The sequence below is a fragment of the Schistosoma haematobium genome, chromosome 1 (genome assembly GCF_000699445.3).
Source record: "Schistosoma haematobium chromosome 1, whole genome shotgun sequence".
NCBI classification, from domain to species: Eukaryota; Metazoa; Platyhelminthes; class Trematoda; order Strigeidida; family Schistosomatidae; genus Schistosoma; species Schistosoma haematobium.
In genome coordinates this window covers 51,649,210-51,721,298 of record NC_067196.1, presented here as the reverse complement: position 1 = coordinate 51,721,298, position 72,089 = coordinate 51,649,210, and the positions used below count along the sequence as shown (strand labels likewise).

Here is a 72,089-nt window from a genome sequence, read left to right as displayed (position 1 = left end):
ATACTAGGACGAAACGGCCGTCCAGTGCTTCCAGATTTTCCATGGTGGTCTAGCTTCAATTGACTCATGAATTCAATCTGTAATGCCTTTATCGTCATCTTCGGGTACATATTTGGAATATATTAACAAACATTAATTTGCACTTGTTGTCCATTCGAATGGCTTTTATAATAACCTTCATTTCAATTTAATATCGACTCAGTGAACACAAAATTCTAGAAATTTATTACATCATACTTCCAAAATTTGTAGTTACTGTTAGATTAAACTCAGTCAAACCTAATTAGATCTTTGGAAAGATTTATGATATCATAATCATTAATTACAAGAACATGTAAATACTTTCTAAATCGTATGTTTCATTTGCTTTTATTAGTACATAGCTACTATTGTTTGCATAATTCTATTTAAAAATCCACTAATTCACAATTTCAACAAGCTCATTTCTATGTTATTGAATAAACACCAAATAATTTGAAATTGTCGGTCTATTTCATCCTTTAATTAATTATGTGAATTGACTAACTATTTAGAAAATATCATGTTCTGGCATGTGTCCAGAGTAGACAAATAAACATTAATAAGTCTTTAAGCTTTCATTATAAATTACTCTTTGTCATAGATATTGTGCATTTGTTACTAAGGTAACAACAAAAGAATATCAGAAACCACTAATATCTATATACATCATAAATAATAATTATATATTAGTAACTAACATACACGTGGTTGATACACTTGTACACACATGTTTGTCTACATCCCATAGTTGACTCTATTCTTCTTGTTTTTTTTTCCTTTGTGTTTAAGTCCACAAGTTATCTTTCTATCGTGTTTGTTTGAATTTAACTATACAATTTAAAATCAACACATCTACCGTCAAATTTCTTTTTTTCTATGAGTACAAGTGAAATGTTGAAAAGAATACTGGTATCCCTATAGTGTTGTTAGGTATTTTTTTATCTTCAAAATTAATCCAGTGGTTTATATAAATAACAGATTGGTGTATATGGTTAAATTTTTTTTGTTTTTACTTGAATTTGAACTTTCGTTTTGAACTTATTTGAATAAAAATAAACTGTAGTTCTATCTTGTTTTATTTCACTCTATGAAAACGGTAGAAACATACTTTAGGTTGTAACGTTTAGTATTTGGTAGGTTTGTGTTTAGCCTAAAGGTATTTTGTTTAATGGTTGAGTATAAAGAGCAGCGTGTAAGGGAGAATCCGAAAGAGAAATGAATGAGAGAAAAAGTAAACTAACAACTCAGTAAGAACACGTAATATACTTACACTGAATATAGAAAGCAATCGATCACAATCAGCAGTAACGCAAGCTTTAGATTTAGGAAGTTTGCTAATTGAAACTAGAAGTTAACAGTGTAAGGTTTTAAAGGGAGATAGACTTAACCATGATTTTTAGCTAGTTTTTAGTTGACTATAAAACAGCTTTTATGAATGGATGGTCTATGGAGAAAATAATAGTATTTTAAAGTGTAAGCAGATTTTACATAAATAACGAATCTATTATAGTTTTTTATGTCATGCTGTCTGCAAATCATAAAAAATACGACATATCAATTCTTCCTTATGAATATAAAATATTCATCTTCTCTAGCCCTCAGAAGGATCCAAATAGAGTTTTAGGAGTCCTTCCTACATTGTTTCAGTTTAGAATTAGATTCATCATCACGAACCGATATCAGCTACAATGTGTAATTGGTCTGTGGCCGTATGGATGAATGAATTTCGTGCAAAAATTCAAGAGATGCGATCTGATTAGTTCGTCCGTAAAATATTGTACCACTAGCTCAGGATTTGCTTCAGGATTAAAAATTTAGGGTAAGTTTTTTCAGGATAGTTTCAATTTGCCTGTTGTATGTAGTTTACAGAGACAGAACTAAATTATCTGACATGTTTAACACCATCAATTTTACTCCATAATAATAAAAAAATCTTTTGTCGTCATTTTCAACGTTATGAGCAGTATACGAAGGTATTTCTATTGCTCTTTAGTCGTGATATTCGAACGTCTCGTAACAACCTAAATGTCACATTCTCGATTATGATCGGCTCATCCCTATACTATAATTTTACCATGAAAATAATCACTCTATTTACCTATTTTTGTGGTAAGTCCAATACACTGAACACTTATGCTAATGATTTCATAACTGATTTATAGACTTCTGAATTTCTCGATACAAAGACCCTACCCAAAAATAGAGGATGAACAAGGAGAATGTGGCTAAAAGGGATCTATGAGCCATAGAATTTTCCAGAAAATAAGATTATTATTTGTGACGCATTGGTACGTAATCAGTTAGATTGGCGAAAAACGTATGGAGTTGAATTATAGATTTTTCTAGGAATTATTTTAAAATCTTGATTAGCTAAAAAAAATGGTTTCTGACGTTTTAGCTTCAAAAAACATTTAGTAAAAATGTTTTTTACTCTAAAAATAACTTGCATACTTCGAAGAATTATTGAAAACTGGAAGGCACTGGAGAACTGTTTTGTTCCACCTAAGGATTATTTAATGGTGAACACCAACGACCAGAAACAGTATTAAATTCACGGTTTCGTAACGATAATATTATTATTCAACTACTGATTTCAAGTGTAACAACCTAAATTTTCACCTTCAGTTAGTTTGTAATATGATATAAACATTTATCCAATATTCTTAGTGAGTTTTAGTATGAGTATCTTGTGTAGAAGATTGTTTATGAATACATTTACTTCTTGATGACGATTGTAATAGTTCTCCAAGTTTCAGTTCTTTACAATAGGACTGTTTTAACGTTCATAATAAAAATTCTGACTTTGATGTTGGTTGACAGTTATTTTGAGTTCCATATGTTCTTCAACTGTAGGAATGCTGCCTTTACTTTGCCAATCCTTGCCTTTATGCCTGCATCAGATCCTTCTCGGTCATTGATGATACTACTCAGGTACGCGGAAAGTTTCTATCTCTTCCAGAGTTTCTCCACCAAGTGTGATTGGTTTGGTTGGTGTTCTACATGTTGTATTTGAGGATTTTGCTTTTCCCCTTGTATATGTTGAGGTCCACTGATGCAGAGGCTGATGCTACGCTGACTGTCTTGACCTGCATTTGTTAGTGTGTATGTGACAGAAGTGCCAGGTCATTTGCAATATTCAAATCGTCTAGTTTCATCCAAGCTATCCATTGTACTCGTGCCTCCTGTCAGATGTGGAGGTCTTCATAATCCAGAAGAAAAAGAAAAGGGGAGAGTAAGTAGTATTGTTTGACTCTGGTTCTCACTTGGATTGCATCTGTTTGCTGTACTACATGTACGACTTTGCGGTAAGGTCCGTCATAATAGAAATGCATATACGTCGTGCTTGAATTTTCTGAGGCAATGAAGCTCTCTTCCATCAAGTTAATTCTTTTTAAAGTTTGAAGAAATTTAATGTTAAAACGAAGGGAACTTTTTCTAATCTGCAGTTGATTTCTTACAAAAATGGAATGATTAAACCGATCAGTGAAGTAGTTGATCATCTTTAATATGATTGACAGTTTTTGATCGTTTTTATTTTTGAATTGGTTGTTTTATCTTATAAATTAAAAATTCAGTTAACAATTAATAGATAAACCCATATTGTGATGCATGCTACTTATATTTGCACATATAAGCAGTATATAACATCAGTCGGAAGTGAAGTATCTGCAATCAGAAGGTTGAGAAAATTGAAACGAAGAGAATAGAGGAGGGAACTGTAAGCAATTAAGGTAACAACAGGAATGAAGGAACAATAAAGCTTGTGTATTTGATGTATAATTTTTACATTTTACTAAATCATTGTGTGGTTGTGCATTGTATAATAAATTAGTTTTCTCCATCTGAGTGTTCATTCATTACAATCTGAGTAAATTATGTGACTGATCAACTTAGTCATTTCAGTAATTTATCAAATCAATTCTCGATATCATAACCATTTGTAAATAATTCATTCAAATATACTACTGATAAGTCAGTTTTAAAATAGAATGAAACAGATTTTAGTTTCTTTTCTATTCCTTAATAATTATAAATGAAAACAAACAAACAAACAAACAAAATTCATTAATAAACATCTATATATGGGCCAATAAATATATTTTGAATAAATCTTAATTCATAAAATGTAAATAGATGCAGTTAAAATTGGTAACTAAAGTTCTTTGTATCTTAGCAACTGCAAAATCATTACTGATTTTTCTTCCATTAATGAAATATGTTATAATTTTTTTAAATTTATATATTTATAGTTAACTTTATAATCAACTAAACATCAGATTTAAACTAATGACATTTCTATTTTAATAAATCTTCATTGTAAAATTTTTTTTTAAAAAAAAAAGATTATTCATAAGGAATTTCTAAACTGGTGAGGAAGATTTATAGTTCGAGTGGATGATTTTGATGGAGTTTTGTTCTCTGATCTGGATGGTTTGGTCATGGAGCTTTCATCGTTCAGATAGAAGTACTGATAATGTCGTTCAGACGAATGATGAAAGCTCTATGACCAAACTATCCAGCTCAGAGAACAAAACTTCGTCAAAATTCTAAACTTTACAAATACATGAAAGCTGATTTTTTTCATAGTGTTATTTTTTTATTAATTGTACTTTGATAAAATTTTGTCATTCATTAGGATACGTTAACAACACATATAAACCAATAAAGGATGAATAGAATGAAAAATATTTGATATTAGTTGATATGTGGAATTATATATTTTTTTTGTGTAAGGATATAATGATAACCCTCTTAGATTAATTAGTTCATCTAAAGTTAATGTAACTCATCAACTAGCTACATGTTTATATACTTGACTTTAGGCCACATTGTTTACGTGAAAGACTAATGATACAACTTAGCTTTCTAAATCGAAGTAAATGGAGTAGAATTCAAACATATGACCTAATAGTTATAATCATGCATTTTATTCACCAAATCACCAAGGATCCACTCTACAAGGTAATTAAACTTCAAGTTGTTGGATATTACAAAAAAAAACAACGTAAAATCTAGAGAGAGCTAAGATGAGTTTTTCTTAGGTTTGAAACCAGGCTTTTTTATTCTAATGAGTTCAAAGTTTACATAAAATAACTTATCATCTACAATTTGAATATATTCAACAGTTGAATATAATCAATTTTAGATCATATATATGTACATATCACTTTAGAGATTATTTTATTAAGTTTAAGTAATCATTTTATTATTATATGGATTCGTTCACTTGAAATAAACTACTGACTTTTTAAAGATAGATTAGTATGAATGAAATATAGATGACTGATAGATGTTCTCTCTCTCGCATACACACACATAGATACACACACGCGTATGAATAGACCTATCAGTCACATCTTTACTAAAAGCTTTTATACAACAATATTTGACCAATTGTTAATTTATCAATGAATTAACTTTTAGGTTGACATTAAGTAACCGGCCTATATGATTCCCTACCACCCCTTTTAAAAAAATTGTGGGGTGTGAATGAAAAATTTAGGTATCATTGATTGGTGGACTTGTTTTGCAAGTGTGTGCTCAAGTGATAATGAACAAACATTTTGTTACCTTTAATAATTTTGTGATTGGTCGTAAACTGTTCATCTTTGTAATCTGATTAGTTGAAATCGAAATCACATCTGGAGCTGTGATTGGATACCAGAATTTTCATTTTTTACATTTGAAATTTAATGATAATGAATAATTTTTTTTGTGTAATCTTAGTCTTGAAAAAAATTTAGACTTTTGAAGAAAAAGACACCAACTTAATTGCATTACCATGCAATCCTACTGTTAGTGAATGTGTATTGGGATCAATTTTTGTTTTCCGATCAAGTATACCTTGAATTGAAGTCGTTAGTTATCGGAACAGGAATAATCATATGTATCTCAGTAAAAGAAAGTTTTTGGGAAAAAGCATCTGTAAACCGGTTTGAATATTTGATAATAGTGATTACTGAATGAGGTCGGTAGTCAAATATTTAATACCAAATTAATAAACAAATTATCACCAAAGTGTGTGCATAGGCTTTTTGTAACACACGGTGTGTTAATGGGAAAAAGAAATCAACATATCAATAAATCATCATGATAAATTACTGGTTGCAATATGTATAATTCAGGTGAACCGACCGTAGACGATCATTTAATGAACTGACTTTGACAGTATATGAAAGTAGTAATAAATTTTCCGAAAAAGACACTTAATATTTAGTAAAGGATTATTTTGTAAATGTTCATTCATAATGAGAATTAGACAACGTTAGATTTAAATGTGGTTAAATTGTAAAAGTCCATTGAAACGGCTTATTGTGTTCACTTGTAAATTATTTGTAGTTTTGTATTTTAAAATTAATTTTTTGGTCGTAATAAAAACTAGTTTGTTTAATCAGTCATGTGTGAATATTGTTAACCGCCGTAATATGAAACCTGAATTATCTAGACATTATGAATGTAACCATTTTTGACAAGCATTTGAAATATCAGTTTCATGAAGTGTAAATGAACAAGCCTACGTCGTCTGACTGACTCAACAAATATCTATCGACTTTAAACGTATAAATATGAGTAAGGTCAACTGTATCAATGAACATTTACAATGCTATTAGTATTATTTATTTTCCTTATTATTATTATTATTATTATTATTATTATTATTATTATTATTATGTCAATTGACAAGATTCAATTCTTGTACTATGTATTTCATTGACACAAAATTTTTGCATTTTCAATTTTCCTATAATGCTTAGTCACTTATTGTGACTGAACACTTTACTGCAAATCATCCCGACCTTTAGTGAATGACCTTTTAATTTGTAAATATATATATCGTTACAGATGTAAACGTTAACCATTGTTAACACATTACATTGTCAAATTCATAAATGTCATGCCTTATTTTTGGACTTTATAAAATAATAAAATTATGGACTAATAACTGTATAGTGTGATGATGAAGTTAAGGAAAACGATTGTTTCCTAAATTATTTTTGATTTTTGAATATTTTAAGGGAATATTTAACTGGTACAACGAGATTGTACCAGTCATAAATAGTTGATGAGGTGTGCAAATGAATACGGTGATATAATCAGTAGTTATGAATAACTATGGAGGCTTAGTTTACGATCAGACGTACTTCTTACGTACGCATAGTTCTGGTTTCAGGAAATTTTAATATAAAACAAGAATATGAAGTTCTTGTTTTGTGTATCTATGAAACGGATAATATTCTTATTTCTTTTTACACTTACTGTATGACCTTTTATCACCATCATCATTTCAATGATGATGGTTTCAACTTGTTTTCAAGTGTCATTATTTTATTCCTAAATAAGTTAATTTTCTCAATTTCGTTTACTTCTCTATGAGCTTTAATCACATTCATCTTTGTAATTATCTTATTACATTCACTAATAAATGTCATCATAAGTTTATTGACCTAACGACAAAATTACGATTTTCACTCATTTAAAATATTCCTATTAAAATGTACTCAAAATGTACTTTTATTAGATAGCTTACAAATGTGTTACTAAAACATGAACGCTAATCACATTATTTTCAATATAAAATTACTAGATTAGTCTTCATTAGATGACAAAATCTTGTCTAAGTTTTCTTAACCTTTATATCTAATAAACGTTAGAAACAAGTTTACGAATACATGAACGATAATCGCTTTTCCACTATTAATCTCTAAGGGATATCTAAATTCATGAGACATTAATAAGTGCTTAATCACTTGACCTTTGCGGCGGAAAAGTAGTAGATAAAAAATAATGGAAATCAAATTGTGAGTGGCCCTGAAAAGGGCCTTTACTCGTTCTCGCGGTCGAACGTCATCACTATTAGTTTGTAATGGCGCCACAGATAGGACAGTGCACTGCTCGTACGTTCGGCGATGGGTCGTAGGCACAGAAGGTATGAAACATTGCTTCACATCTACAGAAAACACAACCAACCGCATCACCGGTTTCACACGGAGGCTGCGCAAGATTACAGATGTCGCAGAGTCGATTCTCGTCATGCTCTTCTTCATTTTCGATGTCCCGTTCAGTTAACTCTTCCGAGTTAATAGAAATTACTTCCTCCTCATCGTTACTGAGCGTTTCATCCAAATCAACAGTTCCTCGTTGTATAAACGGCACTGCTACGTTAGTCGAGGTTCTTGAAAGGGTGTACGAATGCTGTTCTCCATGTAAGTTTACTGGCGTTGTTGGTAGTCTACCGTGAACTATGAAGTCATGAAGTGAACTGCATTGTTCCTCCGACATTCGCCTGATTAACGCTATCACCGCATTCTTCATGCTTGGCTGACTCAGTTGCATTGGGAAATAATTTTCAACTGCAATATGAGTCAGATAACCATCATAGTGTAACCACCTGTCACAAATTGACTGTACGTTCACTTCGGTGTTACTGTGTATGCAGTAAGCCAATATGTGACGGCATGGTAATCCGTTTTCAATGAAGAATGGACACGAGCACCGGCTAGTGTCGACGTGTACGTAGTACGTCCCCGTGGCGTCCATAGCGGTGAATAAATCTTCCGTCAATGCAGACTGCGTTATAGGAATGCGAAGGTGTCGCTTCAGTAGTTGACAGGCAACTGGTGTCAGTCGTTCCTGAAGTCGACGTACTTCCGGCTCCTCACCAATACCGGCTTTCCCCGACAATCCATTGAATATTTATGTAATCTTGCTTCCATCCAATATCCAGTACGAAGCAGCACATTGAAAATGGATCTGAGAACCGGTGTTTTTCGATTAAGGTGATACATCTTCAAGACTCGGTGGCTGGTCTCGACGAAGTTCGTATTATTCAGTTCAAAGAGAGTGGATGGCGGTCGAAAAGCAGTGGACCATTTGTGTTTCCGTGGTAGAAGGTGGTCTCTGACGTATCTGCCAAATGTTCCGTCCGACATTTCGATTAACGAAAGTACGTTGTTAAAACTACAAAATCATGTTATGTAGATTTTGATTTACCTTTCAACCGTTCGAGTGAACATGAGGCGAAAGAACAGTTGTACAATTTCTGATCGCACCCTCTACAATAACGGTTACTGGGTTAATGTTAATGAACGAAACACTTACCCTCTTTATCACATTCCGAACAAGGTGTACGCGACACAGAATATGGTGTGCATCCGGATACACCTGCGTAATAGCAGCAGCAATTGCAGGTGAATCATCGGTCACAATGCCTACCAGTTGTCGACTGTTCGTACTTCAGTTCATTACAAAGACCATGAATAAGTTTATACGCATACAAATATAAAACTAACTATATTAATATCATCTAATATAATACTTAATAGATTGGTCATTATTTATTTTTAACCTTTTATATTTATTTTAATTATCTTTACTTAAAGTTATAAATTGTCATTTTACGATCTTTTTTTCTGAATGGATCAAATGACAAGCAATCATGATCATGATGTCTATGTTCCATTTATCTTTGTTTTAAATAAAAAGACTAGGTGGAAACATGAAGTAGTTTAAACATCTTATATGGAGACTTTTTATTTGGGTTAAATATGACACGTTGTTATGCTACTTTAAACTATTATCATCGATTGAAAGGAATGTTTTTTTTTGGTGAATTTCTTTCCTTAACCATATAGTTTTATATTTATACATATAAAAATAATTTAGCATAGCAACATGTCTCAGTCTATTCAACACGTATACTATTGTGGGTAGGTTAGATTAAATGAGGATTAAAGTTGGGTTTTTTTCCATGAAAGGAAAGTATTACAGATCGTTTATTTTTCTATTATTAACTATTTGAATAAATTTCATTTCATTTAAGTCGATATAAAAATACTCTTAAGAACTTACATTTAAAAGTTAGAATAATATTGTCCGACCGGCCATTTTTTTTTAAAAAAATTTTCCAACCCCAAATTACAATATTTTTCATCCCGTGTTTCGTCCAATGAAATGGCTAGTTCCAAAAATTAGATTTAATTGGTTAGTTATGTCTTGAAAATTGTTATAAATTATCAGTACTTGTCGACGAAGCACAATCTCAATCGTCATTATGGAGCAGAGTAACGTGCCGAGTACGAGCGCTGGTGTTTCTCACGTAACGGAAATGGAGGAAGTCTTTTTGACTACCTTGTTTCTGGTTGCGTTTCCATCGGTTGAAGCGTTAAAGACCACTATCACAAATTTTGAAAGATCGACTTACAGTCATTATGTAGTGAGAGATTCGCATATTGGCAGAGATCAAAAATCCTACATTAAATTTGTGTGTTGGCGAAATGGGCGTATAAGATCTAGCGGTTCGTCACAACGTATTAGACGGAGGAGGTAATTTGGTAAATTGTTTTATAATTTTTTTTAATGAAGGGCTTCTATGAACACCCAATGTCCAGCATTTATGTTTTGTAAGATTATAGACGGCTATTGGACTGTTGTACGTGGGAATGTACATCACAATCACGAGTGCAATTCCCTGAGGTACCAGGGTAATTCATGGATGCGCAGGTTAACGGATGGGGAGTTTGAAACTGTGAGACCGCTGCTGATTTCCGGTACCGCTGCATTCCACATCAGGAATTTTGCTTACCAATCTTATGGGAAATGTCTGACCGCTCAAGATGTCTGCAATATGCGGTACAAAGTGTTCTCACACGCGAACCTTCCTGGTACGGAATTTGCCAATTTATAATGTACACTATAGGTGATTACGGGAAATTGAAAGCTCACATAACATCCTTGGGTGGGCTTTGCGAATACGAATTGGACGATGAGAACTGTCTATCGTATTTCTTCTTCATGACTGCTGAGCAAGTGAATTTGGCCGGTCACTTTTGTGACGTAATTGGTTTTGACGGGACGTACAAAACTAATAACGAGAACGTCCATTTATATCAAGTCGTTGCCCTGGATATGAATTTTAAGGCAATACCCATGTGCATTGCCTTTTTAAGTCGCGAAACTTCAACATTCATTTCTGCATTCCTGCGTTTTTCCAACGGTGTACCAACAGTCGACAACTGGTAGGCATTGTGACCGATGATTCACCTGCAATTGCTGCTGCTATTACGCAGGTGTATCCGGATGCACACCATATTCTGTGTCGCGTACACCTTGTTCGGAATGTGATAAAGAGGGTAAGTGTTTCGTTCATTAACATTAACCCAGTAACCGTTATTGTAGAGGTGCGATCAGAAATTGTACAACTGTTCTTTCGCCTCATGTTCACTCGAACGGTTGAAAGGTAAATCAAAATCTACATAACATGATTTTGTAGTTTTAACAACGTACTTTCGTTAATCGAAATGTCGGACGGAACATTTGGCAGATACGTCAGAGACCACCTTCTACCACGGAAACACAAATGGTCCACTGCTTTTCGACCGCCATCCACTCTCTTTGAACTGAATAATACGAACTTCGTCGAGACCAGCCACCGAGTCTTGAAGATGTATCACCTTAATCGAAAAACACCGGTTCTCAGATCCATTTTCAATGTGCTGCTTCGTACTGGATATTGGATGGAAGCAAGATTACATAAATATTCAATGGATTGTCGGGGAAAGCCGGTATTGGTGAGGAGCCGGAAGTACGTCGACTTCAGGAACGACTGACACCAGTTGCCTGTCAACTACTGAAGCGACACCTTCGCATTCCTATAACGCAGTCTGCATTGACGGAAGATTTATTCACCGCTATGGACGCCACGGGGACGTACTACGTACACGTCGACACTAGCCGGTGCTCGTGTCCATTCTTCATTGAAAACGGATTACCATGCCGTCACATATTGGCTTACTGCATACACAGTAACACCGAAGTGAACGTACAGTCAATTTGTGACAGGTGGTTACACTATGATGGTTATCTGACTCATATTGCAGTTGAAAATTATTTCCCAATGCAACTGAGTCAGCCAAGCATGAAGAATGCGGTGATAGCGTTAATCAGGCGAATGTCGGAGGAACAATGCAGTTCACTTCATGACTTCATAGTTCACGGTAGACTACCAACAACGCCAGTAAACTTACATGGAGAACAGCATTCGTACACCCTTTCAAGAACTCTTCCTAGTTAATAGAAATTACTTCCTCCTCATCGTTACTGAGCGTTTCATCCAAATCAACAGTTCCTCGTTGTATAAACGGCACTGCTACGTTAGTCGAGGTTCTTGAAAGGGTGTACGAATGCTGTTCTCCATGTAAGTTTACTGGCGTTGTTGGTAGTCTACCGTGAACTATGAAGTCATGAAGTGAACTGCATTGTTCCTCCGACATTCGCCTGATTAACGCTATCACCGCATTCTTCATGCTTGGCTGACTCAGTTGCATTGGGAAATAATTTTCAACTGCAATATGAGTCAGATAACCATCATAGTGTAACCACCTGTCACAAATTGACTGTACGTTCACTTCGGTGTTACTGTGTATGCAGTAAGCCAATATGTGACGGCATGGTAATCCGTTTTCAATGAAGAATGGACACGAGCACCGGCTAGTGTCGACGTGTACGTAGTACGTCCCCGTGGCGTCCATAGCGGTGAATAAATCTTCCGTCAATGCAGACTGCGTTATAGGAATGCGAAGGTGTCGCTTCAGTAGTTGACAGGCAACTGGTGTCAGTCGTTCCTGAAGTCGACGTACTTCCGGCTCCTCACCAATACCGGCTTTCCCCGACAATCCATTGAATATTTATGTAATCTTGCTTCCATCCAATATCCAGTACGAAGCAGCACATTGAAAATGGATCTGAGAACCGGTGTTTTTCGATTAAGGTGATACATCTTCAAGACTCGGTGGCTGGTCTCGACGAAGTTCGTATTATTCAGTTCAAAGAGAGTGGATGGCGGTCGAAAAGCAGTGGACCATTTGTGTTTCCGTGGTAGAAGGTGGTCTCTGACGTATCTGCCAAATGTTCCGTCCGACATTTCGATTAACGAAAGTACGTTGTTAAAACTACAAAATCATGTTATGTAGATTTTGATTTACCTTTCAACCGTTCGAGTGAACATGAGGCGAAAGAACAGTTGTACAATTTCTGATCGCACCCTCTACAATAACGGTTACTGGGTTAATGTTAATGAACGAAACACTTACCCTCTTTATCACATTCCGAACAAGGTGTACGCGACACAGAATATGGTGTGCATCCGGATACACCTGCGTAATAGCAGCAGCAATTGCAGGTGAATCATCGGTCACAATGCCTACCAGTTGTCGACTGTTGGTACACCGTTGGAAAAAACGCAGGAATGCAGAAATGAATGTTGAAGTTTCGCGACTTAAAAGGCAATGCACATGGGTATTGCCTTAAAATTCATATCCAGGGCAACGACTTGATATAAATGGACGTTCTCGTTATTAGTTTTGTACGTCCCGTCAAAACCAATTACGTCACAAAAGTGACCGGCCAAATTCACTTGCTCAGCAGTCATGAAGAAGAAATACGATAGACAGTTCTCATCGTCCAATTCGTATTCGCAAAGCCCACCCAAGGATGTTATGTGAGCTTTCAATTTCCCGTAATCACCTATAGTGTACATTATAAATTGGCAAATTCCGTACCAGGAAGGTTCGCGTGTGAGAACACTTTGTACCGCATATTGCAGACATCTTGAGCGGTCAGACATTTCCCATAAGATTGGTAAGCAAAATTCCTGATGTGGAATGCAGCGGTACCGGAAATCAGCAGCGGTCTCACAGTTTCAAACTCCCCATCCGTTAACCTGCGCATCCATGAATTACCCTGGTACCTCAGGGAATTGCACTCGTGATTGTGATGTACATTCCCACGTACAACAGTCCAATAGCCGTCTATAATCTTACAAAACATAAATGCTGGACATTGGGTGTTCATAGAAGCCCTTCATTAAAAAAAATTATAAAACAATTTACCAAATTACCTCCTCCGTCTAATACGTTGTGACGAACCGCTAGATCTTATACGCCCATTTCGCCAACACACAAATTTAATGTAGGATTTTTGATCTCTGCCAATATGCGAATCTCTCACTACATAATGACTGTAAGTCGATCTTTCAAAATTTGTGATAGTGGTCTTTAACGCTTCAACCGATGGAAACGCAACCAGAAACAAGGTAGTCAAAAAGACTTCCTCCATTTCCGTTACGTGAGAAACACCAGCGCTCGTACTCGGCACGTTACTCTGCTCCATAATGACGATTGAGATTGTGCTTCGTCGACAAGTACTGATAATTTATAACAATTTTCAAGACATAACTAACCAATTAAATCTAATTTTTGGAACTAGCCATTTCATTGGACGAAACACGGGATGAAAAATATTGTAATTTGGGGTTGGAAAATTTTTTTTAAAAAAAAAATGGCCGGTCGGACAATATTATTCTAACTTTTAAATGTAAGTTCTTAAGAGTATTTTTATATCGACTTAAATGAAATGAAATTTATTCAAATAGTTAATAATAGAAAAATAAACGATCTGTAATACTTTCCTTTCATGGAAAAAAACCCAACTTTAATCCTCATTTAATCTAACCTACCCACAATAGTATACGTGTTGAATAGACTGAGACATGTTGCTATGCTAAATTATTTTTATATGTATAAATATAAAACTATATGGTTAAGGAAAGAAATTCACCAAAAAAAAACATTCCTTTCAATCGATGATAATAGTTTAAAGTAGCATAACAACGTGTCATATTTAACCCAAATAAAAAGTCTCCATATAAGATGTTTAAACTACTTCATGTTTCCACCTAGTCTTTTTTATTTAAAACAAAGATAAATGGAACATAGACATCATGATCATGATTGCTTGTCATTTGATCCATTCAGAAAAAAGATCGTAAAATGACAATTTATAACTTTAAGTAAAGATAATTAAAATAAATATAAAAGGTTAAAAATAAATAATGACCAATCTATTAAGTATTATATTAGATGATATTAATATAGTTAGTTTTATATTTGTATGCGTATAAACTTATTCATGGTCTTTGTAATGAACTGAAGTATATTATACTATAGCTGGTGGGTTCGACTAAATAACTCTTAGACATATATGTCAAATCATTTTTCTATCAATTAATTAGGTGCTGGGCAATGACGATTTAAATCTTTAAAAAACAACATTGTGATATAGTTGAAGTCGATCGTTAGGAAGGTTTGAATCTAAGTATTAGCTCTAAGTCATAAACAGAATGACGTAGGCTACGTCTTAGTTACCAGCTTTACATAAATACATAAGTCCTACAGTTTAGTCGCGACCCGAATAATTTTAGTGGTGGTGCTTCCAGTTATGGCACTGGATGACATGAGGTTGAATATCAAATTCAGTATTAGTTCACTCGAGATTGGAGATATATCTTGTTGATGAGTGACGACCAATCCAACACTTAAAAGTCCAAAACTTTTTGATGAGTGCCTCCAACCAAACAAATGCATCATCATACAGAACCATTTAGATTAGTGGTAATATTGTTAGTTAGTTGATCGGTATAATTCAGTCAGTACTAAGAACCATGAAACATGACCTAAGTTATCACTCAGAATTTTGACATTTTTCTGGTTAAATTCGTGCCTGAAATTCTCTATATATAGTATCGTCTAACTACTAGTATGTGTGAAGTGGAATTTCAGTTTATGCAATGTAATTCTGGTCACAATTAGTGTAGTTTATCTTATCAGTGGTGTCGGATTCGTCTTTTTTAACTGTCGTGTTCTTCAATCAGCATGAAGTGGAGTAGTGAAGACCGTACCGAACTGTACCCAACACCAGTCCCAATAAGCATTAAAATCCTGATTGTGGTTACTGATTTTTCTTAAACAAGGTAAAACAATTCGTTTTCGAGTCTTTTAGGACTATTGGAGGCGGTAGATTGATATTCTGGAAATTGTTAGATGAATTTGTTGGGTAGTTGTTCATACATAACGCAAAATACAAATGACCTTCGTCGATTTCTGTGAAGTATACGTGTTACGACGCTCTTCGGCTATTCTAAATAGTGTATGTACATTACTTTATCGTAAGCTTATAATGTTATAGCCTAATATTTTGCCTGTTAGAACTGGTTTCAAGTATATTTGTTTTTCTAATCTAATTGTATCCATTCTGCTAATCATGATATCTAAGGGCACAATTCAATCGTATCTCTTATGACTATCACTGTTATGTCTACGGGATTACTTGAGTGAATTATACTTGATACTGAGAGCCCGAATCTGAAGATGCGTGGTGAGAACACAAAGACCGTTAATATGGATTTATTTGACTCTCAAAACAAAAAATATTTATCAATACACTGTTCTTTGTATAAGTTATTTAAAATCAACATTATATAACAGAATTAATGACATACCATGCGGTTACATATTTACATTATCAAACAACTAATCATATACACCCAACATGTATAACTAATTGAACAAGTCACATAATTACACCTCACGATGTGATTACACATCATAGAAAACTGGGGAAAAATAATTTTTATAGGTTATTCACATTTCAATCGGTTAAATCACTACTTGTTATATTAGTATCAGTCTTATTCTCTTTTAAGCATGATATAATAGAAGGTTTTGTCAATCAACTAACGAGCATTTCCAAGTTCAGTTCAATTCAGAACAAGAAGTGCACTATTCACGTAATGCAGACATATCTTTGGTTTGCTTGTTGACCTTAAAAAATAAAGTTGGTATTTATAGAGCGACAAAGAGCATACATTAATTGAATGATGATCTGAGATAAGTTACTTTGTAAGTGATGTAAATTACGCCACTGTATCAGTTGGAAGAACACTGAAAACCAGGCAGCGTTGGATATATGTTTCTCTTCGTATGAGGCTCATCAGAAATACTCAAATATAAAACTGACAGGGATATAACCCACGATATTCAATTCACATGATGAGTCAACTACTAATGGTCTATATTTTTAATTTCAGTTTGATCATGTTATAGTTTAACATAAGCTAACTTCACTAACTACAATTTACAAATGGAACATCAGGAAGCCAAACAATAACAGTTAGATTAGAACCCCCATGGGGTAGTAAATGTACAGTGTTTAAAAGTTCTATACTGGAACGGAAAATGGTTCATAATACTCACTGGTTTTCAACAGTATCCCAAATAATGTCAATTTGTAACAAAAATAATTTGAAATATTTAAATTAGCTTTTATAACTTTGGAATAAATGACGTATCGATAAATTAGTTTGATAACTCAGAGCCAATATACGTAAGATTCAGTGTTACCGTTGGCATTGACTCAGTCAACTGATACTGTTTGTAAATCATAAGTGAAAGATGTTTCTATATTATTGTTTTAATATACTTTTTTCTTAATGGTAATATGTATTCCGTTGAATTTAGATAGATAAATCTGTTTGGTTATTTGTTAAAATGATCTATGAACTGAATGGATTTTACACAGACCTTTTTATTCATATATTAATTATAAACAAATTTTTTGTTGTACACGTACAATATTTTATATGATCATGATTGGAACATAGTTACAATAAAATAATTTTTACATTATATTTACTCATGATCAATTTCATTCATTTCAACTAGAAGGAAGTATGTACAGAAAAAATGAAAGAAGTAGATTATTGTAAAATTGAAATATACACCATAGCAACTAGTCAACATGATATACGTTTATTACACGTGCATGTGGGGGGGGGTGTTCTCTTATCTGTTATGTTTTACTCACATTAATATTCACCAACATGATACAAGAAAATTATGTGGTTTGTTGATGATGATTGTAGATAAATAATTTTGAAATTTAATCTTGATGAATAGAAGGTGGAATTTATCGTTATAATTCTAGGAGAATTTTCTTTTTTTTCGAGAAAAAAGAGTGACAGATGTTTAATTAGTAATTTATTTATCAAAAGAAAAAAAAAGCACCATGACAGATAGGAATTCTTTGTTTTGATATCTTCGGGAAGCATGGTTTTAGTTGATTAGGTAAACTATTGTTCATTGTACCACGTGATGTGATGCGCTACAATGAGAATCTGATAAAAACAAACAACCGAGTAAAAGTAGAAATTTGAACCAAAATGTAAGATAATTGAATGTTAATTGTAGATTTGTCAGCTTGATCTGTAGACTAATATAAATCAATGACTATAAACACTAGGTTCCATGAGGGCAAATCAACTAATCGGTGCAAACATTAGATTTTTTGAAATTACTCTAAATCTCAAACTATGATAGACCTACTGACTTCTCATTTCCTCTTTCCATTTAGTTCTGATTTTTACTTAATTTGCCACATAAAATTCAGAATAGATGATTTATTTTCTATCAGAAGGAGTTTTTGTGAATATTATAGTAATTCTAATAGTTGAGGTCATGAGTCAATTGAAGCTAGACAACCATGGAAAACCTAAAAGCACTAGACGATCGTTTCGTCCTATTGTGGGACTCCTCAGCAGTGCGCATCCACGATCCCGCCTCGCGAGATTTGAAACCAGGACCTATCAAAGTCGCGCGTGAGCGCTTAACCTCTAGTTAAAAAAAATCAGTTTAGAGGATTACCGAAATGAAAGGAACTCATGTGGTTCTGTGAAGTTAGCCGTATCACAAAGTAGATTCATTTATTCATGACCATGAATCTATATGAATTATTTCATCTGTTATTACAATTATCTAATGTTGTTTTACACTTTCAAATTTAATAAGGTTCCATTATATGGTGTAGTTTAGCCAATTGATAGAAAAATTCACAGCTTTTTTAATTACTGGTCAATTAGCTTCAAAAATTATAACCATCTAAATGGTAATAACTGGAGGTGGAGTTCATGATGTGAATTTACACTGTTTTCGATTTATTGATTGGATGTATCATTGCTTTAAATCGTAGATTTTTAATCGAAGAACCTATACAACAACATATTTACATTGATAGATTGATCAGATGTTCTACTTATAATTTCAGGAATGTCTATGGCATAACATTTCATGAATATACATATACACATTTATACTCATGAACTAAATATCCACAAACGGTTTAAGTGATTGAAAATTAGTTCTCACAAATGAATTATTTCAAAATGAATATATCATATTTTTACTAGGGATCTATGACCTACTAAGACATTAGATAATGGTCGAACTATATCGATAACCTATTGAAGTAGAAACTGTGAATTATAATGCTGCAATTAAGTGACTAAATGATACTACACTCATGGCTACTGTAAATTCCTAAACCTCTTTTTGATGATTTTCTAGCTAATTTTAATGATGTAGTATGACTTGCTTACGACTAGTCACGTTGCAAAACTTAAAAAATAAATATTATCTTTATTCAATGCTATACATTTCGTTACAGTGGGAATTTTTCACCATCAGAGTTATGGAGTACTGTGAGAAACTTCTCTTTAACGTAATTATTCAAAAGTCATATTTTATAAATGTTTTTCAACAGTTAGTATCTCCCACTTATATTCTACAGAGAAAGTCTTCTGTCAGTTCAGGTGTTACGATTATCTTTTTCATCTAAATGCATGTATTTCTGTGTAAATACATCTTGTTTCTCTTAAAGGGTGGATAAGAAGAAAACTGTGCCAACAAGTGCAGTTTTTCAACCAGATTTTTCTGATACTTAACATCGTAATCAGTTATAACATTTCCCTAATAGCGAGTGAGTCCACACAGTTAGCATTTGTGAGCATTCCATCCAAACAAATCTAAAACAGGAAGGTATATTACAGTAATTGCACAGTTTAAGAACAGGTAAACTAAAAACCTGGGGAAGTCATTGTTTTTGGAGATTTTGGTTTTCCTTATAACCAGATCAAATAAAAATCATGATCAGTAAACAGTAAAGAAGACCCAATACTCATTAAATGATATTCTACAATGAGATTTAATTAGTCAGTGATAACTACTTATGTTGTCTTAAACACGGAACAGTTTAAAAGGTAAATTAGTTTTAACACTGAGTACTAAAATATCTGGTAAATAAAATGTTGTTGTAGCATATTGAAAATACCCCACTGTAAAACAATCTATGTGACCGTAAACATTTCAGCTTCTACGGGAAATATATCATAAATATTTTATGGAGGAATTTGATCTCATCATAATAATCACAGTTCGAAGGGTATATAAATTTCAGTTAAGTGATACAATTATATCAGGGTTTAACTAATAAATCACGGAGAAAATCAACTTTATATTCTTAAGAAATATAAAGTGATATAGTTTTTTTCGGGTATCGGAGTATTCCGAGCCAGCAAACTTGTTTTAAGGAATTCATTAATACTACTATATAGTTGTTAGTAGTTATGCTTCATAAATAAAAAACATTATGAGAATAACTGACCACTTAAGTTTTTGCATTTGATTAGAGGATGGAGATTTTTAAAAACGGCAAACAGAATCGAAAAATTGGAAGATAAAACCCAAACTATGGAGTGTTCTAACTTTGGTTTGTTCATTGTTTGCTATTACTGTGGATTGCAGCTTTATTTATACGTTGGAAAATAGTTTCATCAATTGGAAAAAGAAGAAAAATAAATAAAAATAATTATGATTGGCTATTAAGAAAAGCAAGAGCAAATGAGGTTAATTTCTACACTTTGAAAAAACTATTTAAACTAGTATTGATATAATCTGGTTTATATTGGATCACAATAGTGGTTGTTTTATGAATCAAATCAATGACTTAATGTATTTTAAATCAACATTTGTCATAAATTTGCCAGTAAAGATAATCGAATTGTCAACCTGTGTTGATCAAGAAATGTGCTGAAGAACAGAGAGAATTTATAAATAACAAGTCTTTGAGTTAATAAGGGAACATATATCGTCTGATGAATCAATACAAAATTAGCTGACAAGAATAACATGAAGTAGTTGAAAATTCCGAGATTTAGGGGTTATTTTCATACAAATTATGAACTGTTAGGATTAATTTAGTAGCACGAGACCTGTATTTAACAGTCAGCAACATATGTGTTTCTAACAGCGAAGAATAATTAATCCCTAATACTGCTGTATTGGACGATAACCCAGATGTCGAAAGCCAATTTATTGTATAATGCAAAATCAGTCCCTTGGCAAAATATGAAAATCATGAATTAAATACATGATTTACATTGTCCTTTACATACTGCATTATTCCTAAATTCTGTTGTTTTTAATTGCGCCTGGAGCCCCTCTGGGACAGCTGATGGTTTCAAGCCCGGATAAAGAAGGAGGGTTGGATATAGAGTTAGCGACCCCATTCCGTGGAAAACTAACTCGCTAAAAAACGATAACCAGAAAAAATTATTCAAACCATTTAAACCCTGCCCTGGGAGTTAGGTCTTCATTTAAAAGAGTTATGACGCCTCATGATGAAAGCTGAGTCTCTTCGAAAGTCATGAGGCTGATGCTCCTTCTGATAATCAGAGCGACCATTTATTTAGGTACATGGAATGCTCGTACAATGTGGGACACCGGGAGAGTCTTCCAAATTGCTGCAGAAATGAAAAGATACAAAGTGAAGGTGCTTGGAATCAGTGGAACGCATCGGACGCAGGTTGGACAACAACGACTAGCTTCAGGGTATTTGCTGTTATTCTCCTACCATGAAGAAGAAAATACTCAATATACAAAAGGAGTTGCACTGATGCTATCCAAACAAGCACAAAAAGCACTTATATGATGGAAATCTCATGGACCCAGGATCATCAAAGCCTCCTCCAAAACAAAGAAAGAGGGAATTTCAGTGAACGCCATTTAATGCTATGCGCCTACCAACGACTACAATGAAGACGCTAAAGATCAATTCTACAATTGGCTGCAGTCAATCATCGAGAAAAGCCCAACAAAGGACCTGACCATTCTGATGGGAGATTTCGATGCCAAGGTTGGAATGGACAACACTGGCTATGAAGACACCATGGCACGACACGGATTGGGAGAAAGAAACGAAAATGGTGAGAGATTTGCAAACCTATGTGCCTTCAATAAACTGGTCATAGGCGGCAGTATATTTCCATATAATCGCATACACAAAACCACATGGACTTCACCGGATCACACTACACAAAACCAAATCGACCATATCTGCATCAACAAAACGTTCAGGAGGACGATGGAAGACGTGAGAACCAAGAGAGGGGCTGATATAGCATCAGACCACCACTTGCTGGTCGCCAAGATGAGATTGAAACTCAAGAAGCACTGGACAACGGGGTGGACAACATCACAGAAGTTCAATACGGCATTTCTTCGGGATACTGACAAACCCAACGAATTCAAGATAGCCCTCAGCAACAGGTTCCAGGCCTTTCACGATCTACCCAGTGGAGAGGTAACTACTATGGAGAACAACTGGAAGGAGATCAAGAAGGCAATCACTCCAACATGTCATGAGGTTCTGGGCCACAAGAAGCGCCATCACAAGGAATGGATCACTGTTGATACATTGGATAAGATTCAAGAAAGGAGGAACAAGAAGGCAACTATCAATACCAGCTAAACAAGAGCAGAAAAAGCCAAGGCACAAGCTGAATAAACAGAGGTAAACAAGCAAGTGAAAAGGAGCATCAGAACTGACAAACGTAAATCTGTGGAAGATCTAGCAATGACGGCGGGAAAGGCTGCAAGAGAAGGAAACATGAGACAATTGTATGATACAACAAAGAAACTCGCTGGAAATTATCATAATCCAGAACAACCAGTGAAAAGCAAGAAGGGCAAAGTAATCACCAACATTGAGGAGCAGCGAAACAGGTGGGTAGAACACTTCAAAGAACTCCTGAATCGACCAGCTCCACTGAACCCACCCAACATCGAAATAGCACCCACAGACCTCACAATCAATGTTGACCCACCAACATTTGAAGAGACGAGCATGGCCACCAGACAAGTCAAGAACGGCAAACAGCGGGACTAGACAACATTCCAGCAAAGGCACTGAAAGTAGGCGTAGCGGTAACTACAAAGATATTCCACATTCTCTTCAGTAAGATTTGGGATGAAGAACAAGGATTAAGAAACTGTAAAGAAGGACTTCTGGTCAAAATACCGAAGAAAGGCGATCTCAGCAAGTGTGATAACTACAGGGGCATCACTCTTCTCTCAATACCGGGAAAAGTCTTCAACAGGGTATTGTTAAACAGGATGAAGGACTGCGTAGACGCCCAACTTCGTGACCAACAGGCAGGATTCCGTAAGGATAGATCGGGTACAGACCAAATCGCAACACTACGAACCATTGTGGGACAATCAATTGGATGGAATTCATCACTCTACATCAACTTCATTGACTACGAAAAAGCATTTGATAGCGTGGACAGAACAACACTATGGAAGCTTCTTCAACACTACGGCGTTCCTGAGAAGATAGTCAATATCATACGAAATTCCAATGATGAATTACACTGAAAGATCGTGCATGGAGGATAGTTGACAAAGTCGTTCGAAAAAAAGACCGGTGTTAGGCAAGGTTGCTTACTCTCACCCTTTCTCTTTCTCCTGGTGATCGACTGGATCATGAAGACGTCAACGTCTGAAGGGAAGCACGGGATACAATGGACATCTAAGATGCAGTTGGATGATCTAGACTTCGCAGATGATCTGGCCCTTCTATCCCAAACGCAACAACAAATGCAGGAGAAGACGGCCAGTGTGGCAGCAGTAGGTCACAACATACACAAAGGGAAAAGCAAGATTCTCCGATACAACACAGCATGCACCAATCCAATCACAATTGACGGAGAAGATTTGGAAGATGTAAAAACCTTTACATATTTGGGCAGCATCATTGATGAACACGGTGGATCTGATGCAGATGTGAATGCGCGGATCGGAAAAGCAAGAGCAGCATATCTACAACCGGACATCTGGAACTTGAAACAACTGTCAACTGCTAACATCAAAGTCACAATTTCCAATACAAATGCCAAGACAGCTCAAATGTTTGAGGCGGGAACTTGGAGAACTACGAAAGCCACCATCCAGAAGATACAAGTGTTTACTAACAGCTGTCTACGCAAAATACTTCGGATCCGATGGCCAGACACTATCAGCAACAACCTACTGTGGGAGAAAACAAACCAGATACCAGCGGAGGAAGAATTGCTAGAAGTGGATAGGGCACGCGCTGAGAAGAGCACCCAACTGCGTCACAAGGCAAGCCCTCACATGGAATCCTCAAGGCCAAAGGAGAAGAGGAAGATGAAAGTACACATTACGCCGAGAAAAGAAGACAGACTTGAGAAGAATGAACAAAAGTTGGACAGAACTGGAAAGGAAGGCCCAGGACAGAGTGGGTCGGAGAATGCTGGTCGGCGGCCTATGTTCCATTGGGAGTAGCAGGCGTAAGTAAGTCTGTTGTTATTTTAATTGCCCTCCGATTTCCTTCCCATCCCCTTGATTTTAATCTTATATTCTTAAGCATTCCACTTCCGATCTCTGTCATATGCTACTTATCTGTCAGCATAAGTAGCATACACTACATTAGTATTTGCAGCAATAGACTTCACAATGTGTTTGGTGGTGTGATGTACGAGACTGAGATCTGCTTAACTGAGTACGTTGTTATTTGGTGTAAAGCAATTCTTTATAAACTTTTAATTAAATGAAACCTCTCATCAGAAATATCATGAAATCGAATATCACCTTTTCGAAAACCTCTACGTCCATTAATTTTATCCACTCATTATTTCGATTATGGCTAAAAGACTAACTAGTGTGTATAATTACTTTTATGTCAGTCTATCAATTAATCTTGTTCTTTAAAATAAGACGCAGTGACTAGGCTTAAGTTAACGCTTATATATATATGAATATCCACCTGGTTTTAAGGAGAAATCATAACATGGGATAGTTGGATCCCAGAATATCTACTTTATTTAAAACTTTCGGAATGTTAAAGAAAGGTATTCTGTCATATTCTCGTAGTAGCGGATTATTCCAGTCTACAAAACAACTCGAATAATGCGTATTTTATAAACAGTTTTCCCTTGTTGTCTTCTTGGTAAATTAATGTACTTTTTTGGGTCACTTAAATTGCTATCAATCATGGACAACACAAGTTTGTTACATAACATAATCTAACCACTATGAAGTTTCTTCCATATTACTTTTGGTCCAGAAAGTATAGTAAGTTTGAATTAGTAAGAGGTCTCGTACACGCAACATGTTTTCACTGGTAGAGTAACACTATCTATTGATTCAAATGTAGTAATCGTTCACGTTACCATTCGATTAAATTTTGATAAATTCAACTACTAATGATTTTAGTTCAATAATCTGTTGTATTCCGATAAACTGTGTTGTGTATTCATTTAGTTCTGAGATTTCTTCAGCAAAAATTCATTTTATGGTTATTTGAGCATAAATGGTAATACCCAGAAACCATGGGATATGGTGTTATTTTCCCACAAATAAATCTTACGATGTAGGCTAGGCTTAGTCCCCTGAGTAGTTAGAAGGGAGAGGTGAGACTGAAAGCAGAGAACGTAAGGTCAGAGAGCGAAGTCGCACTGCCGAAAGTACTGAAATTTGAAGAGTGATGGTTTTTTTCTCTTAGGAAAACGGAATCTCCAGAGATGCTACATCCTTATAAAGGAAGGGGATGTGTACGAAAGATCTTGCTCTTCCCGTCTAAATAGTAGGAAGTAGTCCCTTGGGCTCTTTGGTCGGCCCCACGTCAGCGAGACCATTAATCCGCCCTTCCTTTCAGGACTCTCACGAGGAACTATTCTTATACAGTTTTGGCGGCCAGGAAGTGACAATTGCCAATGTACTTTTAACAGCACTTGAGATCACCATGTTTACAATCAAGCCTCCTATTTCGAACCTTAATATTTTATTTACATTACCAAATCCCATCTCCTGTCTTGAATTCTTCCATATGCAACATCCCTGCTAACCGTTCGAGTTCACAAAGCGCTACAAGAGGTTGCTTGATGCCGGGTTTAAAACTAGGCGTTGAAACTTCCAATGTTCGAAATCTACGTCAAAGTGGGCAACAGGCCTCACTAATTAGGATTCTAGGATATCGGGAATTTGATGTATCCTGTCTCCGAAACATGTATACAAGATCCTAAAAGGGTCATTCATTTGACTCCACGTAGCTACTATGAAGAGGAAGGGCAACTTACCTCCAGTGTGTACAAAGACCCGGTAGCAATTTCTCATGACCTAGCCGATGTAAGTATAGTACTACTTGAAAGTGGAACATGTACTCCGTGGATGAACTACTGTGGACGGTGGCTTATATGCTGTCCAATTAAATGATACTGCGGAAATTCTGAAAAACATGGACATATTACCGCCTCGTCATTGTTTATACCTAAGGGCTCAATGGCTGCAGTTCAGAGGAGTAAATGATGAATTTCACGGAAAGCTTCATGACTTCCTTCAGAAAACCAGACACTCAGATGCGGCAATTAAAGGTGATTTGGAGACTCAAGTAGGCTAAGTCAAGCTGTAAAACACTTAGGTGTGCCTTTTAGGACCTCAGGTCACCAGACAAAACGGCGGCCGTCTCCTCCACTTATACTAGGATGAATGCTTATTCCCAGAAATCACCAATTTTAAGCATATAAAAGGATAATACTTAGTTTGGTAACATTAAAATCGACAGACACAAATAGAACATATCACCATCAAGGATCTTTGGAGAAGTTTGATAAAAAGATTTTGGAGCATATGGTTAGACTCCGATCATGCCCTAGTGAGAGCACATATTTTCATATGTCTTATTAGACATGGAAACTACCAGGAAGACCTATTAGATGTTCGTTCAAGAATGAAAAAGATAAGAATCCATTCAAAAAAGGAGTATGTGAATATTGAGTCAATTATGAAGAAGACAATTGTCCCGAAAAAGCTTAGAATGATATCCAAACAGTCGTAAATACAAGAAGAGATATTCGTCATCCTTTGAAATCAAAAAGGTTAGAGAATATCAATGGATTTCGGAAACTTTTACTAAGTGTATAAGTAATTAAAAGCTCAGCCAGAGAGGATCCAAGAACGAGAAGTGATGACACTTTAGGCGTAAACTATAAGCACCCATTTGATGATCATGAGCAGTGGTGGAGCTGGAAGGCAGAGGCGATAGGTAAAACTTATTGACTGTCATGACTCAAGGAAACAGGTATTAAAAGTCAACTGTCAGTGAAGAGGAACTATAATCCATTGTCGGTCTAGGAGATTAAAGTGTTTATGTACAGTCGAACAACCAAGTGAGTAATGCTAAGGTTAGATATAAGGCACCAAGGGAAAGTCAGTCAGCTACAACGTAGGACCAGGCACATATGTGCATCGGTCCAGGTTGCCATACCGCATCAGCACAACAAGATGAACACCGGATTCATAGCAGTGGTTAGGTCAAAGGTGGTAATATATAAGAGAAAGATTGCATATAGAGATATAGTACAAGAAGAAAGAATTGGTTCGTAGAAAGAAAGATATGAAGTGATTTTAATCTCTTAGTTTAAGGGAAGACAGGGAGTGTATACACCGACGCCATTGTGATCGATTCTGAGCCATGTCACCAAGAGTCTCCAACCATTGGTTACGAAAGTCACGCGGACCCCAACCAAGTAGTCTGCATCTACCAACATGGCTCAGACTAGAAGTTAGTGTCTTCAAGCACTGATGCCACGTTTTGGTTTGGCCGCCCCTAACTTTCTTCCAACCATCTCCAATACCGGATAGCATTGCACGTCGTGGTAGTCGGTGTTCAGGCATACGTAACACGTGGCCCAACCATCTCAGTCGATGAAGATTCATGATCTCATCAACTGATTTACCATCATTCCCTAATACCCTACGTCTAACCTCACTATTACTTACCCGGTGGTCCCAGCAATATTTCTAAGGCATCTGTGGTCAAATACTTTATTTTTATTTTATTTGAACACATATATATTAGTACAGGAGTGCGCCAAATATATATGCGCCACACAATTTCAGTTCATTAATCCGGTCAAATACTAATAGCTTACGAGTGTCTTCTACTCTTAATGGCCATGTTTCGCTGCCGTAAATTAAAACAGAATGGACTGCCGCGCAGTGTACTCGTCCTTTTATTGATAGACGGATATCTCATTTTCGCCATAGGTGACGTAAGTTGGCAAAAGCCAAACGAGCTTTTCGAATCCGTGCTGAGATTTCGTCAGACACCAACCCATTAGGGCTGGTCAGACTTCCAAGATAAGTGAAGTTGTCAACGCGTTCGACTACTTCACTCCCTATCCTTAGTTCAGGTGTTGACGCAGACCAGTCCTGAAGCAACAACTTGCATTTAGAGGGAGAGAAGCGCATTCCAAATATTCTGGCATTGTTGCTTAGTGCTACCAAAAGACTCTGCATTTTGTCAGCGTCTTCACCAAACAGGACTATGTCATCTGCGTATTCTAAGTCGATAAGTGGACCTCCTGGATGGAGATCAATACCCGAGAACTCAGTCGACGAGAAAGTTATTTCCATCAGTAGATCTATGATGAAGTTAAACAAAAATGGGGAAAGTGGACAGCCTTGACGGACACCACTTGTGGTTGCAAAAGTAGATGACAGTTCGCCATAAGCTCTGACTCGACTGGTAGTGTTCGAGTAAAGAGCCTTCACAAGGTTTATGTACTTCTGTGGTACGCCTTTCAATGACAGACACTGCCACAGAATCTCGCGGCCTACCGAGTCAAATGCTGCTTTTAAGTCGAGAAAGACCACTATTGTCGGACGCCGATAAGTATGCCTGTGTTCTAGAATCTGACGAATGGTGAATATGTGGTCGATGCAGCCACGACCAGGGAAAGTGGCCAGGAAGTGTTGTATATACTCAATCACTGTTTACTTCGACGAGTGATAGTGGCTGGAGTAGGTTGGAAGAAAGCTGGAAGCGACGAAGGCAATACATAGCAACAGTTTTTGAAATCACTGACTACTGGACACAGGCATGTTGGTAGACAATAACTACCTTGTTGAGGTCCACGCGATCAATAGTTTCAAAAATTTAGTATATCCCTTGGGACCCATCTCAGTAAAGCAGATATATTTACTTTTCATCTTCCCCTAGATCATGAGCTTCAATGTCCCTTCATACAATTATTTAATTCCGAATTACATTTTTAATATCTAATCTTTCACACTATTATAATTATTACAATTGCCTTGACTCTTTTGCTATCCATCTAGACATGCTGATGTGCTATGAAAAATTGGGCTAAGGTATATTTACACTAGGCTGTCGGAGCACAGCTCAGATAACAGCAATGAACCACTTATTTTGATGTAAGCGATATAGATGTCTAATGAATCTAGTTTTCAAATAAAGGATTTATAACTAATAAATTTAAGTGATTTTCGGGAACTACTTGATTTTACACTTATAAGAAATAAACACTGAAATATTTCTACATACGTTAGATGGATAATTTTCATAAAGTAAAGTCCTTAGTATCAATCTTCCAGGTTGGTGGGACGTGAAAATGTTTTCGTGGAACCAATCACATAGTGTAGGTTTAATCCGTTTGTTTCGGTTAACACCGTGGAAGTCAAATACTAACTTGGCAGATGAAGAACCTATCCATAATATCATACATAGGCAGTAACCAAGGCGTTTTAGTGTAGCATTTAATGTGTACACGGAGAAATGGGAGTAGGCCTGATACAATTAACAAATTATTTTGGGGATTAGTAACGTTCCACTAATACTGATGCATTGAGAAGTGGATGGACATAACTAAACTGTGCATATTCACAAGAAACATGAACACATAATTCGGAATTGACGAAATATGGAGTGATTATGTAGAAGACAAGACAAAAAGTACTAGTTTGGGATTTTAGATTCTTGTGAAATAAAACAGAAAACAGGAGAAAATTGATAAGTAACAGGGAAAGAAAGACATGCAAATAGAAGTTTGATTAAAGTCAATTATATTACTTTTTTACATCAGTTGTTAAGCATAAATTAAGTGTATACCTTAAGTAGGAAAATGAGCACTATATATACTCACAGTAACGAGTAGGACTCATCACAAAAGTACAAAAAACAGTACATAAAAATAAGTACTGAGTCGTTTAGAATGATGATATATAACAAAAAATTTCAAATTTTGTTTACATATTGTAAATGTCTATAAGTTGAATTCATTTTAAAATCTCATTCCATTGGACTGATGACGTGGTTTCCCATAGGTGAATGGTAAGTAACGGTATTTGATCATATGCTAATAAGTACAGAATTTGAAAAAAATTTAAGATAGAAGGAAATCCAAAATATTTTAGAAATGAATGATGAATAGTTGAGTTTTTATCGAATATATTTTTTATGAAACAACCTTTGAGTAGATTGACAAAAGCTTATGGAGTGTGGCATAAATATCAACCTCTCCCACTGTGACAGGTCAATACTCTCGACATACTTCATTTCTTTTAATAAGCTACACACAACTGTACAAATAGTTATTTGGTAATTCTGATACAAACTAACAATACTCGGTTAACCGTTGGTTCACCAATTTATGAGCTCGATTGAATAGATGATTATCGTTTCGAATTTAGCTTTACGTGTCAAGGCCTGTAAAAATGAGTGCTTTTAAAAACTATTGCCGGTGAGACTATAATTTATGAACAACCTTTGAACGAATCTCAAGTGACCCTAAGAGATTTCAGTCAATGAAAAAGCAGTCGGTGTAGAGTAGAAATATACTGTACAAAACTAAAGAATTAGGATGGATACACTTCCTTGACATGGTTTAAAAACGTCTCAGGGTTAGAAAGAGGCTCTGCTGTTCATAAGTCGTAATGCAAACGATATAGAAACTCATTCATGTGACTTCACAATAGTCGACATCTGGAGCCATGATAAGGTCGCAAAAATTCTTTTAGCCTCAACCACATTGCTTCTAATATTGGTGTGTACTCCGGTGGTAGTCTACAAAATATCGCTTATGAACGACTAAATAATGCACGCAACCGTACAACTGTAGCTTTTCGGTTTTCAACGCACTGGAGGTATCCTTTTGGAGATGATCTATTATAAATACCAAGGACCGGTTAAGTATATTTAAGGAAGTGCTACTTACCCAGTCATCTTGAACACTTTTTTCTCTATTGAATTTGTGTTTTCCAACGATTGTCGTCAATCTCTACGATTCCCCCGATTCTTCCGAACGACTGGCGCAAGCTTATCATTTTCATTGCACATATATTTCGACAGTACTCATACTACCGAACTGCCGAAGTTTCAGTACCATCTGCGAAGGTTGCAGCTGGTTACTGGTGCTTTTGGTATCCGGTTCGCGAAAACTATCAAATTCTTAGTGTCAATCGGGGTGGAGTAAAAAATGTACCCGTTCTAGAAAACTTTGGCTTCCAACATATATTACATCGATAGTCTGCATAATATCCAGCAGTTATTTGAACGCCGCAATCGCAAATAAAGGAGTTTCTCGTTATTTTTAACTGTTGTGGCTGCCCAACTAAGACGACTTGGATATTGAAACAGGCGCCGTAACCTTGGAATCGATTACTCGCTTCTGATCATCACGTCCATAAATAGTGGTTTCGCCACACAAATAACGGTAGTTCGGTAATGGGAATCATTACTGACCGCAGTTTTACTTTAGCCATTACTAGTTGTTAACATATGGCCTAGACAAAATGTAGCTGGTAAATAATCCTTAGTAACTAACAAAAATTACGATGAAAACACTCGAATGCAATAAGTAAGTTAACAAGTCTCATAAACAAAATAGTTGAATATTATCGAACATACCGATATTTGACGCTTCATAGTCACGTAAAACAGCAAAAAGAAGTACATCACTAAGATCGGCCAAAACACAGGTACATCGAGAAAGCTCAGAAATGTACAGAATATAGATATAAATAAACATATGGTACATGAGTTCCTGTTAAACTATAGTCAACGAAAAAATCATCATACCAAAACTTAAGTTCAGGTAATTTCCTTAAAAAAGGCCTGAACTCTTCCGATGACTTGGTTGGAAGTACTTCATCTAAGAGAGCGAATCTTTAAAAAAATACACGCAGCTACCAGTGGAAGTTTCAGGTACAATTTTGGGCGAAAGAAAATCAATTAGTCTGTTCAGAAGAAATATTCCCATCACATACGTAACCACGTGATAACCCTGAAAAAATAAAGTGAAGGGCGAAGTATTACAAAACCTGTGTGATGATAACACGTAATATATAGAAGAAGATGAGAAGAACAGTAAAGCACCATCTTCCGACTGCATAAGGGGTCAATACATCGTACAAATGTTGTATCTTCTATCGTCTCTCATAAAAACAAAGGAATAACACTAACCACTTCGCAGAAACGAAGAAACTCTGGTTTTGACGAAGGGCTTGGAACTTCTTGAGTATAATAATCCATCACTAGGTGAGATTTGTCTTCAGCGCTGTGACCCTGATCAACAAGGTCGAGACTTCAGTACAGCTTTCAAGAAACTTTTTGAAAAACACTAGTGTTCTTTTCCCTAATATTAAGGCATTTCGTCACGAAACGGTGAACGAAGTTTTTTAATTGATTGTTTTTTGGTAGCGCGGTTTACTTTATGCACGTGCAATACCTGCGATATTACTTTGGTTTGGATTTCTCAAACTTATTATGTATACGTAAGCAAATAGCACACAACTTTCAATTCGAAGAGTCCAACCTACGGTTGGCTTCGGCTGATCGCTCTTTTTTCGGGTTTCCTTTGAATTACTAATCAACCGGATTTCCACCATACGGTGTTCAGTATTTCCAAGATAATACGCTATTTTTAATATTTTGGAAGTAATTATTGCACGCGACTTTAGATATTTTGTTTATTCAAAATGTTGTTTCATAGCTATGTACTGTCATTATCCTATTTCACTCATTATTTTATATCAAGTTTAAACATCATCATGGTCATTAAAACAAATATAAATTATCAGGATTCGCTCCTGAAGATGTCATAGGCACACATATTTATTTAAAATTATCAGGTTGTCATTTAGATATAATCGGGAGTTTTGAATAAGTATATGTAACGGTAAATAAATCTCCAAAGTCAATAGTTCTGTAAGTCTTCGACATTTGATGCTGACCTCACTAGTTCTACTAGATTCACTATAGTTAAATGCACTCAGTCATGCATCCTCACTAGCTCACATGTGGCTACACCAAGCTACTCATATCTTGCAACCGCCAGTCAGCTTAGACCAAACGTTCCTCGACATAACGAAAGCCTTCCAAATACATCTTCAAACTCCTTAATTTCTGACTTATGGTTTGACTGGGATAGTATACTCTGATTACAAAGGTGTTACTGGTTAAGGCGTTTTCAAACTCCGAATATTGTGGCATCTTTAGTGGTGAGGCCGACGTGATTTGGTACACAGATTCGTGTGCTATGAGTCTGTTACTTGTTAGAACTTTATATCTTGATTCTAAATTTTCATTTTTACATATGGTGATACTGTTTTCATGTATTTCTTTCATTACCATACTTTACATTAATCATGAGCGAACAGACTCCTAAGCTGTTTGAGACTGAGACCCACCACCCTCATTTCAGCTAATGCCCTTTAGCCAAAAATCGAAGCCTGTCCCTGCTACATAGAAGCTGACTTCCACGACCACGGCGTGACCGACCCACTTGCACAATTACCCACAGCAGTGAAGGCGCTACAGCCGACCGAAAAAGGTTAGACCAACCGTTCAACAAAATTGATCTACGACATAGCTCAGCAACAAAAATGTTGCGACGAATGAGAAAGACCATTGGTTAACGGACCTTCAATGAGGGCCTGTCTAACCTTCCGCAACAGGTGCAGGCAGTGCTTGTCTCATTTCAGAACAACTCTGTAGACGAGCTAGATGCATCTGACTACCGGATTTCGAAAATCACCAGAACCCCCGACGCCGAGGGCTATTTAGTCAAGGAAATGATCCAAACGACACGAGATGACGTTACAGAACTCCGTCATACTCTGACATGTCACCTTACTATTCGTGATAACCGTAGACACTTCCGAACTCCTAGAAGGGGTACTTCATGAAAATGATTAGTCTCTAGATCAAGAGAGACAGATAAACCCGACTGGTGTTGGTATCATAATCGGTACGGAAAATATTCTCTAAACTGCAGAAAACCCTGCAATTTTCTGAGCCTCAAGCCGACCGACGCCATAAACCTTTCAGAAAATTTGCCAGCCGACAAGCTTAAATGACGAACATAGCCGTATGTTATGCATCACTTATGTGATTACGAAATTTTGCTACCTCGTCGATACCAGTGCAGAAGTTGGTGCTCTTCCATCAAGTTATAACGACCGGCTGCACGTAGCAGCTTTCAACTTATGGGAAACCAATTACCACATATGGCAAGTGGTATGTGCACCTTAACGTGGGTTTACGCAAACCCAGATGTTTCTCTACCAGTCATTGATATTAGATCCGCCACAATATCATAATCTACTAATCGACAAGCGTAAACGGAGGTTAGTAGACGGAAATACTAATTTATCTGTTTGTATAACTTCCTTTTTCGGTTGTAGATTGTCCCCACTCACAGCAACACACACGATCGATCTATGCTATGAACAAATAGTCGATAAGTACCCTAAGATATACCAAACACAACCGAAATTACTATGTGTAGCCAGCAATGTAACACATCACACCACGACTACGGGACCACCTATATTCTTGAAAACGCGCCAACTAGCTGCAGAAAAGCTGAGGTTGGCTACAAACGAATTCGATCACATGATAGAATTAGGATTCATTCGGCAATCGAACAGCTCATAGGCATTTCCCTTCCACATTGTCTCTAAAAATGGCAGCAATGTTTGACGAAAGCCATTCCGGATCGTTACCCCTTGCTATATGCACTCACGATTTGACAGCTACCTTTAAACACGTAGAATGATTGTTTAAGTTCATTATTACTACTGATGTAATAGTAGACCTAATCCTGAAATTATAGATTTGTCATGATGTGACAACCTAATCTATAAGACCTTACGTGGAAGTCACGTTTTCCACACTGACTTATCGTATCGTGACAATCAGCAGTATGATATTTAGTACTTCCGAAAAACACTTTTAGGTCAAATACAGAATAATGCATTTAAACGGAATAAATTCAGGTTATAAAGAATGACCACGTCACTGAAGCTGTCATGCCAACCAACTGAATTGAATGAATATTCCCGCGTCCACCATTGTTGGCCTTCTCTCCGTGTTAAATGTTGAATATCTGTTTTCCCAGTTATCTCATGTTCACCTTCAAGGATTGTGTAGTTAAAACCAATACCGATGCACTACTCTCCCACTAGAATGAACGTGACATTGGTTTGATACCATATCGAGTGAGATTGTTGCACGCCGGAGGTTACCAAAAGATCAGTAAGAAAATCCCCCGGGTATTGATAAACTGAAAGATAAACAAAAAAGAATCGAGTAGCAGCTGATCGAGAAATAAATGTATTAATTTTAGAATGTTTGGTTTAATTTCTAACATGTGCAAAATAGAAATTTAGGTGATTATTTAAGAGTTAAACAAAGTGGGATTATAATAATTAAGAACAACTTATCATAAAGATATTTTAACAAGTCACGTCAAGGTGCATATTAATCACCGTTAGTTAACAGAGTAACTTGTGGAAGTATAAGTATGTTATGCTAAGAAATAAAAAACAAACAATATTGCATAAATTTCCATATTGGTATCATCTCTGGTTGAGACTAGGAAGTCAGTTGACGTTTATGCAGTTCACTGTCTGTATGAGTTGACTTCCAATTACATTTTCACCGGTAAACTAAGTGAAAGAACAGAAGTATAAACATGGGAAGAATTCCAACTAGTGTTCCAAATACTTTGTCAAGTTTAACACGGTTTATTTATTTGTGGAGAGATTTTCTCGACCTCACTATTGTTTACTCATGAAAGGAATTACTAAGACTACTAATACACATGAATGGTTATCGAAAATTCATTTAATACATGAAATTGGTGACAATTATGTGAATTCCGGACAGATGGCTAACATTAATTCGTTAGATATGAGTGGATCCATGAGAAATATGCTCTAGACTAAATGTTTTAGTGTACAATAAACCAATTATTTATATACATATTTATCGGCTGACAGTACCTACAATTTATAGAGTTTAGCATAAGATAGAAAATGACTTATTCAAAATATAGTGATTAAAAATTATTGAAATCAACAAAGTTTATGTGCCACAAACATAGGTGATACGGTGTTGCACAATTCTTCAGCCTAAATAAATGTCTACAATGTGATAAACAGTGAGTGGTGCTCATGTGATCATCAGGGAGAATATAGGCTGTAACCAAGGGGAGTACAACTTGAACTTTAGTCAGTGTTGGGTTAAATTCGACAGTGATTTTTCAGTTTGCAGATTTGCTCAACTGCTTATACTGATGATTTGCATGCATGGTTGTATTTAGGATGGAATGGCGTATTTAGAATGAAACCCTATTCATGTCGGTTTTCCTTCGGTGCAATCGAAGGACACGAGCCTCTCAATTACGATACTTCACACGATAATCAACACTCACGATGACACTTCGTTGGTATCTCACAACCAACTAAAAAGAACGCGTTCTGGAAGAAGAGTAAGGTTTCCAGAACACCTAAAGGATTACTGCATGTATGACACCACATAAGATTTTGCTTCGTCTAAACTTTTTTGTATTATTGTGTCAAAATTTTTTTGATATGCTCATATATATATATATATATATATCCATTGTTGCTATTATGCTTATACGTATGTTTTTTCCCAAAAAAACAAAAAAGATCCATTGTGCGAAAATCGTTCCTACACTGTTGTATGTTTGAGAAACACATGTATGTAAGCTTATTTTCCTTTCTTCGCCCGTTCTGTTTCCTTTCGCACGTACGAGTGTAACTCGACATGCAGTTACAGGTCCTTTTCCGTTTACAGGACGACTGGAAAAGATTAAAAAACCGACGAAGATTACGAAGAAACGAAATTTTCATTGTACTTGTTTTTCATTACTATATTGTGACACCTAGTCCCTTATAATAAGGAACGACGACCAGACGTTGCTGAACATAGAAAGTTATCAGAAGAGTGTTTATCGTAGAGTTTAAACATTTGACTGGCCACGTCTTAGGTTCATCACCACCCAACTAAAGAGGGAGTGAACTGTAATAGTAAATAAATCCCCAAAATCAATAGTTCTGTATGTCTTCGACATTTGATACTGACCTCAATAGACCAAAACTTCCTCGACATAGCGAGAGTTTTTCAAATATATCTTCGAACTCCTTAATTTCTGACTTCTGATTTGACTGGGTTAGTATACTTCGATTATAAAGGTGCCACTAGTTAAGGCGTTGTCAAACTCTGAATACTTGTGGCATCTCGAGGTATACTGTTAAAGTATTATGATAATTAGGAGTATTTGAATTATAGTATGAACTAAGAATCCCAGAAAAAACGCAATTGGATCAAGAAGTACTAGATAAGCACGAACGAATGTACTGTGTTTGGAATTCGAAACCAAGCATTCAACAAATACAAAGGAATCATTAGTTCATTCAAACACCACAAGCATCCAGAGAAATGATTTCGAAAAATGAACTTCATCGAACCTATACGAAGAAAACTTAGGGTCATTACTTTTTATGACTGTGAACTTAATTTTGAGGTCTGTCTGAAATGTAAAGGCAATAATTACTTTTAGGCACGTTAACGACTAGAAGAGTAATCTAATATCACCCTTTTTGACCATATCGTAAAATTAAATTGTTTTGTGTCTATCTATGGAAGTCGTAAAATCTTTAATTTCTTAGCCTAAATCACCTTAATCTGTTTACCTAGTTCTCATGGTTCTAAACTACCATACAAATAGTAGTTAATGATGTAAGAGGCGAATTCGTACTTGATGAGTGTGTGAGAATGAAGATAACATGGGGCTCAGTCAAACTGCTACAACTTCTATCTTTCGTGATGTGTTGTACATGTGCATAATATAAAGAATAATAAATGAATTAGTAGTTTACTTTCTGAATAGACATTGGAGAAAAATTTAGGATTGTATGGTATAGCATTCAACTTCTTCAAAACCATGTGCATCAGCAATGAAGATTTTGATTGAGAAATTTATTACAAGCCTGATATATGCAGGAAAGCTTCCTGCGTATATGAATAAGGTTACTGATACATTGGAGGAGTTAGACGGTAAGAAGCACAAATTAAGTTCATCTAGTTTCAGATCTTCATTTTTTTTTAAAATGAATGGTGTGTGGAATGCATAACATAACTCACAAATAAATGCTAATAACTGTTGGTAACAGATTTGCATTTTCCTTAGCTGGACATAAAAATAGGGTCCAGAAATCACCTTAGTTTGTTAAAAATGTATGCTGTGCAAATGAATCCAAAGAATATCATGTATCAACATGGAGGATGGTGGAAATTACTGAATGTTATCGATATTGGGTTGGTTGTCCAGTAACTCAAACTAATTGGAGCTAGACATTACACGATTGGATGCCAGACTAGTGGTCAAGAGGTTGAAAGCTCACACGCGTGACCAAAGGTCCCGGGTTCGATTCCCAATATCGGAGTCGTGAATAGGCAGTTCTGAGGAGCCTCACGCCGGGACGAAACGGTTGGCCAGAATTTCCTGGTTTTCAATTAGTAACGAACTTAGGGCGGTTTGTGAGACCCATATTATTAATTGTTTTATCTGAGATAGTCATGACTTGAATTCAGATTTTCGTTCACACAAAAATGACTGAAACTGAAAGAAAATTTGGGTTCAAAATTATGAATTTTCATATGTTGTCATTGTTGCAGCTTCACTGTATGAACCGAGAATATCTTCAGAGTAACTGATAAATCAAATTTTATTAAATTTTAATGTAAAGAGACTGGTTGCAAAAATGTTAAATCTGTGAAAAGTAGGTTAATTAAAATCTCTCACTTGCTTGATAGGAGTAATAATTTTGCATAGTATGGTTTATTTTGTGCTCGTATGTGCTCGTAATTACTTTATATGAAGCTTGTAGAGTGCTTCCGTGACAACTCTGAATAATGAATCACCAAAGAAGCCATTAAATCTATTAACGTCTTCAGACGTAATCAATCTATCGCTACTCACCGAATTCACGTCACTATTACTGAGTTCTTTACTGAACTGAAATCGGTGAGGCTATAATTTATGGGAGACCTTTGAGCGGCGCTAAAGTAACCTTGAGAATGTTCACCTACTTACTAGGGCTAAATGAAAGGTATAAGTCTGTTTGAAGAATAAGGACTATGATTTACAGTTGAGGGTCAGGAATTAGATTTGGAGTTTTCATCACGAAATGACATAAGCTAAAATGCCAAAAAGTTATTTAGCCAAATGGATGAATGGATTTCGCGTCAAAACAAAATCCTGTTATTCTAAGACTGATTTGTTCGTCCATAAATTATAGTTTCGCCACTTTCATCCATTTCTAAGTGATCAGTATATTGGGTGTTCAGTACTTGTGAATTAACTTTGGAAAGTGGATGTTATGGCGATGACAGTGTCAAGAATATACAGTTGGATCTAATACCTTGATTGAATGCATGGCGCTATTTCGTATAGGTTTTTAACCTGTATGTATGTCCCTATTACTTTGTTTATTTATCAACTTTTAATTTTTAAGAAAGTACTTAGACTAAGTCAGACAGTTGTCATACTTATGATACGGTATACTGGAAGTCGTTACTCTAACATAATGAACATGTTTTTTCTTCCCATTTTTATGTCGTTTAATTGATATATTAAACGTGTTTACACTGATCATAGCTGTAATCAATTATGAAGGAGTCTAACCAGACAGAATAAAAAAAGATGCAGAGTTGTTTTTGGTCTGAAAAACAGTCAGATTTTTTTATGAATGTTCCTCTATTTTTGTCTCGCCGTTCAACACACACATGTACATACATATCATTAAAGTTTTCTTTTGATTAACCAACTGTCTCATCAGCCTTTTGAAAACAGACTGTCTGAAAAAATTCATATACAATCAGTGAAATTAGACTTTATAAAGTACTCCCCATACTGCATATATACAAACAAAAATATAAGAAACAGATATATGTATACGCATATTAACCGTTTTTTTTTAATTTACTCGTCAAATGCCCTAGAGTAACTTTTATTTTCAAAACAACACAATAAATATGAACAAATATTTAATGGTCTCTTCTCCCCCCGTCTTGTGGTTTGAGAAATTTACACATTAACCAATAAGTAATGTATATATTCATATTTTTAAGATGATCATTATTTTTAGTAGCGAAACCTATATCATTCATAATATATTAGTTCTTAAATAAAGACAGATCATATAAACTTCATCACTGAATTTACAAATATACAATGAGCTCATTCACATAAATTGACAAATACAGCCTTAAATCACGTATTGGAGAGTAAAGAAATTATCCATTTATAATCCAGTGAATACAAAACAAGTTCGAAATAAGAATTTGACGTTTACGAGTTAAGACCTTGGATAACTGGTCAGAAATATAGCGTGTTTCGTATATTTTTTTTGCTTTGATTATTCAGTTAATTTCCTCATTATGAAAGTATTACACGTGAAGTTAATTTCTCATACACAATTAATAAACAACTAGAAAGAAACATTACACAATATTTATAAAACAGAAGTTTAGCTGATAGTTCACAGTTATTACTAGTTAAAGATTTAAATCAGTAGTGGCCTATTCAAGTTCAAAGTAAGTAAAGACTGATACTATAAGTAGTTTGAAGATCAATCATCTTCAACTTCAGAATGACTTACCGTAACATTTATAGTCTAATCTCAATAGAAATACGACAGTGAGAGTGTGACTTTAAAATATATCAGAAAGACAAAGTAAGTTAGATATAGGACATGAAACGATAAAATAATACTGTTCAATCTATACCAAAAAAAATTTTCGTGTTGACGTCGTTTATTTGATACTCACTTCACATAATTTCAGTAGCATCATAGATGAACAAGGAGGATTCAATGCAGATGTAGAGTCAATGATTGGCAAAGTAAAGGCAGCATTCATACAGTTGAGGAACATATGAAACTCAAAACAACTGTCAATCAACATCAAGGTCAGTATCTTTAGTACGAACGTCAACGCCGTCAGTTGTATTGTACGGAAGTGAAACTTGGAGAACTACTACAACCATCATCAAAAACGTACAAGTATTTATAAACAATTGTCTATACAAGATACTCAGTGTCCGTTACCTGGATACCATCAGTAATAGCCTATTGTTGGAGAGAACAAACCAGCTTCCAATTGAAGAGGAAATTAGGGACAGATACTGGAAGTGAATAGGATATATGTTGAGCAAGTCATCAAACTGAATCACGAGACACGCGCTAACATGGAATCCTGAAGGGAAAAGGAAAAAAAGGAAGACTAAGGAACACATTGGTTCGGGGATCAAAAGCAGGTATGAAAAGGATGAATAGTAACTGGAAGCAGTTAGAAAGGACTACCCAGAACAGAGTTGAACGGAGAATGCTAGTGGGTGGCGTATGCTTTTCCATGAAAGTGTAACAGGCTTAAGTAATTAAAAGGAACTATAGTGAACTTTTTGTATATTTGATAGAAAATAAGACACTGATGTTACTATCTACTCTTGAATTACATAAAAGACCTGAAATTAAATTAGAGCTTAGTTTTTAAATATTGTGATACCCAGGTGTTCCATTACGAAAAATGTTGGAATCAATCCTATGATACATTAATTAATTCATTAAAAGACATTAAACTTTTTTCACTTGGTGAGTTTCATAGATGAGATTCTAATCTATGTTACAATACCAAACATATGGTTGTCATGATTATCAGTAATGCATATCGATGTATGTATTACAAACTATTAGTAAAACTGCAGGACATAGTAGCTTTAGTTACGAGGGTGAGGAATGGTTTGTACTTATTAGTGCTTCACACACAATATTTGAAGATAAGATATTCAACGTTCTAATTCTTGTTTAATCTCTCTAGAAAATTATTAAGATTTTATCATATTTAATACAATCCTCTGTTTCTTTTACCAGCTGACGAGTCCCAAATAGGACGAAACGCTCTTCCTAGATCCCACTGATAGCCACCATCCATCTTTGCTTAAAAAGCTTGTGACTTGAGGCAATATCAAGGCAATCCACACAGGATGCACATATGCCAACATGAGACTGATCAATTGCAGTGCTAAACACCAATGGGAAGATTCAAGTAAACGGTACCAAGTGAATTTAAGAAATATAATATTTAAATAATGTTTCTACATCAGATATACAGTATTTCTACATATTTAGCATTTTCAACATTCTCCCATCGTAGTAAGGGTATAAATCTAAAATATGTTAGTGAACAATTCTCACCTCTAAATTGTATATTAAGACTGATTCTGATATTTTGAAAGCTTTTTTAAACACAAACAGTTATCATTTCTTCTCTCACATTTATAATCAAGTTCGAAAACCCTACATCTCACACTGTGTAACTTCCCATTCTATCATGTTAATCTTTAAAACTGTTTACAATTTAAGAATTAATGAGATAGTCAATTTATCACTGATTTGTACTTGCAAACCACATTGATTAGAGTAATTACCTGTTATATTCAAGTAATAGGTAAGGAAATGCATATCGTAGATGAAAAATACGTGTTTTCAGAAATCAGTGAATAAATAGTAAGAATATTGGGAAAGACACTGGTTAACTAAAATGTACTTATTTGTCAATAATTTATTATCAGGATGGGGATTTGTGAAGACCGAAAATCCTAAGCTCATGTTTCGCGTAAGAGATTATGAATGCACACTGCTGAAGAGTCCTATGCTGGGATGAGACGGTCGTCCAGTGCTTCCAGGTTTTCAATAGTGATCTAGATAGCTTAGAGTGACTCATGAATTCAACTTTGAAAATAACTTATTAGTTTATTGGATATTTATTCATCATAGATTGAATAATAATAATACAATTAGGACATAGTATGTAGAAATACATGAAATTATTTTAAAATTTTCATCCTGTACTTTTAGTCTGATTAAATCTGTAAACAGTCATTGTTTCAGTGAGTAGATGAGGAAGAACGCTTGAAATATACATCTTTTGATGACGCCTGTATTTCTGCTAAACAACACAGTACAAACCCGATAAGGTTCTGACTTTAATCAACGTTAAGTGTGTCAATTCAGATGAATACGGTGATTGAGTTTACCAAAAAGTAGTGAGATTTCTATTGAAAATTTCCTGAGACAAACCAAAAAATCTACATCTTAAAGGTTGACGTGACAAATCATCTTCCACTTCATTTCAGGTATCATATCGACATGCTGAAAGATTCCCAAAAAAGAAGGCATTGAAGGTATGGATGAGAAAGTTATTAAATATCAAACAGGTCATTTAGCAGATTGAGAATATTTATTACAGAAACAGTACTTTTATTAATTTTCTTGTCATCCTTAAGTAATATCAGTCCCTTCATCTATACTAAACACATTTAAGAAGAGATGAACAAATTGAATATGATAACCTTTTATTTCTTTTTATACCGTGTACTCATGCCTAATTAGGAGAAATAAACCCGGAGCCCTTCTATGGTCATTGCCTGTCTCAAGCTTAGACAAAGGAGGAGAGTCGGGCACCTCAATCCGTAGAAAATAAACTTGATAAAATAACACCAAATTATTCCTAAGTAACCGTAATATACTAGTAAAATTCACAAACTGAATATATATAGCATATTAATGAAAAAGTATGACAGAGATCGGCTCAATTTGTAAGTGGTTTACATCACAAACTGACTTGATTTTGGGGTTCCAACGAGAACTGGCGGGGGACTGAATAACTGCTTTGTTCTAGCAATGAACAACCATGGTACGGATAAGGGCTAAATCTAAGAAATTCGGGTCATGAACGGACTGCTCACAAGTTCTGTTCTGTTTAGTGCACCCTGAGTTTCAGTGAAATCTAACTGAATTCAATCTATGACAAATTCCATTTCCAAATGTGATATACTGTTTACACCTTAGTTTGTTAATAGTTCACAAGCCGTCAACACAGTCTTTTACTGAATGACATTTCTCGTACAATTATATGAATCCAGTGAGAACTGTTGCTTCCAAAGTTACGGCTAGATACCTGTAGAACAAAGTTTATGGAATGTTATTGGATTGAGAAATTTTCTACTGTATACTCTTCAAGAATTTATGATGTCTTTCAGTTATTAACTTCTACGACTCTCATTTTACTCATTGATGTAATCATTATTTTACAACACCTGAAAGGACATCTCTATATGAATGAAAATTAGATTTGTAAATGATTATAACTTTATTTCTATTCTTATATAAGAAAGACACTTTTCTATCAGTTTTAAATAGAAAAGTTCAAAAGATGATGTACCTATAATGATTAACATGAATAATTGATCTTTCAATAATGATTATTCACACTTTAACTATTTATGCATGATTGGTTGTTTTATTCAATAGTATAGGATGATATGAATTTCTTTTTCTTCTTTTTCTTTTGTATTTATAGTTCAGTTAAAATATTTTTCTTTGACCTAGAAAACAGTAGAATAAAGTAAATTACATTATTATTTCTAAATTTATTGTAACATCTAAAAGATGTTTAACTATGTGTACTGATTAGGTTATTTTTCTTTTCTTTTCTTTCTTTCTTTTTTTGGTTGGTTCAGCTATTGATCTTTATAATGAATCATTGACTAATGACAATCGATCATCTTTTGTATGGATTCATGTAATTTTAAAGAAAAGGTGTAAAAAAGAAAAGGAAGAAGGTTCAAGGATATGTAACATATTTTTTATTAAAAAAATAATAACCTTTCTAATCTTTTGTTCAATACACCCAGGACAGAGTGGGTTGGAGAATACTGGTCGGCGGCCTATGCTTCATTATGAGTAACAGGCGTAAGTAAGTAAGTAAGTAAGTAAGTAATCTTTTGTTCAATACACCCTGATTTTTAGTAGGTTCTAACTGAATTCAATCTATGAGAAATTCCATTTCGAAATGTGAGATACCATTCAAAGCTTAGTTTGTTGGTATTTAAAAATATGAAGGGGGTTTTGTAGAGATTTTTAGTAACTTTATAGTTGAATTCATGGGTCAATTGAAGCTAGACCACCATGGAAAACTTGGAAGCACTGGAAGGCCATTTCATCCTATTGTGGGACTCCTTGGTAGTGCGCATCCACGATCTCCGCCTCACGAGATTCGAACCTAGGACCTACCAGCCTCGCGCGCGCGAACACTTAACCATTAGACCATTGAGTCAGCATCCAACGGTGTTAATGTCTAACTTCAACTAACCCATGATAATGGGCGACACATCCATCATTGTCTTCAGTAAGTTACTATCTCACAACAGACCCAGTTGAACTCCACTGGTCACTGCTTCTCACTAGAACTCCAGGAAATACCTCTTGGAGACCGTCACCAATGAGCACATGTTGACCAATATCAGAAGGGGTTTTGTGGATATTATAGTAATTTCAACATTTACCTTTGAACATATTATTATTGAATTATTTTTAATTAATACATAAAACATTTATTTAAACAAGATGATCAAAACAGTTTCAAGTGTCAAGATGAATCTTTTTTAAATTTTATTTTGTTGAATTATGAAAATTTATTATTGTCATGTCTAGAAAGTTCCAATTAAAATAGTTGAGGTTTCATTTTGAAATTCTCATCTATTTTTCTATTATTTTTAATCCACTTTATATAAATTAAATTATCTCCATTTATTACAAATACATTTAATGTAGGTTTACAAACTAGTTTAATTATGTTAGTCATATGTGAATGTGTGTTCATTGTATGTATATTCACTCACAAGAATAGTTTACTGAAAGGTCAGTTTATTTGAAATGATATACTGGAATATATATTGTATTGTGTCTTATTAAGAATAACAGTAGTGATACCAATATTTTTCCAAAGGAAGTTAAAAAAATAATAAATGACAGTTTAATTCACCATGATTAATAATTCTATTTAGCATGAATATACACGTAGACATAACCGTTTTATATCCTTATTCAAATCGAACTTTTGTGATAAAATTTATATTTGGGTGACATACATTAAGAGTTAACTTTAGTGTTTTTCAAGAAAAAATGTTTTATGAAATTGACGAGTAGACACTGTTGGATACCGGCTCAATGGTCTAGAGGTTAAGCGTTCGTGCGCGAGACCGATAGGTCCTGGGTTCGAATCTCGAGAGGCGGGATCATAGGTGCACACTTTTTATGAGTCCCACAATAGGAGGAAATGACCGTCTAGTACTTCCAGGTTTTCCATGGTGTTCTAGCTTCAACTGATTCATAATCTTAACTATAATGTCTACAAAAATCCTTTCTGAAATAACAATGTTTAGAAAAAAATGACAACTATCTGAGTCAATAGAAATTAAACTGATCATGAAGGAATTTGATTGTAATTTAGTGTGTTAAGATATTTACTTCTAATATTACAATAAGACATGTATATCTCTTAGTCTCGATCATTTTTTTACCCAATTAGTATTATATACTTATGAAAAATTTCAAATGAAGACTGAAAAGATGTTTATCTAAAATCTTGTTATTGTCAATTAAAACAAAATTACAATTTATTAGGTATTTAGCTTCTTAATTACCTTAAAATAATCACTAAACAAATTATACTGAATGATCGATTCTTTTCTATACAATCACCTGGATAATTTGGAATGAGAACATTACAAAAAGTAACTTAATACAATTAAAACAAATAAATGGAATATTGTTAGTAACATAAGCGTTTAAGTATTATTCAAACTAATAATATCGAGTAGATTATTCACCTAGATTATTAGTTTTCTTTTTTTTTTTATAGAACTTATGTGATTCACTATTTTTATGCTACTAGATTTATTTATTTAGCTAATAGTTATAATCGTGAATGTGCACTGCTGAGGAGTCCCACTATAGAACGAAACGGTCGTCCACTGCTTCTAGATTTTCACTGGTGGTCTAACATCAATCGCTTCATGATCACAACAGTTTTTATTGTTTCACTCTTACATTTCAAAAAAAATTCTCACCGAATATTGAAGAACGATCAAGTAGACGATCGATTTTTGATAACTTATTTATCAAAACTCTACAGTAATAAACTCAAAATCATAATTGTTTTATAGGAGAAAAAATATCAATGTTGAGTTAATCCATGTCATACATTGAAAATGGTTCCTGGACGGTACTGGGTTTGAGTCCCGGAGTGAACATCAACTCTGAGTTACAGGCACATCCAGCTAATGAGTCTCGAGTGAGACAAAACGCTCATCCTGGATTCCACTGCTAGCCACCATCGATCTATGCTTATGTCATTTGTTATTGATAGAAATCTGTTGTTCAAAACAAAGTAGCTGAAGTCAAGAAGAAAGTAATCGTCTGACAAATTAATTCACCCAAACACTAATACTAACTTAAAAACTAAGAAAACATAGTATTTGTTCAACTTACTGCATCTTATATCTGTGCATCAGGACATGAGCGAACAAATGAAAATCAAACAAAAGAAGAATTAACATCATTATAGATGATTATATAATTACATAAAATTCAACTTTTCTAAAATCATAATGTAATATGTATCAATTTTATTATGTAATCAAACACAAAAGTATGAAGTAATATACTTTTGTTGGTTTAATGTAAGCAAACATTTTAATCATTCAGCTAGCTGTGCCACATCTATTTTAAAAAATATAGACATTTCATCATATTAGCCAAAACTATATACGTATCAAGTTTGTTTTATATGACAAGCAGCTGGCTTTGAAGTTACCAGTACATACATCTGTTTGTCTATGTTTCAAGTGAAATATAAATTTCCCATTTTATTTCTAATGATAAGGCAAAACGATCTACATGAAAGTAGTCACATACAACTTCTGTCTCTTTCATATTAGTCATGGTGATTAAGAATAAATGAAATGTGTGTTGCCCAAAAGTATGCTTTTGTATAACGTAATAAATAAATTCAACAGTTTGAATCTACGGGATTAATAAGTTAAAGGATAAATTAATGAACAAGTCAAACGATTCTTCAATTAATATGAATTTCGGGACTTCAATGCGGGTTGAAATTATCAATATTATTCAGTATGATTAAGATGACGAGACATGTGTAAAATAGTTAAAAAAACTTCATTGTAACCATGTTGAAGTTTCATGTAGAAAAGAAATCTTTTAGTGAGAGACTTGATGTCAATTTGGTCATTACGTAATTTGATATTTATGTATTTTATAGATTTAGATCCATCTTTCCCCAAAAAGCTTGTAACTTAAGGCTATGTCGAGGCAATCTGCACAATGTGCACATATGCCAACATGAGACTGATCAATTGAAGTCCTAAACAACAATGGGAAGATACAAGTAGAACAACACCAAGTGAATTTATAGATTTACCTTGATCAGACTTTGATTATAAATTACTATTAGTCGGTCAGTTGGAGATTTAATGTTCATTCCAAAATCCTTAGAAACGCATTATTACCTATGAAAGTTGATGTTGAAGTCACTAATAATCAATTCTTTTACGGTGGCTCAATTTCGTGGATTGGTTGAAGTTAGACGTCAACACCGTTGGATACCGGCTCAGTGGTCTAGAGGTTAAGCGTTCGTGCGCGAAACTGATAGGTCCTGTGTTCGAATCTCGCGAGGCGGGATCGTGGATGTGCACTTCTGAGGAGTCATATACTAGAACGAAGTGACTTTCCAGTACTTCCAGGTTTTCCATGGTGGTCTAGATGACAATATTTTCACTTCCCTCTTAGAAACTTACAGTAGTTATAAAGCTATATTCAGATAATTATATAAATTTGAAAATCTGACTGGTAAGCAGTAAACATATGATAAAATGTATTACTGAGAAAGATAGCTTAAACGAGCATATTGTTTTACCTAATATAATTTAACCTGGTATTCAGTTATAGCTATTAGGGTTAATTCGATCTCATTTTGAACTTATATTTCTTAGCCCTTGTAAACAAATCAACTAACTATTATCAATTGTAATGTTGTCTTTAACTATTAACCTGTTATCCACTAATGACTATTCAGTTGTCAGTTTGACTCGTCATTTTGCCTTAAAATAAAAGCATAAAAGTGAGAAAATATTTTCTTGCTGAATTCCCATCCTATTCTATAATTATAAATCCAAATTGGTCATTTTAATTTTAAATCACAATAATTCAAACAGATAGAATGCTGGTGAGCGGCCTATTCTCCTTCACGAGGAGTAACAGGCATAAGTAAGTAAGTAAGTAATCATAGTTTAACATAACGTTTAATCATATTAAGTTTAATACATAATCCGTATTGAATCAATTTCATTCAATGTAATTACAAATATTTTCAAAACAAATTATACTGTCGATTGTAATATGCTTGGTCATGTTAAAGCTTATTATTAATGTTTTGACAAGTATATTTGTGACTAAACTTTTCGAAATATATAGCGCAAATATATCACGTTTTTTTCAGATCAACTCCATCTTCTAAATGCTCTATCGAAATTTATAAAAGGGACTAACTGCTTTAGATTATTATTATTAATTAACATAGTATACAGATTAAAATGAACGATCGGCTAAAAATACTAAAAATAGTAATCTTTTTTTTTAAAGTTAATGAATCACCTTCTAATTACTCAAAATATAGTACTCATATATTATGAATGTCTAGTTTAGTTGGGTTATTTGAATTAGATTAATAATATAACTTTAATTGTTTATTTACACGAGGTTAGTCATATTTGTGAAAATATAGATGTATGATACTGAGTAGAAACAAAGTTTTGCATGTGAATATAGTTAACTTATATAGTTCAAGTACTCATGATGTCTAATCACAATTCCGTGAGAACATGAACTGACTCATATGGATATATATACATTTATTTATATTGGAAACTTACTTATTCACTATAAAATAATCATCAGTGTTGCTAATTCAATGGTATATCTTATTTTTATGAAACGAGGTCATTCAATTGTTTATTTGATTATTTCAAAATTAAGTGATTAAATGAATTTTTCTTACTAGAGATAGATAATATTCTGTGAAACGAGTATTCATGTTATTATTGATCTAGATTAGCCTGTTAGAATGTTGATATGTTGTTGAGAGAGTGATTATGTAATCTCTGTGGCATTTGATCGCAAAACTGTTATATAAAACCAAAACAGATTAAAACTATGTTCTACTAATTCAAAAAACATATTTTAGTTAAAATTGAAATGTTAAACTGTATTTTAGAAGAGAAATTATATTCTGATAATACATTTTGGTAAGCATCAATATAACGTCAAGAGACAATACATTATATACTGTCTAAACATAGACTTCACTGTCATTTTGAAAGATAAACGATCAAGATAAATTAAGTTTTTAAAAATAGATCAGTAACAATTCAGGTGAAATCTATATTAAAAACAGTTTGATAATAAATTCGTTAAAAAGCGATCCCTTCGCTAAACTTTGTGTTTTTTTAATTTTTAATGTTTCAATGGGAATTATCTGTCAATTGAAAAAATCTAAATTGATTACATAATTTATGAATGTAAAGCAACAGAAAACATACTATTCTGTAATCTGTATTTCTTCCCGTGATGTTTTTGTTCATTTCATCTATGAAATCAAAATACATTCACAATTACTTCACAAGACGTCTAAACCGTAGATTATCACTTTGATTAATTCAATCATCTTTAATATTAAGTAATAGAAATGATTAGTTTTGAAGAAAAAAGAAACATTAGTCACTGATTTAGTTTATATGATTTTTCTGACTCTTGATTTTTATTCTCTTTCTAAATGTTTTTTTTATTTATATTTAATTGTTTACATAAGTGATTGAACTTAGGTAGATAATCATTTAAAAGTAGGAATCACATGGAAATGTTTTATAACATCTAAAGACCAAAATGGTTAGAACTGAAATGGTAAAACAGAAAGAACAATAAGCAGATAAACTTTAGTAGTTCAAAGAATATTTCATTCTATTTATTTGAACACATAAATATTGGTACAAAGGGGCACCAGATACATATGCGTCACACAATAATGATGAGAATGTGAAGACAATGTAAGGTGCGTATAAGAAAAAAGAAGTACAAGAATGAAAGAAAATTAGCGTATGATAGTGAAATAACAATAACGGGAGAGACAGTTAAATTAGCAAAAGTACAGACAGAAAATTCTTCCACTTAAAAAGTTACATCTATTTTTTAATGAAGAAAGTAAAATGAAGTTACAGCAGGATCACCACTGGCTTCTTTTCTGAACCATATCTGATAACGTTTCTAGCCACTGTTTTACATCATCTCTAGGACCGCAACCAGGGAGTCATGAAGGGCCGACAGAAGTCAGTCCTGTACACCTTTCTTTGATACCGCGACACCATGTCATATGGGGGGCACCAAATATGTGAACACCATATTTCCACATTTGGTTTGTGTGAGGGCTGGGCTACTGCCTGGATGCCTAAACCGAAACAGGTGGATTTCTGAAGGAGCCACTCCCCGAACCTTTGACCTAAAGGTCTGATCCACAAGGCAGTAGAACAACGTTAGAAGATGCAGTCCCATGGTGGCTGGTGAACAACAATAGGTTCATACGCCATTTGTCCCCTCAGGATCCTGCAGCCCATGTGCACTGTTGATTTGAAGTCAGGGTTTTCCAACTTCCCTGGGTTGATCCACCGTGTCCACCGACCCGGTTAAAGCTGTGGACATTCGCTTTTCATCCTCTAAATTTCGGTTAGTTTAATTCTGATATAATTAGCATCATTGTTAGAAAGCGTTTAGATTATTCTGTTATTGGTAGTGATGACCGACGTTGGTGAGTACATATCTTGTGTGTCTCGAATTAGACGAAACAAGCATCCTGTATTTCATCGTTGGCCAGAACGCATCTATTTTTGTGATTAACATATCATTTGAAGTTAAACTATTTTGGAATAATATAAAAACAATGTAGTCAATAGAAGGGATTAAAAGACATAAATCTCAACAACAAGTCAATTTCGGAGAAATCCTGATAACTTTCTTCTTATGAAAAATATATGATAATAATTTTGTCGAGAAAAACGTTGAAAACCTCACGATTAAACACTTCAGCTCAGGAAACAAAAAAAACCTTTGGCTACAAACTTTGACACGTTATCCAGGTACATTCGGCTGACAATTCCCAAGTACGACGAAACGACTGTTCTGGATTTTACTTCTAACCTCTACCAAACTCTAGTAAAAATTTTGTGATTAAATAAAAATGCTTAGATAAACTACTCAGGTTGTGTAAATTTTAATAAAGACTAATCAATTTCAGTTTTTCAAGTTAACAGTGGGATAAATATAAACTTGTACATGGTGGTTGGAGGTAGTCAACAGGAAACCCTGAAAACGGGTTTCGTGCTATTTGGCACTCGTGTACCTGTAATCTTGAGTGAACTGGTGTTCCCTGACGGATTCGATCCCGTGTCACCCAGCTCCACAGTCAGAGACGTTACCACTGAGTTATCCGGGTCACGACTGACGTCCTGTAAGACTGAGATGCAATAACAATTGACTGATCACTGGGTGGTGACCAATGTCATGTGCGTCAAGTCCTTCTTAGTATAGATCGAATACTATTGATTAAGTTGCAATGTGGTGACTAGTCTAAGTGACTCGACATTGGGTGCACTATGTTGAGATTAGATGGCGGTTGGAAGTAGTCAACAGGAAACCCTGGACACGGGTTTCGTGCTACTTGGCCCTCGTCAGCGAGGACTTAACACACATGACATTGTTCACTACCCAGTGATCAATCAAACTTTTACAAACAGATCACTGATATTTCAACTAGACTATCATCGCTAGTCGTATATTGCAGTCAAACGAATCAATTGTTTTGAGTTAATTCAATAAAGTAAATTAATATTTATTTAAATTACGGGTAAACAATGATCTTATTCATTGTTAATGATAATTAATTTATTGAATTCATCAGAATTATAATGTAACAATTTGAGTAATGAAAGACAAAAGTATTATTATGACCTTTATGTTTATCGTTTTTTTCTTCATATCTATCAATTGGACTATTATCTGACCCATAAATTATTTTCTTCCTTACTCTTTGAATACGTACGTAAACTCATTTGTTATTTAGTCTCGAATCCATTTTTGTGATATAATCTTTTCTATCCTTCTATAGACAGATATTTTCCACATATACGAATGTAAATGATTTCGTTGAAAAGAAAATGTTCTCCATTGAATTCTCTTTTTTTCCTAAATGAGTTTTTTCATTTATACAATCACTTTCTAGATCAATGAGTTTTATCTTTATGAATGACACTTTAGAAAAAAAACCATAATAAATTTCAATATAAATTGATTTGTTTTAATTAAATCAAATATATTTATCTATTTAACATTTATGTAAACAAGTAAGATGATTAAATTCACTTGGTGTTGTTCTACTTGTATCTTCCTACTGATGTTTAGCACTGCGATTGATCAGTCTCATGTTGGCATAGGTGCATATTGTGCAGATTGCCTCGATATAACCTTAAGTCACAAGCTTTTTAAGCAAAGATGGATAGTGGCTAGCAGTGGAATCCAGTTTGTTGTGAGTTTCGTTCCATTTGGGACTCGTCAGCTGGATGTACCTGTATCTCAGAGTTGATGTCCACTCCAGCACTCGAACCCAGTACTGTTCGCTTCGAATGTCATCACGTTATCTATTTAGCTACTGATTACCTACACTAATGTATCAATTCAGTGATCTGAAATATAAGTAACATGTTGAGATTAGATAGTGGTTGGAGGTAGTCAACAGGAAACCCTGGACCCGGGTTTCGTGCTACTTGACACTCGTCAGCAAGGTGTACCTGTAGTCCTGAGGGAACTGGTACCTCCTACAGGAGGTCGGTCGCGGCCCGGATAGCCCAGTGGTAACTTCTCTGACTGTGAAGCTGCATGACACGGGATCGAGTTCGCCAGGGAGCACCAGTTCCCTCAAGATTACAGGTACACCTTGCTGACGAGTGCCAAGTAGCACGGAACCCGGGTCCAGGGTTTCCTGTTGACTACTTCCAACCACTATCTAATCTCAATATATAGTGCACGCAGTGTCGAGTCGCCTTGACTGCTGGCCACATTGCAACTTAATCGACAGCATTCGATCTTCACTAAATAAGGACTTGACACACATGACATTGGTCACCACCCAGTGATCAATCAATTGTGATAAGTAACATGTTTTTTTTCTTTTCAGTATATAAGTTCATTTTCTTCACTCCTTCAGAGTTTAATTATGAACTTTTAAGTTTATGTATTATTTACAGATCTCTCGATTGAGATAATTCAAACATATAGAGGTTTAGTTTTCCCAGTGATTTTAGTGTAAATCGTCATCGAGAATCTTCAACAAAACAATTGTATACACTGATAGGCCCACATTAGTCATACAAGTACTAATTAATATACAAGTGTGATGTAGAATATAAAGGAATAGTTCTTTTTAGATGATTAACGCAATTATTGTCCCTGATAAATTTGAACATTTGAATATAACATGACCACATTTTTTTATATTGGCTATCAGTTCACTCTAGGATATTGTCTCTGATATTGTGATTTAATCGCTCAATGAATAAAACATTGATGGCTAAGGTCACATGTACTAAGTTCTAGTCTGTGTTCTTACTTTCCTGGAAGAGAATAGTATGCTGTGCTTGGAGATTAGTGTTCAACGCTTATACTAACTCAAGTAAGTATGCTACAAGCAGCTGTTCTTTCCCTATTTCTTTTTTCGTTTCTTCTTCATCGTCCTCAGATAGTTCATTTACTTATTTCATGTATGTATGTATGTAGTTATCGAATTTTTTTCCTGTTTTGTGAAAGAAACTTTTTAAAACACTTTGTATTGAGAATTCCATATTGTACTAACATATAATATTGAATAATAATAGCAATTATAATAGTAACGATGATCATCATATCAAGTTCCAGCATAACTAAATATGTGTTCTGCATTCTATTGAGCTACTCTTGTAGTGAAGGAGAACACAGGTGAAGACAACCGAATTATATTTAGCACAGAATTACAGAGTTACTTCGTAAAATAGAAAAACTATACTACAATACTTAATTTGCAAAATGTTCAATAATTGTCTCGAACTTCGTTGTTCTTGCATTTCCATACTAATAGCTTTCTATTCCCGCTCTTCCTTTCTTGATCTTCCCCATCTTCTGCTGCCAGACATTACATACCTGACTCGTGTCATATACTACTTATATCAATATAAGTAGCACGCACCACACTATAATCGAAAATGTAATAAGCTTGTAACTATATGCAACATCGAACCATCATCTCAGGAAGCCTATATACCAACAGAAACGGAACATTCACAGTTGAATGCAGAATTTTTATGAATAATGTTGAACTTAATAAAAGGTTAACTCAACATGACCACAATTCCAAGTTTTATTTTATTTTTTTTTTAATTGCAAAGTTATATGAATCAGTCGAAATAATAAGAAATGTTATGATAAAGAGAAAAGAAATATAGAATCAAATATTTTGACACCAATATTAGTAATGACGCAACAGAAATTTATGATTTCATTTACAAAACAAACCAAACATTTTGTATGTTTACAGATATAACAGACCGAAATATTCACGATGCCAATTAAATGCTTTCAAGACTTCCTATAGGATGACCTCATAATCTAATGTTGAAAAATATTGTTTTACAGTATAATTAAGTAATTAACATATTTTTAAAAGAAAAATTACTTTCATTATAGCTGAAGTTTATAAGTATGTTGATTACTGGATGCAAGGTTATGGATATGCACTGCTGGGGAGTCAATATTGAGATGAAACGGCCATCCATTATTTCCGGTTTTTCAATGGTGCTTTAGTTAAGATCAGCTCGTGATGTAAACCATAAATGTTTAAGTAAAGATCGATTGTGGCTAGCAGTGGAATCCAGAACGTACGTTTCATCCTATTTAGGATTAGTCAGCTGAATGTATTTGTATTCATGTTCACCACGGGACGCGAACCCAGTACCGTTCGTTTCATACGCAAGACTAATTGACTGCAGTCCTAAATATCAATGAGAAGGTTCAGACAACCAGTACAAACATAAAATAAATAAACATAATAATAGCTTCCACTATTTTCATGCCATTTTTTAAGTTAATACAATCACAAAAAATTATATTCACAAAATTAAGTGAAATTTTATTTTGTTTTCGTTTCCAGTTACAAGTTTTTTTCCAAAGCTTCTTCAAACTTCAAGTCAAAACACGTTTTACAACTTACGGATAAAAGATATTTTTGTAAAACTATGGTATCATAGTCTGTTGTATACTGATTGATCAGCTGATTGACCGAACGAATGATGATTAACATGAAGAGAAGTTTTTAGCTAATGAACTGATTTAATTAAATCACCTTTATAATAAATTACCAAATAACTTCAAAATAATTGTGTTCATATACAATGATATGTCTATGACCTTTCATTACACTGTCTATAATGATGATAATAATTGTAATGACCAATTTAAGAAGTTATCTGAGTGACAGACAAGTAAGACCTATTTTATTTCGTCTATATTCTATGAAGAATAAAATTAGTTCATTGAAATGGATGGATGATTGTATTTAATTTTTACAAATCACACAAATTATGTCAGGATATTTGAAATGTATGTTGTTACCATTATGTTAAAGAAAATTCATAGTAAACGATACTGGAATATCAATCATTTTCATATAAACCGAATTAAATTTACCGTTAGTAAATAGAATTTCAGGTTGCTTTACAAAAGTTTTTTTATAATTTAATATAAATATGACCAGATGGTTTTGATGACATCTACCAACTTAGTAACTTAAAATTATTACACTTAAGAAATGTATTATTTCGCTGAAGGCAATATAGAATATACATATAATTGTTTACTTAAGTTATTTTGTAATTATCTGTAAACTTTATAGATAGTTTTCGTCATAAACCAATAACATATGGCGAAGTATTCAAAAAGGAATGGTACTATACATATACTTTTTTTGTATTCATGGATTCAGCAACACTGCATATCCATGACCATAAATAGAAATGAACACAGGACTGTGTTGAATTAGTTACTATTGATCTATCAAGATGTAATTAACATAAATTTTACACCTGCTAATGTTAATAAAAGTAGACAAAATGTATTCAGATTTAATATATCGTTCTTTGTGTTTCATTAGAGATTAGCCTATTTGGGATGCTTTATTGGTACCATTAAAAAATCAAATATAAATTCTTTAAGTATTTATTGTAGGGATTATAATCAAAATCAACTGATGTAAACAATAGTTATCTTGCCTTACTTCACAACCAATATATGCAAATGTGGATAGTGGCTAGCAGTGGAATCTAGGACGCGCGTTTCGTCCTATTTGGGGCTCGTCAGCTGGATATACTTGCATCTCAGAGTTGATGTTCACTCTGGGACAGTATGCACATATGCCAATAAGAGACTTATCAATTACAGTCCTAAACACCAATGGGAAGATTCAAACAAACAATACCAAGTGAATTTAATAGTTATGTTGCTTAGTAAGGAAACTGTTTGATATAACGGATATACAAAATAAAGATATTACACTTTGTTCAGTTGCAACTATCAAATATGATAAGCGATGACACACAAATATTTCAGTATTTAAAAAAAATTTCATCTTACATTTGAAGGGAAAATTATTGATTGTAATTACTGAGAGACATTTTTTAAAGATTATATGGCTATCAATTAGAAGTAAATAGGACACGTATTGAGGGGAACACCCAACTGCGTCACAGAGCAAGCCCTCACTTGGAATTCTTAAGGACAGAGGAGAAGAGGAAGAACAAAGAACACATTATGCCGAGAAATGGAGACAGACACCAGAGGAATGAACAACAGTTGGATAGAACTAGAAAAGAAGGCCCATGACAGAGTGGGTTGGGGAATGCTGATCGACGGCCTATGCTCCATTGGGGGTAACAGGCCTAAGTAAGTAAGTAATGGATATCAACTTCAGATGTATTACATGATATTGCAAGACCACATAGTGCTCAACAAATGTAACTGTGGATGTGCTGTTGTGAGTTAGCGAATTATTCACCTAGTAAAAGTCACAGACTATATATTCCTGTTTAAATTAGTCCAGAAACTTGTATATTCCTAAGAGTGGTACAAATTATTATTCAGCATTTCGATGATGAAATATCTTCAATCATTGTCAGCTGGTGTTGACAAAGTATTAGGAAGTGTCTAGTAGTGACCGAAATGGATAGGGAATATAGTGATATTTTGTAATTTCATTAACTTCATTAACTTCACACCCACTCACCCACACACGCACACTCAAATTAGTGATAACAGTAATCATCGTGACAATAAATAATCATGATAATAATCAATTTGATTGTTCTTATGAAGGTCAGTGAGTATCTCGTTCACACAGAACCATTAATCTCTCTATCTCTCTTCCCTTCTCAGTCAATTCATCATCATTCACGTTGATATCACGTTAATCACAAATGATAAAAGCACTTGGCACTGATCCAAATAAAGTGATCCGTTTTGAGTTGTGCATCCCACACACCTTATGTATTGGTATTGTGTTAGTGGAGTGAGACAACAATTTTTGGATTGAGTTAGTTAGACTTTTGACTCACAGTTGTTTGTTCCCAAATCCATATGAACAAGCATCAACTCGTTTAGTGAATGAGTGAACAAGTGTTATAATGTGAAATATGAAATATGAATTTAATAAGTCTTTTGATTACATTATGAATTACTAAATGAAAGCATGAGTGGTGAATTGTAGATATAGGCGTACTGGATAGGAGGTCAGATCTTGCATAACAAACTCACTTGGTTAATGGCAAAAGCCATACTAAAATTTTACAAGAAAACAACCAAGAATAATGTTATCCGTATCTTACATCTGACTTTTAACATATTACATTAAATCAAATTTCATACAGGCTTAGTATTTGCCTTGAAGTGCTGATAGCCTAGATCAATTGCTTAAATAACTTCCTGATATGTTTGATCTCATTATCCACATTTTGGTACCCAAATGTAACAATATACTGTACTACCCACTGATTGTTTTAAATCCTGGGTCAATGTTTTTTATGATGTATAATTACTTTTTAAACGGATCAGTAGATAGATATTGTACAAATATTTTCCTATGAAAGGCTGAAAAATGAAGTTTCCTACTCTTGGTTCAATAATATCATTTCATTTTCGCACTCATTGAAATCAGCTACTAATCACCTACAAAGTTGATCAGATAAAATCAAGTATACTGAAGAACTACCGATTTTCATGTTCTTACACGTGTTTCACTTAAAATGTATGAGAGAGGTAAGATACATTGTTGATTTCTTCGGGGAATCTTGGCGTTAAAAACTCACGGTGGATTTAAAACTGAGGTTTTTATACATGGTGGAGTTCAAGCATATCGAATGTTAAATGAATATCACCAATGAAGACTGATTATAGTCGTGAAGGTTGAAATCTCTTTTCGAGGCCTCAAAGTTCCAAATTTGATCCCAGATGAAGTTGTGGATGTACACTGATTGTGAATACCATAATAAGATGAAACAGGTGTCCAATGTTTACTAGCTTTTAGTGGTCGTTAAGCTGAAGTCTGTCCGTGATGTGAAACTGGAGGTTCAACAATCTGCTTAAGACATATTAATAATAATGGGGAACTGTATTAAATAAGATAGGAAAGGATTGTGAAAAGTGCATTTTTAGTAAAGAATTGCTAAACGGGAGAGTGACATTGTAAGTAGTTGAGACATTTGGATGTTCCATAGCCGAAAAGAATATTGGGGTTAATATCATTTAAGTTTTTACAGTTGATTGACCATTGAGTAGTAACCAATATTATGTATGTATAGTCCTTCTTTAGTGTTGATCAAATTATAGTGTGACCAACTAGTCTGAAAGACTCAATGTCGCATGTACTATATCGCGATGAAAGGTTGTGGTTAGAGATAGTCGACAGAAAACTTTGGATTCAAGTTCCTTACAATCCGATACTCGTCGGCGAGGCATGTTTATAATGTTGATAAACATGATGATTTCTGGTGGGTTAAATCCCATATCATTTAGCTTCACAGTCGGAAACTTATTTATTTATAAGTTATTGACCACTGAGTAGTGACCAATGTGATAAATCTTGTGTATTTCTTTGCAGTATTCGGATCTTATCAATCAAGTTACCTGTTGACTACCTCCGACCAACACCTTACATCAAATAAGTCTATTTGCTCAGTAAGCCACCAGGGTTACTGAACTTACCATAACTAGAGCTAGTTAACTGAAATGATACTGTCGCTATCTAAACCGTCAATGACCGTGAACAAAGAATGAAAGCAAATTAATTATATAATAAAAATACTAGTCTACTGATGAAATTTATCGCTAAAATTTACTTTTTAAAAACTCGTCAAACCTAGGTTATTTGACAATAGCCTTGCTTATGGAAACTTTAGATAGTTAAGTTAACATAGTTTACTAAATCCTGATACCATGGTTTCTAATTAAGACTTTTAATTCATCAATTTATTAAAGACAACAAAGCATATATAAATCAGAAAAGAATCAAATTACAAGATAAGACAATACCAATAATATGATTGTACGAATTATAATCAATTTATTCACATGTTTTTAACTGGAGAATGCATTTATTGAGAACAATGATATCCTACTAATAGGTAACATCGCCGAAATCATTGAATTGAAATCTACTGAGTGCTTTGTTAGATACTGGTCAGTATTCATAATTGTATTTCAATAATAATCATCACTTAATCTCAACAATAATCAACTTTGATGTTCACTTAACAATTAATTGTGAGTTTAGTACAGTTGAAAATAAAGATATATGGTCTTACTTAAAATTCGTTATTATTTTCATTCTTTGTTTTGTGGATCGATTAGAAGATTTTTATCATTTAAAATTTTTTTAAATAAGATATTATTTATAAGCAGAGATGGGCGATGGCTAGCTGTGTAATCCAGGACGCCCAGTTCCTCCTATTTAGAACTCGTCAGATGGATGTACTTGTATCCCAGAGGTGATGTTCATTCTGGGACTCAAACCTAACAAGGGATTGGTCGACTGCAGTCCTACACTAGAAAGAAACGGACGTCCAGTACTTCTATGTTTGCAATAATGGTCTGGCTGAGACCGATTCATGAATTCAACTGTTAAAATTACTTTTATGATTGTCAGCTGAAGATTCACATACTATCATAGCTGTTTTACTCAACATGAAAAAGAAACAAAAATCAGTTTACGTATGGACTTAAAAACCATATAGTCAGCTCATTAAAAAGGTAGCTGATCACTATCATTAAATAAATTGTGAATGAAGTTCGAAAGTTAAATCATGTTCGTCTATTGTTCAGTTCTCTTTAAAAGAAATTAAACACTATAGTTTTACGCCAAATCATTTGTTCAAGTAAATGTATACCATTAGTGAGTGATAACTGAAATACTGGTATCACCAGTGATGAGGACTTATCAGTTCGATAACTTACAGACATGGCTTAGAACCTTGATTACAATGGCTTTAAATCAAGTACTGTGATGGAGAGGTATTCATTTTCTATCTTTATTCAACAATTTATTCTGTCAGTATAGGGGTTATGGAGCCTGTCGAATTTTATTGACATCACAAACCCAAGTTAGACTACCATTGAAAAACTCTGACTGATTGACGTTACACTTGCACACCGTTGAATCCCGGTTCAGTAGTCAAGAGATTAAGCGTTCTTGCTCAAGAGAAAAAGTCCAATATCCTATCCGTCTTCGCGAAGTCGTGGGTTTACAATGCTAAGGAGTCCCATGTTGGGGCAGGATGGCTGGCCTAATTTTCAGTAGCTGTCTAACATACACTGATTCATGATCTCAATAAAATTTATTTTATATTTAGTTTATCAGTACTATTGATGTTACTTTTTCGATCTTATATTAGGCTTCTTGTCAATTTACTTTCTCTTCGTCTTAAAGCGAGGTATAACAAATTGAACCAATTTATAATTGTGTTAGATCTTATTTTGTTTATGACTGACTGTTTGAATGAATTACAATATCAGTCAATTGATTATTTGAAATAACATATAACCACTTATTATCTATTCAACGTTCTCATCCATCAATAGTATACACATATTTTTGTTTATGCTATGAAATCAGTGATCACATTTAAATTCACTTGGTATTATTTACTTGAATCTTCCCATTGATGTTTAGCACTGCACTTGATCAGTCTCTTCTTAGCATATCTACATATTGTGGGTATTGCCTCGATATTACCTTAATTCACAAGCCTTCTAAACAAAGATGTACAGTGACTAACAGTGGAATCCAGGACGCGCATTTCCTCCTATTTAGGACTCGTCAACTGGATGTACATGCATTTCAATTGTTTAAAAAAAGGCCAGACTACAAATGACTTATTCATTATACTTTACTATTCATTTTATTTTATTATTTTACTAGTCCATGGTTAATTTAATGTTCAATAATTCTAGTGAAACTTTTACAATTTTAATATTTAATTGTTTTCTATTTGCTGATTTATTTAGTCCGATTACACTATGCCAATCGTAAATGGGTCAAATTCTACATTTTTTTTCTTTTCAATACATATTCATATATAAGGCAAGTCACTACATGAATTATATATATATATATATATATATATATATATATATATATATAGAGAGAGAGAGAGAGAGAGAGAGAGGAGAGAGGGACATAAAGTGTACATGTGCTTGACCATTGTACTACTTACATCGGATTACTTATTCTTTGAAAACTTAACAAAATGAACAAATATTTATTATTTAAATGATAATAATGATGATTTGATTTGAATCATATTGAAAATGATTAATTTCATAGTATCTTTACCATTTTAGTTCTTTTGATGAATAGTAATTTAATAAATGACAGTTTATTTTAGTTATCAGATTGATCAAGTTAAATATAATGATGAAGAATAATGAGTTATATATTCATATTATTGTAGATGTGATTATATTGTGTAAATATTTAATTGATAAAAGGGTAGCAAGCTGAAAATTAGAATTCACTGAACAATAAATAATAATATCTAGTTTTGATGATGGGAGTTTTATAGATATTATTTTAATATGTAAACGGTATTCGTCAAGAGTTATCCTAAGTTAGGGTGTCACTGGTAACTAAGGTATAGTGTACAGTTGTTTTACTGTCATGAGCGAATCAGTTGTCATTAATTCTCTTGATGATCGTTGCTTCTTATCGCCAATTGATTGAAATTGAAAACGTGTACCAATATTTAATAATTCAGTGGTCTAAATACTAAGCACTCTCAAATAGATCTGGACGTTGTGGGCTGTTTCCCTGGTTGCATTACAGGGGTATATACTGTCGGGTACGCCTTAGTTTTCAGCGGTACTCCAACTGTCGTCAGATCATGACTAATTTCTTCTGACATGATATAAATTAGGTCATTATTCATTAAACGTTTTTGGAGTGGATCGCTGCATTCAATTTCGAGTATAACTAATTTTTGTTAAGCCCTTTTATTTAGTAACTTAACAGACAATGTTATTCGAGCAGTAATAACTCATCTATTTCTTTGTATTATTATGATCATTATCTTATCTGTAGGAACATGTACGCTTGACCACATGTGGCAGCCTACGCACACATATTTAGCTTTAATGTTGATAGCTTAAATATCGCTCAATGAATCATTCTCTTCCCCATGTATATACGTACTCGATTACCATTAATAGCCCTTGCTTTGCTGTGTCCCTATTCGATTTGACTATAAATTCGCCTCTCTGCTTCAAATTCTCTCGATGTGCTTTTAACTTTGTTATCTGTGTTGTCCGAAAATAAACTGTGGTTGCCGCTTCTTATTACTTTCTGATTTAAGACATCGTTGGGATTTATATAAAGTGATTGATTAACAAAGCTAAGCCACTACAGTTTCAACAATGGAGTTGTAGAGAATAGGGAATTTTTAGTCGATAAATCATCGGAAAATTATCCTATTCCTTGAACTGCCTTACATCACACATAGTTCATCCCAATTTTAAGTCACTTAGACTTGAGTGAAGTGATCAATGGAATTCAGTCAGGACAAAGATTAGATAAAGATGATATATGTTTCTACTCAGTGATTAACGAGTGAAAACTACTGATATTTGTAGCCTTAAATGTTCTAGGGAGTTGAAATGTGAAGTTATGGATTTTAACCCGAAGACCTAAAAAAATTTGATCTTTTTCTAAAGGATACAGAGAAGTTAGAACGATGATTGTCAACTAGTGCGAATTCCAACATTTATGTTGATTCCATCTAACTCTAAAGTTTTTTCATATGTAAACAATAAAAGTAGCGAGAATGTTAGATTACTATCTCTGGTTTCATCCTCACTTTTCAAAAGATTTCAAATGAAGTGAAATGATTTAGGACTGTCTTTCGTTGATTTATCATTCCTCTTCGGATTAATTTTTCATTCATAATGTGTTTCATAATTTTCACACTATGATATAAAGAATTACATTTTGTTGAACTACTGAATGATTCTGTTTAGTTTAAGATAAGTTTCCCTTATTTTCCTCGTAAAAATATATGTTCATTCTTATACAATTCCTCTCTGAACATGTCAATAATTAAGTGATCTTTTTTAAAATTCACTTGGTGTTGTTTACATGTATCTTTATATTGTTATTTAGGACTGCAATCGATCAGTCTCTTGTTGGCATATGTGCATCCTGTGCGGACTACCTCGATATTATTTTAGGTCACAATCTAAGTGGAGCGAACGGTATTGAGTTCTAGTCCCAGAGTGAATATCAACTCTGAGATACAGGTACATCCTGCTGACGAGTCTCAAATAGGACAAAACGAGCGTTCTGGATTCTACTGCTAGCCACTATCCATCTTTAATTAAATGATCGTTAATAATATTTATTCACATATCTCTAACAGTGTATGTTATTTTACATCCCACTTTTCAAGGGATAACTGATTAATAAGATTGTTACAAGCTATAATTAAGTTCTATAGGATTTATTTATGATGTAAATTTCTAGTTGGAAAGTGTTGTTAGTTTCAGAAGCTCCTGGTAAAATAAAATCTGTGATTATTAGTACTTTAATTTGCAGTGTCGCTTAACACCAAATAAACATTATCAACCTCATCCAGTTACAGTGTTTTTGTTTGTCCAATTACTTAATTATAGATATACTTTCATAAGTCATATTCATGAGATAAATAAAACCACTGAAGTTTAAATAGTTACGGCAATCAATAAAGTCTCTATTACCTTTAACAAACGATCAAATTTTTGTGACATCTACTACAACAATGGAAGACAAAAGTTCAAAAAGAGTAAATTATATCATTTAACATTATTTAATATGATCCGGCTTTCAAATAATGAAGGGAGTAATATTAGTGGGAAATCATGGAAACAATCATGATAATCCACACTTCTACTGATATAAGGGAAATAAATAGCTTGAATAGTTTGACTAAGATAGTGCATAATAATTTGTCACAAATAATCACATATCTAATGACAAAAACATTTGCTTTAGACAAACTGTATCTATTCTAAACCCAGTACTTGGACTTAAATATATTTATTATAACAATTTTGGTTACTATAGTACACATCAGTTAATCTTCATTACGAATAAATTATTCTTGACTCAAACATTAATGACAAGAACTGAGTATTAAGATCAGCATGAGATCCATTATCGATTTTATCATCATATTGCATCACAGTAACCTTAGTGATTAGTAATAATTCTAGTCAATGTGAAAATAGCTTGCGCAATATACAATGTTTATGTGACAGGTATGAACAATCTGATCGCCTTTGTGTCTAAAACATGCAGATAAAATTAAATTTTTAAACCTTGATAAATTAATAGATATATCGTATATTCACTGTTATGGTGGAAATTTATTCAGACAAAATTTAATGCGGGTTAAATGTTTTGCAATTTATTCAGTATGACTTGGAAAAAGATAGACATAACTAGTTTAACGACTGTTTTTTCTTGTAATTGTGCTTGAAATTTTTTTGTGTCCCGATAGACTGTCAACTTAAAATTTACGAATAACAATAATGAAAGTGGATGCGCACTGCTGAGGAGTCTTATAATAGAATGAAACGGCCGTCCAGTGCTTCCAGGTTTTCCATGGTGGTCTAGCTTCAAATGATTCATGATCGCAACTATTGAAATTACTACGATCTTCACAAAACCCCTTCAGATAATAATAAAAGTGTTTAGAAGTATTTATACAACATATTTTTTATGAAAATGGATTCCCATTATTATCCAAAGAACATCTAATAGCCCTAAGAAACATCAAGCAAAATAATGAGGTGTTGATTTTACAACCGGATAAGGGTTCAGGTGTCGTCCTAATGAATACAGCTGATTATATCACTAAGATGAAGTCAATCTTAGACGATCAAGTGAGGTTCAAGGTAGATAAATCCAAAAAAGATTTGACTGATTCAACAGAAAACGAATCACAGGCATGCTTAGAGAACTCCTAAAAAAGAAAATGATTGATAATTCTACTTACAACGATCTAAGACCACGCGGTTCACGTCTACCTCATATGCATGGTTTACCAAAAGTTCACAAATATGAGTTTCTCCTCAGACCTATCCTATCAATTATCAACTCACCGTATCATAAAGTTGCACGCCGGCTAGCAGTAAAACTAGAACCGGTTAGCCGTAGATTAGCAACATATACGCTAAGAGATTCATTCCAGTTTGCTGATAAACTAAATCATACGAATGTTACCTACAAGTTCATGGTCTCTTTTGATGTAACATCCTTGTTCACCAATATACCACTTTTTGATACTATTGATATAATTTGTCAGAATGATGATCTCCTACCTTTACCAGCCCCAGAATTCAAAAAATTATTACTGATGTGCACAACAGATGTTCAATTCCAGTTCAATAACACCACATATCGCCAAATCGATGGCGTAGCAATGGGAAGCCCACTAGGTCCAATTGTGGCAGATATTTTTTATGGGTTATCTTGAAAACACGGTACTTAAACAGGCAATTAGTGAAACAACGGAATACTCGAGATATGTGGATGACACATTTATCATCTGTAACAATAAAAAGCATGCGATCCGCCTGCTAAAACTTTTCAGTAACGCTCACACTAACATTTCACTATGGAGGACGAACAGAACGACATGTTCCACTTTCTTGATGTTGCCATAAAACGCAGGGGAGACGGGACAGTCCAACTTTCAGTTTCTAGAAAAAGTAATTGGAATGGCCTCTACCTAAATTTCAATGGTTTTTGTCCAATTGGTTACAAGAAGGCATTGATTAAAACACTATTTTACAGGGTATAAAAGATATTTACCACCGACAAACTGGAAGGAGAATTAATGAACGTAGAAAAATGTCTGAAAGACAACTTTTATCCACAAAAGTTTATTAACAAATATAAAAAGCCCAAAGAAAACAAGATGGAAATAACTACGGTCAATAAGAAGCCAGCATATATAAATCTTAACTTTAAAGGTGATAACATAGCACAAATAATCAACAGAAGACTGAACACTGCTCTAGCCAGAACTTATCCGGCTGCTAAACTCTTAACTCTCTATAAAACAACATGTTCAATAACCCAATCTAAGATCGACAAGCAACCCTGCCAAAGCAGCTACATCGGCCGAACTGAAAGGAGAGCATATCTTAGATTTTTTGAACATGTTCCAAAAAGTCTTAGAACAAGGGAAAGAAAGACTCTGAACAGTGCAATCACCAAACATCTTGATACAGGACATCGGGTAGATACCTCACAATCCTTTAGGGTGATTAGTAAGCAACCGAACTCCAGTCTTCTGAAGTTTGCTGAAGCCATTTCCATCAGGCGTGAAAAACCTGACCTATGTATTCAAAAGGAGGTGGTGGTTAATATTTCCTTGCCCTGGTGACAAATATTCCTTCACTCTTTTTTTCTTTTTTTCTTATTTTTTCTTTCGTATTTATTACATCATTGGTTTTATTTTATTTTTCAACTATCCTTCAACTGGACTCTACTCACTATATTCCTATCAATGTTTATTCATTATGTAATCGATTGTTTCTAACCCACTTTTGAACTGTTGTCACAATTATTGTTGTAGAATATTCTTTCACATTAAGTATATATTTACAATATTCATTTAGCAATTTAAACCCATTATGTAATTATGATTTTTAAATATCACAGGTTGTAAGTAGCTGACGAGAACTTACGAAATAAAATGAATTCATGCTATTCTGCTAGAATCTTTGTTCTTGCTCTTTTCAAAATGATAAAGGGAACTATGTGTATGAAATTTCCCATTATTGATCAGGTACATTTCAATCTATTTCTTGGCGGTATAATTCCAATTTCCATTAGATATAAAATGTTAGGTAGGGAAAAATGCAGGACACTTATTGTGTGTTCCAGATATTTTCTTCAAGCAATCCTATTTTCTACTATTGTACTCAAGTTATAAACGGAATGGATGAAGGAAAAACTATTGTGGTGGTCTAAAAAATTACTAAACAATATCTAACTACATGTCACATTGAACACGATTGAGTTAAGACAAATCAAAACTTCGAAATATGTGAAGAAGTCAGTAATATTAGTATTCCATTAAACAAACACAATCACCTGATATATGAGCTTGAATAATGCAATAATTAATATTACTCACACTCGTATCATTTCACGTGAAACACCGGCATTATCAACCGAATCATATCTTGTTATATTAGCAATTTTGTTAATAATTGGACAATCATCGAAATGTAATGGTGTTTAAAAGTACTTCACACCCACTCACCCACACACGCACACTCAAATTAGTGATAACAGTAATCATCGTGACAATAAATAATCATGATAATAATCAATTTGATTGTTCTTATGAAGGTCAGTGAGTATCTCGTTCACACAGAACCATTAATCTCTCTATCTCTCTTCCCTTCTCAGTCAATTCATCATCATTCACGTTGATATCACGTTAATCACAAATGATAAAAGCACTTGGCACTGATCCAAATAAAGTGATCCGTTTTGAGTTGTGCATCCCACACACCTTATGTATTGGTATTGTGTTAGTGGAGTGAGACAACAATTTTTGGATTGAGTTAGTTAGACTTTTGACTCACAGTTGTTTGTTCCCAAATCCATATGAACAAGCATCAACTCGTTTAATGAATGAGTGAACAAGTGTTATAATGTGTCAGTGTGTAATCGACTAATAGTTTGATATAGATGGGTTGATTGAGAAGAATTATAAAGTATGCAGCATGAAATATGATTTTAATAAAACTATTTATTACAAAGATTATAACCAAGTACACATGTGAGTTATGGATTATATATTCGAGTATGAAATCTTACTTTCCATCACAAGGCAATGATCTTGACGTTTCGTTAGTTAGATCAAATTATTTGTTGCATTTGTTTAACATAGTGTTTAGCAACTGTTCGTCTATATAAATTTGGTCGTTCAGTCTGAACTATTTGATTAATTATGACTGACCTTCCTTTTCATAGTTAACATTAAATACAAACTTAAAATCACTATAATTTAGTAGTAGATAGAATATCATCTACTTTATATAATCTCACTAAGTTTTTGCTACTCATAAATTTCATCAATCACTTTACAGATAATTAGCTAATTTTATATGTGGTTGAACAACTGTAACATAATAACATAAATTGATTTGTAGTCCAATCAGTTAGGTTTCGTTGAAATCATGAAGAAATCTATCAGACCATCATTTAGGACTTGAAAGCATTAAACATCCGTTTTCATGTAGTATGGGTTTTCATAAGTGTCCATCCACGACTTTGCAACCGGGAAATGAATCCAGGACCATCACTTGCGCGTGATTGCTCAGCAACTAGACCGCTAAACGAGAATCTGACGGTGTCATTGTCTAATTCTTCTTACTTGATTTGAAATCAACTGAATCGAAATTATCAAAAAATTCCATAGGTGTTTATTCTGTAAGCACAGTCTTTATTATCATCAAAATTCTGACCTTACACAGACGACTAACCAAAATAGAAAAAAATGAGACATCTTTATCTTTCGAATTCTTTGAACAATATACGTAATATTTGATGAGGTTTTATAGTTTGGTTAGAGATAAATCTTAGAAACTATTATCAATTAAGTCGAAATTGTGACAAGTAAATTTCATTCAGTGAGTTTTTATAACAAATGAGCATTATTTGAAGAAATTTATCGTACAAAACAGTTAATCTTTACTGGTAAGATTTTAAATAACTGTCGAATGATAATATCTCTGTAAATAGTTTCAAAGAATTAAACGGGATCGAATGATTCACGAAAAATTGGAATTTCACGTGTCATATTTATTTAAAATGTAAACCATTTAGCGTAGAGATTCATATACTTGAAAATGGAGTTTATTCATGGTACTCCATAATTTTTCCAGTCAGTTATTAATATAATGTATTAGTATAGATTAGATTACTAAATTTATATACCTTGTAAAGAGGATTAATAATAAGCTAAAAAAAGGAGATTAGGTTACAATTAGTTATCCCCTTTTTACTCATACTGACGTTTACTAGTGGGATTCAGTTAGTATATTTGAATTATTTTCTTTATTATTAACCACATATTCAAGGACTGTTCCTATGGCAACCCATCTCCGTTGCTCAATCAGTTAGTTTGTAGAAATTTTGTTAATTTAAAGTCGATTTCCACAAAGAACTGACATTAGCTGTAGTGCCTTTATGACACAATAGAACACACCTTTTTTAAATGAGGGCACACCTCGCTTTAGACTTAACTAGATCCAACTGCCAGCTTCTCACCAGAATTACAAGATGTTTACCTCGAAGTAATTCCATAGTTATACTATGAACTAACATACAAATTATTCTGACTTAAACCGGTTCGTGATATCAATAAATATCAATGACTGCCACATACCTATACTGACATGTTCATTATCGACTAGCTTCGGCAGGATTTTTCACTAGTTCTAGTGAGGAGACGTGACCAGTGGAGTTCAACTTCGTCGAGTTTGAGGGAGGTAGGCACCGAAGATAATAAAGATGGTTGCACAACATTGTGGATTGATTGAAGTTAGGCTTATACACAATCTGGTGCAGGATCAGTGGTCTAGAAGTTAAGTGTTCGCGCAGTACTGGAGGTCCTGGGTTCAACCCTCAGTTGAGGGGCTGTGGGTGGGCACTGTTCAGGTGTTTTAGTCCTTACTGGCTTTTAATAGTCCCCTAACATGAATCTGTTCGTAATTTCAACGAAACACGAATTTCATTGAAATCATGAACCGATCATTGTTAGACCACCACTGATAACCTAAGAGCACTGGACGACCGTTTCGTCCTAGTATAGGACTCCTCATCAGTGCGCACCCACGGTCCCACACAAAGGACTCGAACCTAAGACCTGCGGCCTCTCAAGATAACACCTGACCTATAAACCACTGAGTCGGCATCCAACGGTGTTAACGTATAACTTTAACCGAACTACAATATCATGCAACCAACTTTGATTGTATTCAGTGGTTAACTGCCTCACACCCGATGGTCCTGGGTTCTATTGCCGTGAACGAGATCACTGCTTAGGAGTCCCATAATAGGACAAAACAACAGTCCAGTGCTTCCAAGTTTTCAAACGTGGTTTAACATTGATCGGTTCAAGATATCAATGAAATTCAACAATCGTCACAACTGCAAACTGAGAAACACAAACTATCCATGTTTGTGTTGAAAATGATCGTATATTTGCATTACAGATTGTTATTGCTGGTAGAAAACAGCATTAATACTAATAATATTTTATTGGATTGGATTTTATA

At 34.2% G+C, this 72,089-nt stretch overlaps 1 protein-coding gene across 3 annotated transcripts; it reads right to left on the bottom strand.

Annotated features, from left to right (window-relative positions):
* Positions 1–17,876: 17,876 nt before the first annotated feature.
* Positions 17,877–40,831, bottom strand: RER1_3 (retention in endoplasmic reticulum protein 1; the record flags this gene model as incomplete). 3 transcript variants are annotated; one of them, XM_051218517.1, is made up of 8 exons in its annotated part: positions 17,877–18,028; positions 20,350–20,489; positions 31,756–31,891; positions 31,927–31,999; positions 32,038–32,131; positions 32,169–32,273; positions 32,311–32,431; positions 40,824–40,831. In XM_051218517.1, the coding sequence occupies 7 exons, from the start codon at positions 40,829–40,831 to the stop codon at positions 20,388–20,390; spliced, it is 639 nt and encodes a 212-aa protein (XP_051074433.1). In that variant the 3' UTR covers positions 17,877–18,028; positions 20,350–20,387. The 3 variants fall into 3 exon arrangements, with proteins under 3 accessions (XP_051074433.1, XP_051074431.1, XP_051074432.1); XM_051218518.1 differs by lacking the exons at positions 17,877–18,028; positions 20,350–20,489 and adding an exon at positions 29,593–30,205; XM_051218519.1 differs by lacking the exons at positions 17,877–18,028; positions 20,350–20,489 and adding an exon at positions 29,593–30,205 and having other exon boundaries at positions 31,756–31,999.
* Positions 40,832–72,089: the final 31,258 nt, after the last annotated feature.